This window comes from Buceros rhinoceros, unplaced genomic scaffold (genome assembly GCF_000710305.1).
Source record: "Buceros rhinoceros silvestris isolate BGI_N320 unplaced genomic scaffold, ASM71030v1 scaffold7052, whole genome shotgun sequence".
NCBI lineage: Eukaryota > Metazoa > Chordata > Aves > Bucerotiformes > Bucerotidae > Buceros > Buceros rhinoceros.
In genome coordinates this window covers 9,821-81,909 of record NW_010400600.1, presented here as the reverse complement: position 1 = coordinate 81,909, position 72,089 = coordinate 9,821, and the positions used below count along the sequence as shown (strand labels likewise).

General features: G+C 37.1%; 1 protein-coding gene across 2 annotated transcripts; it reads right to left on the bottom strand.

Annotated features, from left to right (window-relative positions):
* Positions 1-17,975: 17,975 nt before the first annotated feature.
* POSTN (periostin, osteoblast specific factor) lies at positions 17,976-54,051 on the bottom strand. 2 transcript variants are annotated; one of them, XM_010131927.1, is made up of 23 exons: positions 53,895-54,051; positions 52,338-52,436; positions 45,977-46,041; positions 44,535-44,692; positions 43,641-43,805; positions 42,773-42,919; positions 39,755-39,896; positions 38,335-38,547; positions 38,040-38,174; positions 37,039-37,187; positions 36,353-36,489; positions 35,471-35,601; positions 32,568-32,698; positions 32,317-32,419; positions 31,884-31,951; positions 31,275-31,320; positions 25,667-25,762; positions 24,990-25,079; positions 23,426-23,503; positions 22,930-23,010; positions 20,663-20,749; positions 18,620-18,661; positions 17,976-18,085 (listed from the first exon to the last, which is right to left on the bottom strand). In XM_010131927.1, exons 1-23 carry the CDS (start codon positions 54,014-54,016, stop codon positions 18,045-18,047), a joined length of 2,526 nt encoding a protein of 841 aa, XP_010130229.1. In that variant the 5' UTR covers positions 54,017-54,051; the 3' UTR covers positions 17,976-18,044. The 2 variants fall into 2 exon arrangements, with proteins under 2 accessions (XP_010130229.1, XP_010130230.1); XM_010131928.1 differs by lacking the exons at positions 24,990-25,079; positions 25,667-25,762 and having other exon boundaries at positions 18,045-18,085.
* Between the last annotated feature and the right edge of the window lie 18,038 nt (positions 54,052-72,089).

Genomic DNA, 72,089 nt, shown 5'->3' with positions numbered 1-72,089 from the left:
AATTTGAGAAGATAATAGAAACCCCAAGGGTAAAATAATTTATGGATATACACTTTAAGAGTAAAAATTAAATTCCTAAATAGGGAAGCATTTTATCGGTGTGAAATAACACATGGTGACAAACATGAAAAATTAAGTTAAATATGAATAATGGATATAAAAGCAGAAAAACATTTCTCAGTAAGCAATTTTTAAGTCTTAGTGAACCATACAACCCAAAACTGGCAGAAGAACAAACACAACAAAGTGTTAAATTACACTGTTATTATCTATTATAATATATTCATGCTCTGTCTTTTACCCAGCAAACACACACATACTGTAAACCAAAAACTGGTGAAAAATGCCAGGTCTAATGACTCAAGAAGCTGGAAGATGATAATGAAGGTATATGAAGTAATGAGAGGTTTTTAAAGGACCTGGATGGTTTTTCAACAGCAGCTGAATGTATGATCAGATTGCACAGCAGGAACAAGTACTTTGGACAAAGATGTGTGCAGATGTGGTGTATCACTTACCCCAGAAAGTCATAAACGTAGAGGTAAGCAACTTAGTGAGTGAATGACTTACAAGTCCTGATGCCTGTGGCTTTCTCCCATGTTCTTTCTGCCTGTATAATAACGTATTTGAAGTTACAACGGAGGAATCACATCGGTTTAGGCCAGCCTGGAAAAGCAAACTGACTATTTTTAATCATACACCTTTATGGTTAAAATAGTTAAGACATGTCCTTCTGTCTTCTGGAGCTCCTGCGAGAAGAAGTCTGGCTGAGAAAGACTTAATGATTGATGCAGATAAAAGTACTAAATAAGAAGTAATGAAGGAAAAGTTTGAAGCACTAAGTATCTTGCAGGGTACTGACAGATTTCTGTGTATTTCATGGAACTCTCTGATTTCATTTCAGGCACTAAAATCAATGTAAATTCATTATAATAATTTGGAAAAAAAGAAATTGACACCAGAACAAATATACAGCTCATAATGACTTGATGAATCTCAAGTTTTGAGCAGAGAAATATTTAACCAGATAAATTTTTTCCTGATGCATTCTTTGACAATACATAAATAATTCCAGAAACTGTTCAGTGCCATTCAATGCAATGTATTATAATGTATGTTAGTGATTTCAAGTGCAAAGCCACTGATAAATGATTAACTACAAATCATTGCTTTGAAATTGTTTTCTGATTTTACATGCCACAAAAAAAAGGTTATTTTTTTCCCCAAAATTCCTAGAGATGGAACAGGAATCAGAGTAGAAGGGTAAAACTGCAAACCATGTGGTTACAATCTGTTTGTCTAAAATGTAAGGGAAAAAAAAGTGTGTGCAAATGCATGTTCTCATAGAAAGCTTCTATTTCTCTGAGGGGAAAAATGGAATAGTTCAGCACAAGCAAAAAATATGCTGGCTGAGAAACCCCCATGGTGATCTCTCTTGGAAACTGAATATAGGTACCTCAGACAACTGACCTCCTCAGATGAAGTCAAGAACATAGATTCATACTACTCACAATGCATTGCAGCAAACCCCTTGTCCATCAGCAATTTTTGACCACTGCTTGGTGACTCCTTTGTTCTGCATTTCACTGCTATGGAGAGACTGTGTAGTCTATGATAATTCTGCCCATGGTAGGGTTTACTGTCTCCTGCACTGACAAGTAAAAGCGGCCCTGGAACACCACCATTGTTCACACATCTTAAGGACAAGGTAATGGACAGCTGTGGGAAATTATGTAAATGAGACACTTCACGCTACTCAATGGCCCCATGAAGCTCATTGGGTTCCCAGCTGGCTGTCATCTTTCCTAAGAGCTTTTAAAGCGTTGTTACTATTAATTACTATTATTGTTATTATTATCACTCAGATTTATCTTGTGATTTTGAAAAGAAATATTTATTGCCAAATATTTATTGCTAAATATTTATATTTTATGGAAGGAAAAAATGTAATTTGAAAGAACTGAATTCTTCATCATTTTAAAAAACTTGTTTAAAGACTATGATCTACTAAAAGAGGAAAATTTAACTAGTTTTATTACAAACACGATAAGAACTTTCTTAGATGAGAGTAAATACAATGGTCCTTTTCCATTACCAAACACTATCCAGGCATTGCAAAATCTCAGAGCTCATTTAATTTTAAAGAGGTGTTTTCTCAGGACAGACACGATAGGTGAGTATAGAGAAGAACTATAGAAGTTAAATGCACAACAGAGGCTAAAGAGCAGAATGTTAAGGTTAGAATATAGACTGATTGCTTGTTCAGCACAATTCTCTTGTGTCTTGGAGAAATGGCTTTAATGTCATGCAAGAAATGAAATCAGTTTGCAACAAAGAATGTGCTTCAAAAAAGAAAGGAGAATATCTGGCTGAAGGTGAAAGTGTAAGAAATGGTCACTAGTTATCTAAATGAATAAAACACTTAGTAGTAGCAGAATTTAAAATTATAGCCTTTATGCTGAAAGGGCAACTTTGAGACTTGCCACCAGTCCTTGCCACCAGAAGAACCCTTGACTGGAGAGGTGTACTCTCTCCAGCTGTCTTTGCAGCTGTTTTGAGATGAATTGTCAAAATGCTCAAGAAAAAAGATTGCCTTTATTTTCTCCCGTAAAGAATCTCGGCACTCAGGCTCCACTGTCCATTGTGGCACTTGAGGTGAAGATCAAAGGATGGGAGGAGCTGAGAGAGGAGAGATGTTCTGGTGAAGAGTCAGACATATCTACAGCACATAAACTGACCGGTTATCAAATATGGCAAAGAAAGTCCCATCAGAGAGTACCTCATGCTTTTTCTGTCTGCAGAAGGCAGCACGTACAACTTCTACCTGAAAAAAAATCTTTGTTTTTATCATAACTAAATTTAAGCTTGTGCTTTACAGCCTTTTCCTTCCTTTATTTATCCTTACACACACCATCTCAGATCCTGACTGCCATTCAGAAGTCAGTAAAAGCTAGAGTGCCTAAATCTTCTGCACTCCTTTGAAACATATATCCTGAAATGCCAAATGTCAGAATCTTCCTTTTATATTGACTGCAATCCTGTGGGCATGAGAATAATTTAAGAATTTTGCTATGGATTCATTTTCCCTCTTTGGAAAAATGCTGCTAGCCATAAACAAAAATGGCACGTTACCTAAATGGTTCATGATGATATCTGCTTTAGACTATGGTTTCTATATACAATCTTGGTTTGGCTGGGGTTTTTTTCCACATCTTTTAAAAACTAATATTCCTTAAAGGCACAGCTACCAATTAAAAAATGTAATAGAAACTTCCTGACCTCTCTCTCCAGATCAACAGAGATTATTTTTTCCTTATTCTTTGTGTGTGGCATATACTCTCTTATTCAGTATGAAGACCACATATGTTGTGAAAGGTTCAGCACTTCCTTTACAAATGAAGGCAAGCAGCATCTTTTATAGTTTTCCTCTTTAACAAGATAGAATGATGGATGAACCGGATAGAGTCATGATTTTTCACATATTATGTGCATATAAAGTTTTATCAGTTACCTCTAAGTATTTTTTGAGATCGTGAGGATTCATTATTACTATTGCTACACTGAGGATAACACTCTTTATCAGAAACAACAGAAACAATGGGGGTTTTATTATTATTAATTATGTGTATAGGACTTGTTGGCTACCTTTCTTCATACAATTTCAAATTATAAAGAGTTCCTCAAACATTTTTACATTTTTACAGTTAGTTAAAAATTGGGACTGCCTAAAGGTCTTGGCAATGAAGTCTAAATAGTAAAGATTAATTCTGACACTGGATACCTTTCAAGACTTTAATGAAGATGGCCAAATAATGTGCACTCCGTGCATCAGGCTTATGTTCATTGCAGTGTCTCTTCCTTTTTTGGGTGAAGAACACTCAGTCAGGACAAGTGATACAAAGCAAATTCCCTATTTAGAAACATGAAATAGCCCCTGGATAACTCAAGTGTTTTTGTCACTTACTGAAAAGGAAATTGAATTCACCACAGAGAGCTTCACTCTTGCGCAGATTTACGCATGGCAGAAAGCCTTATTACTAAAGGTTAGTGTGCCAAGGGCTTTCTTGCGGTCCAGGCTGTATCTGCAGGCAGACACTGTACAGTGTGATCGCACCAATAGATGCACTTCCACTAGTTTGTGGAAATAGTCAGAATATGTTTGATAATGCTTAAATGAACACACTCATGCTGGTATGCAAATCACTGAAAACTGCCATTTCAGTTAGCACCATGTACAGTGCGTTGAGTCTAACCCAACTATTAGCAAAAATATAATGATAATGAGAAATCTAACAATACTGAGATTGATTCGGGTTAGAGGGAACAGAAATCTCTCCCAAGTGAAGCCTGGGGGAGTAGGTACGACCTTAGCAATGGGGACATACATAGACACAATATAAACTGCCATGACAGATGGGATCAGGGCCATAGTTTCTTCCTTCTTTTCTGCTGCAGTATCAGAAATATATCCTGGCAATAAAACCTTAGGGCAAAATATTACCCCAGAGTTCTCTGTCAGAATGTTTCATATTACAGAATCACAGAACTGTTTGGGATGAAAGAGACCTTTAAGATCATCAAGTCCAACCATTAACTCAGCACTGCGAGGTCACCATTAAGCCATGTCCCTATATGTCTACTAAACACCTCCAAGGATGATGACTCTACCAGTTCCACGGGCAGCCTGTTCCAATGCTTTACAATCCTCTTTGTAAAGAAAAATTTCCTAATTCCCAACCTAAATCTCTCCTCTTCCTCTCCTTCTATTACCTGTTACTTGGGAAAATAGACCAACATCTACCTTGCTACAACCTTTTTCACGTAGTTTTAGAGAGAGATTAGGTCACCCCGGAGTCTCTCTTTTGCCAGACTAAACAACCCCAGTTCCTCAGCTGCTCCTTTAAAGGCGCTTTCCAATTCAAACTATTCTATAGTTCTATGTTTCCATAGTTCTGTGACCTTCTTTGCAGCAAGGGCATATTGCTGGTTCATGTTCAACTTGGTCCACCAGGACACCCAGGTAATTTTCTAGGCTGCTTTTCACCTGGGTGGCCCCCAGTGTATATTGATGCTTGGGTTGTTCCTCCTCAGGCACAGGACTTTGTGCTTCACTTTACTGCACAAAAGCAAAACATTAATGTATTTTCCACATTTAGGAAAAAATATTTAAAACTCTTATAATGGCAGTGATATTCCTTCCTGAGACAGAGGGCGTGCTTTATCCCATCATGTTTTCTCCTTCTGCTCTTGCTTAGTTTGTCTGGGGTTTTTTGTACAGTTTTCTAAGGCAAAGACAATATAATATTGAGTTGAAGAGTGTAGTTACAATATTTTGTGGTTTGCATTGGTAGTTAGATAAGCCCCACACAGCCACTAGCTCATTCTGCCTACTTGGGAGGGAGAATCGGAAGGGTAAAAGTGAGAAAACTCTTGGGTTGAGATAAAGACAGTTTAATAAGTAAATTAAAAGCTGCACTCACAAGCAAAACAAAATCAGCCATTCACTGGCTATTTGCCATTGGCAGGCAGGTCTTCAGCCTTCTCCAGGAAAGCAGGGCTCTGTCATGCATACTGGTTACTTGGAAAGACAAAACACCATCACTCCAAATGCCCCCCCTTCCTTCTTCTTCCCCCAGCTTTATATGCTGAGCATGATGCCATCCAGTATGGAATATCTCTTTAGTCAGTTAGGGTCATCTGTCCTGGCTGTGCTCCCTCCCAACATCTTAGGCACCCCTAGCCTACTTGTTGGCAGGGTAATGTAAGAAGCAGAAAAGGCCTTGACTCTGTGGAAGCACTGCCCAGCAGTAATGAAAACATCTCTGAATTACCAGCACTGTTTTCAGCCCAAGTCCAAAACATAGCCCCATACCAGCTACTGTGAAGAAATCTCTATCCAACTAAAGCCAATACAAGTATACTCAGTAGTTTAAAGCAATGCACATGACTTCCTCGTATTATTTACAATTTTAACCAGAGCAGAACTCACATTTTTCATCAGCTGATTTGTGAGTACACCATATGCTCTAGGAGGATTCCTTGCTACAAAGCTGAGACATCACTCTAAAAATCCGGGTTCAAAATATCATCTCCAACTGTATGAGTCTGCATGAAGTGGCAAAATTGCAGTGTCATGATTTAAAGCGCCACTAGTTTTTGTTTGCCTTACATACCACAGTCATGACTGGAGCAGTTCAGAGAGTGATTTGTAAGTGGTTTAGCACATTTTTTTTTCCCTCCCCTGGAGGCAAGGTGGACTTCTGGGTGGAAGTTTCATCAACAACCCTGTTTTGTGAAGTCTCCATTCAGAAATCAGAGGAGTTAAAGTCTAATTTAGCTCTTCGGAGCAGAGGTTTTGACTTATAGAGCACTGTAGTGTGTCATCTACCATGAGAGGCCCTTCATGTTGCCTGGGACTTCCAATTGCTATGACAACTCATATAATAAAAAACTGGTGAGCATCTGCATGCAATTACAAAAAGGCAATATTTAACTGGGTAGTTGCTGAGAGTTATCATTAGCCTGTTTTCAGACCAAACAGAAGTGGAGGGTGTGGGATTGTCCCTGCTCTGTGAAGCTGACTCACATGTGAGTACTTTCACTGTCGGAATTTGAGCTGGCTTTATGTCCTAACAGCAGCATGTCTTCCAAATGCTCAAGTTCCAGATGTGGACAGAATGGAAAATTGTGGCTTTGGATATGGCCCATTGTAGACAATGTCCTCCTGTTTCGGTCATCCCCAGAAGACCCATTGTGAGGTGCTAACCTACTTTGTTGGAAAATGTGATGTTAAAGAAACAAAGGATCAGCTGCATATACGTGTGTCGTGCAGTGAGAGCTATATATCAGGTATAGACATCAGTAAGAACAGGAGCTTTAATTTATACACTTCCTTTTCCAGTTTGCTTTCGTCGTGTGAGCAAAGCCTGTACATACACTGTGATCTGCTTCTTCTGACAGTATGCGTGTCTGTTTGAAGGATTTATGTTTATTCTCTTAACAGAAAAACATTTGCAGCAAGTAATTGTTCTCAAATTCTGACTAAATTCCAGGTTAAATAAGTTGAAACTAAAAAATGTTTGTAGCTCATAGATATAATATTTTTACTTTACTATGACAGACGAGTGTGAAGTATACTATATATACATACACTATACTGAATATACTATACTGAAGTATTTATTTGGGAGAATAGTGGGGCCTGATGACTTCCTAGACCTTTTCAGATTAATGTATTTAATTTCTTGCCTGATTTCTTTTGCATTCGATGACCTTGAAAATAATCCCAGAACATGCCTGCATTTTTAAAATATTTATATGCCTTGATAAACTTAATCAGAGCCCATAATTTCAATTGTTCTTTTTACAGCTAAAAAACTTTGTTTACTTGTTTTTGTAAGACATCAGTCTGACTGCATGGCTAATTCAGGCAATAGAGAAGAGGATGAGGTGGGGGAGGAAGGTGGGAGTGAACTACTTATATGAGAATGGGTCATTGTTTGTTAGATGTCAGAATCAATCCATATGCCAATTCTTATGAAGTGAAAAACACATTTTCCAGTAAAACATGAAGCTCTGACTAAGTTTAACTACTAATTCTGATTATGAAGTTATTGCCAGTTTCTTTTGGTATTACATAAACTTCTTGGGGGCCTAGACAGACAATAGCAGTGAATCCAAAAGCAGTTAACCTTTTACTAAGGCGTCTGGGCTACTGCTCTGCCTAAGGAATTTAAAACACCATTAACATAGTATACAAGAAAGACTTAGAAAATATGCAGAAAGAATCTGTAATAGTAAAACTTATTAACTTACTAACTACCATTTCTAGGTACTACCATGATTCCTAGCTCATCGGTATCCCATTGTCTCTCTCTGCACATGAAGATTGTACTGGGTTATCTGGGATTTTTGGTCTCTTTACTACATGTCTGACTGACTCATTACAGTGAGCCTGAAAGTATCCCTAAAGTAATCAAGCAAACATCATGTCTTAATCTTTTCCGGTGCAGACTTGTAGGATTCACCTATCCTTAGGTAAGAGTCTGGTAACCTAAATTCCTCAGCTACATTTCACTTGAGACCCTTCTGTTCCTGCTTTTGTGCATAGAGATGGATTTTAACTGTGTGGGTAGGATTTATGTTGAAAGTCTTGTTCCCCTACTTGTCCACACCACCTTACCTGGTACAGTGGGAAACATAAATAATTAAATTACAGGAGTAAAGGTATACCACATTGAATAGTGAAGCGAAACAAACATAGAGGTATCCCTATCATGTCCTAGGGACAAGGCTAGTGAACTGAGAGTACTTCTAAGGTGCTGGGCTTGCCATCACCCTCATGTTCAGGTGAGCCTGGGTCATACGAGGATTTCCTGCCCATGCTGTAGTTTCCCTGACAAGGATGTAGCGACCAAGGGGGAGAGCAGACCCAGGTCAGTTTCTGATAATGCCTCATCACCCATGAATGAATAAAAGAGCATCCAGGAATAAAAGACATACAATAGGTCTGGTTTGTATCTTCAATATTTGCTACTCCTTACATGGCAATTTTTCACTGCAGAAATATTTTTAATAGCATTCACATAGAAACCATGAAGGGTTAGATCATAACATCACAATCTGCTTAGATGGTAATGTGTCAGCAGTGCTAGAAGGTGAGTCATAAATGTACCAACTAAGCCCTGTCATGATCCTGGTTGATCTGGAATTTTGGATAAGGGGAAAACGAAAGATCCAAAAGAGCTGTTTAGCACTGGGTCTAGGATCTTAGTGCTGAAAGTATCATCATCACTGTCAGTGTAGTAGGTTTTAACATTAAAACAGAATCTACAATTGAACTGTACTTGAGCAGAAGGACAGTCCATGATTAAAGCGTGGTTGCATTATTTAGCATTTCTATCACAAAGACACATAGATAGCATCCAACTTGTGTTCTTCATATAAGATTAAGAAGAGGACTTTTTTCACTTAACACTTCAGAGTGGCTGATTACTGTCCTAAGCCCGTTTGAATCACACTATAAACCGGGCTGCAACTTCTGACTTTTGCAGCTGAGTACACAGTGACAAAATGCACAAAACTCTCCACATGGTAAATTCATAGTACGTGGTCTGTATGGATAGATGAAGCAGACACAATCTAAAGATTCCCAGTAAACAATCTGCGGATGGATGTACTTTGCACGTATGGCTTATTGTCTCTCTACAGCCAGGTAATACAGACTGATTTTCTCTTGTTTTTTTCAGTCAGCTATGCTCCTACTTGCAAGCAATTCCAGCTGTGAAATCAGAAAGCAAGAGGCTTTCTGAACTTTGTCTCTCATAGTCTAGATGTTAAGAGCCAAGTGACATTAAATATTTTTCTGCTGCCTGATTCCTGGGGACAGCCCTGGTACCCAGGCTGCCAGAGGATGAAGACTTTTAGACCAGTAAGATTTTTCAGTGATGAAACCAAAAAGAATGAATTTTTTAGTTATCCACCACCACTCTTCTACTGTTGTAACTCTATTTGGTTCCTGAGGAGTGCCAACAATTTCAATAAATATTTTCTCACTGCACTGGTGTTTGAAAAATGCATTTGATTTTGGGACAGGAGGGAGATACATGGGGCATTTCCAGCTCATAAGAAATTTTTCACAAATGCAGCTAAGTCTTTTCAGCATTTTTTTAGAACTCTAGTTGACCTTTCTGGAGTAAGGCATTTGGACCAGATGACCTCCAGATGTCCCTTCAAACCTTAAATGTTCTGTGATTTCATGTACCACACATCCTGAACCATTATGACATCATTAAGGCAAATGAAGGTGGCAGATCTATGAGGCCATCACAAACTAAATCAAAGTCAACAGTTTGTTCAATACCAAAATAGATTTGCAATTATACAGATGTTTCACGAAAGTATGAGCAAGTTCATTACTGTCACATTAATAGAGACATTCAACCTTAATATAACCAAACCAGCTGTTTTTTCTACTAAAGGAGTACTTGTTGGAATATGTTTGCCTACTCTGATGGCAGCTAAGTGAGACGGGAGCAAAATATGGGAAAGTAGCTCTGAGGAGAGTGTGAGTGAATGACTCTGTGAAAGTACCATTGGCCTGGGCAAAGCATTATGGACTGTAACAGTGGGGAATAATCCAGCCTTGGCAAGGAGATCGTTAACATGATCTAATATGACTTTTCCATCTGTAATGTCTCTGATCTACATCTGGAGAAATAATAAATGCACATTTGATGTACAGCTGCTTTGCTCCAGACTCACATCTGTTTGTATCGTGGCATGACATCTCCCTGGCTCATGTTTTCAGAGTCCTTTCTGAGGACTGGAGATGGAGAAGAGTACATATTCAAGTATTGTCCAATAGAGTTAGGGCATGTTTGGGACACACGTGAAGATCCACTATCTTGGAAATGCTCCTGGGGCTTCTATAGACCTGTACAGGAGGTGTGTGCCTTGCAGTGGTCACATGCACTTTTGTCAAGGGCTTGGCTCTACAGAATAAGCCTTTCCAAAGACAACCTCATCCATACCTATTTCATATGAAAAAGCAAGAGAAAAAATATACATCAATATACATCTTATTTTAAGAAGTTCTTTGCCAAGATTCCTCTTTAAAAATTTTGCTTACTGTATTTCCTGTCTCTGATGAGCTGGAATCCAGAAATGAGTTATCCTTCTGCCCTCTCTGGAAAGAATAGTCTTTCCCAATTAAATCATAACAGCTTTTTTCTAGAGATGGAACAAGGGGGCTCAGCAGTCTCATTTGTCACTCCATCTATATCTTCCACTACCATATGGGCCCTTTGTCTTCATAAAAGAAACAAGTCCTGCTAAGTCCTACAGAAAAACGGACCTAGACAGATGGACATGTCCTTGCCATTGAGAACCGTGGGGTCTGGATTTGCATAGATTGTGGTGACAGACTGACGGTGACAGGGAGGCACCTGAGCTCTGGAGGATTGCAGGTACACTGACAACCTTAAGAAGTCTCTTAGACCTCATTTGTGGTACGGTCGATGCCCTGAAGACTCTGGGGTAAAATTCGGCAACTCATATCTCAAGTCACTCCTGTTCATGCCCCTGAAAATGTCCCAGTCTCTTGTCAGTAGTTTTTTCATTGATATATTTTTCTCAATTAATAAAAATGCTGTTTTAATCTGTTTAGCATCGCATTCACATCACATGGCTTCAATGTGGCCCTGACTCAGGCCACATGTTCCACTGTGGGAAATACAGCTGTTGAAAAAACTGTAAAATATTCTGAGAAGAAAAAAACCAAAGGATAATTGGACTAGCAATTTCAGGGATATGACGGAAATGACTGCAATTCAGTGCAGGCATGATTAAACAATCCTAAATAGTATCAGCAGGAGTTATAATTAAATGAGTGATTATAAAGCAGGCATGCAGTAAGAAGAGCTCCTCATAGCTTAAACACCTGACTCAGCATGAGCAGCAGTATCTTTCATTTTATAGTGGTATATCCTAGAAGTTAGTACTGGACCCAATATTGTTTAACATCTGCATTAATGACTTGGCCAATGGGTCAGAGTCTACCTGCAGCAAGTTTGCAGAGACTACAGAATGAGGAGGAGTGACTGACATACCAGGTGGCTGTTCTGCCATTCAGAAGACAGGCTGAAGAAATTAGCCGACAGAGATCTCATGAAGTTCAACAAAGGCAAAAGCCAAGATGTGCTCCTGGGAAGAAATAATCCAAGGCAGCAGTACAGGCTGTAGGCTAATTGGCTGGAAGGCAACTCTACAGAGGCAGACATTGGGTCTGTTGACTAACACATTGACCATGGGTCGGCAATGTGTTGTCATGGAAAAGCAGGACAACAGCCTCCAGGGCTGCATTAGGAAAAGCGCTGACAGCCTGTCCAGGGAGCTGTTCCTTTCCCTCTGCTAAGAACTGGTTAGGACACACCTGCAGTGCTGTGTCCGGTTTTGGGCTGCCTAGCACAAGAGAGAAATGGAGGTACTGGAGACAGTACGGCAAATGACCACTAAGATAATGATGGGGCTAGAGCATCTGATGTATCAGGAGAGGCTGAAGGAGCCAGGACTGTTCAGCTTGGAGAAGAGAAGGCTCAGAGGAATTTCAGCAAAGTTCATAAGTACCTGAAGGGAAGGTGTAACAAGGGCAGAGCCAGTCTCTTCTCAGAGGTTAACAATGACAGGTCAAGAGGCAATGGGCAAAAACCAAAATACACAAATGCCATTTAAACATAAAAAAAGCCACCTTATTGTGAAAGTGGTCAATCATGGCAGAGACACTTGAGAGACTGGAAAGAGTCTCCATCCTTGAAGATACTCAACATGTGGCTGGACGCAGGGCAAGCAATTTACTTTAGTTGCACTTGCTTAGGCAGGGGCATTGAACTAGACTATCTCCAGAGATGCCTCCCAGCTCCAACCATTCTGTGATTTTGTGATGTCCAGGGGAAGTGCAAAGTTTGTATTTTGTTTTTGCAAATAACCTAGACAACGTGATTTGTACTTAAAAGTCACCAGCTGTCACACAAGTGAGTGTCGTTTGTTACCAGAGATGAGTTAATTATTGGAAATTAAAGATGGCAAGACTGTTGATAAAAGAATGTCTGAAACTAGTAGGTTTTTATTCTTTTTTACTCTGCCCCCCCCCCCCACCAAAATTAAAGATGGCAAGACTGTTGATAAAAGAATGTCTGAAACTAGTAGGTTTTTTTTCTTTTTTTCTCTGCCCCCCCCCCCCACATATGAGTATGCCATAAGTAAACAAATATTATAGCACCTAACTTAAACCATCTCAGATGAAGTTAAACATGAGGTACATAAAAAGAGGGAGTGAAAACTATTCTAGTCCATAGCTACATCTATAGTATAAATAGTATATAGGAATGAGATGAAGCACTGGACACACTACTCTGCTGATAGAACACTCCATAGTATGGTTTTGGCCCACAACAGCTTGCATTTTTTGAGCCAATCCTATGGATTAATACATGAATAAAAAATTCCAGGAAATGTTCCACAACAGGCAGCATAGACAATCTACACAGATTTTGCTTTCTCTCTTCCTACAACCCTGCCCCAGCAGGCTTTGTACTCTCAGTTAACTCCTGTACACTTTATAACAGTGCGTACAAAGCAAAACTTCTGTGTCATGATAAAACAGCATACTCAAAAGCACCATGTTATTTTACACACTCTAAAGCTGCAGGGGGAAAGGCATTCCGTCTCAGTCCCTGACAAGAAAATTAAACCACAAGGTCGCAAGCTAGTAAGAAGAGCTGAGATTGTGTGTGCCACTGGATCTAAATACCCAAGTGAAATCTCTAGTTCTCATTCTATTTAGCAATATAGATATGGAAATTAAAATCAAAAGTCAAGAAAACTGAGGAAGAAAAAGATGCATCAGATCAGAAAGTGAAACACAAGTGCAAAACCCAACACATGAGGATGCAAGTTTTGTGATCCAAAGTGTCCAAAGTGTAAGTCCTGATGCCATTCCTCTGGGTTGCACATTCTGTCATAGAGGCTACTTCTGTTTAATAAGCAAGAAATCCATAAAAGAAAGCTTGAGCTCTGTGGCATTTAAAAGATGCCAGTTAAAGCATCAATAAAAGGAGCAGAGAGGCACCTTGGCCTTCCTGAAGCAGCAAATCTGTTCAATTCTTCTACTTGGCTGAGGAGACTGATAAGCACTTACGATCGGGAGGAAGGAAGTCTTAGGTGGACTCTATGGTTTTTCAGGCAGAAAGGCTATTTCAGGTTCCATAGGGGTAAAACACTGAAACCACTGAATTTAGGAGAGGAATAGAGACAGAAGAAAGCCAGCCAGCCCAGAATAGGGCACCAGACTGATATTATAGACATCATTTACACTAGCCAATAAAAAAAATGAAGGCATGTCTCCTGAGTATGGGGGAAAGTGGCACTTTATGGCACTCCATGGGGCAAAATGGTCCACCTTGCTTAAATCAAGGTGGCCTTGTCTATGCTTCCTTTTGGGAACAATCATTTCTCTTTATTATCCACTGAGCTATGTCCAGGCACTTCCTGGTTTTCAGCAGCAAAGCCCCGTCCAAGGAGCGTACTATCAGCTAAATAACGTGGATTATCAAATGTCAGTGCTCCAGCTTGTTTCTCCTCTCTAGTTTGCTAGCATTGACACAACTGTAAGTATTAGTCTGGCACTCTTCCCTTCCCATCCGGTAGTATTGTGTATGTGGAGATTTCTGACACTACCGCAGTGTCATGTCCCTTCTCCAGCTGACATATATGAACATATTTCTCAATTAAAGTAGCATGTGGAGGCACCTGATGTTTATCTGGCATCCATGGGCAAAGAACTTGAGGAAATGTAAGCCTATCTGACAACGATATATCCAACTAAAGGATATAATCTGCCGCCAAGAATACCAGCACAGGCAGACTGCACATTGTCCATGGAGCACCCAGGTGGATCAGAGGCAGAAGATCAGGAGTCATGTTGCCACTAACAGTTGTTCTGTTAATATAGCTGCTCTCATAAACCCACAAAAAGTACCACCATTAGAGTACAAATTTTTTATGAAATTTTGATGTTAAATGTTAGATAGTGATGAAAAAACCATTAATCCGGCAAATGGTGAAATGAACTGGAACTCAGAGAGGAGAATTTTTTTTTTTCTGTGACAAAGTGTCTCCATCTGTAAACCTGAGACAATAATGTTGATTTCTTTTTTTTCTTTACAATGCTTGGGGATATGCTGACAAAAAAAACCCCTAATTTTCTTCTATATTCCAAGCACAAGACAGGCTCTTTTAATTTCTATTTAATACTCCTCTTACTATAAATTAATCTCAAAACATGTACTAAAATGGAAAAAATGCCTTTGTTTCTTGTTTTTATATATATAATTTATTTATTTATTTTAAGATTAGACAAATGGATTTTTGAGTGTTTTAACTGATTTTATTGCTAGTATATAAACACTGTTTGGTAATTAGTAGCAATTTTAAAGGAATAATCTTTTGTCATTTTGTCCAATGTTAACCACTCTGAAAATGTCTGCAAAAATAATACAGCTGTAACTACACAGTTTTGTTACGAGAAGTATTTTATTTTGTCCCTTCTTACAGATAATGTATAATGTGAAAACATTCTGCCTAGCATTTTCCTAAATAACTTCTGCATTTTTTGGCACATAGCTAATACCAAAAGCCTCCACTTCACACAAACGATATTTAATTGAACCACAAAGCCCATGAGATAATGCAAACCACGTATCTTTATAAAATGTCAGTTTAATCTTTCTAAAAGTAATATTTTTGAAAATTGCCTGTTGTAAAAAAACCCCAAACACTGAAAGTGCAGAGCTGAAGGCTTTTACAATGCACTAATGAATCGAGAGACTCAATTCTTCATGTAGAACATCACAGATGGCATTTTTCCTATTCAACTTTTAAAAAACAGCATCATCGACATTTTTTATATTTGTAACATTTGTTGAGGGCTGAATTAAAGTAATGGGGAGTTTTCTGTTTGGCTTTTCATAAATGTCACATCTATCTTTACTACTAGAGCTCCTACAGTTGTGTCAAGATGGTGCTGTGTGAGTGGTCCATGGTGAGAGCACCAACGTGCCAGCACAGGTAATTCCAAGTATCTTTGAAGAAACAACAGAAGGTTAAGAAAGCAAGATAAAACCCCCAAAATTTACTCTCCTCAGATAGTAACAAGATAACAGAACATTATTGAAGCTTAAAAAAGTGAACCCTGAAAGGAAAAGGTAGTATAAGCAGTTTAAGGCTGACACATGTGATGCAGATATTAGGCTGTACAATACAGTGCTCTTGTTCAAACTAGAGAGAAAGAAATAGGGTTGGGTGAAACTCTTTACTGGATAATGTAAAGAAAGAATCAGACATTATTAAGATTAGTTTTTTCCTCTTATTTAGGCCTTGTTTCATCATTCCTATGGTCATTGGTGAGGGTACGCTGATGGGAATGTGTATAACAGTGTGATTTGAACATGGTTGTCAGTTGTCTATTAAATTTTGGACCTCTTAGGAAATTTCAGATCATTTTGACAAAGGGGTATGGAACTCAGAAGACAGAAATCTATACGAAACAGCATATGATTTGTGGTGATGCTTTTAAGGGTAGTTTATTTTTTGTCATTGATCCATTTACTTTTCACCTTCAAGGGAAATAATAAACATAGTTTTGTTTTGGAGAAGTTGATTTCAGTTATTTTGTCTGGTTCTTTATCACAGACAAGTTCAGGAAGCAGACTTTATATGTCTTAAACTAAGCAGAGTTAACCTGACAGCAAAGCTCAGAGGACAAGTTTAGGAATGTTTTGACCACATAGATTCATGCCGAAGAAGTGTTCAGGCATCCTTGCTGGTCACTTCACATGTGACATGAGAGAAAAAGTGAAGAAAGCAGATAAAGTTAATGATTCAGTGATAGATTCAGTTCACCCTCTAGGCAGTCCTAATATCTCAGTCTCACCTGAAAGCTCTCTAGCTCTTACCAGGGTTAAAAGCTGTCCTTCCAGCAAAGCACTATGACAGTAGATACTGAGCACATCTTATTGGGGGAGTGCCACTGCCCAGTAAGGCTTCACAACCTATCAATCCAACATTCAGATAGCTTTATCATTCAGGGAGTAGTGCTTGTAATGTGTGATTATGGAATTAGGGAAGGCTTTTAATTGCGTTTTAAGAGGATTAAGTGCATTAGCACGTGCTAAGTGAGAAAGGAAAGCAACATTTCACTTCTGTGAAAGTACATTTTTTAACTAAAAAACTACACCAAAAGCTTAAGAATATTTTGAACCTCCTTTACTATTCAAAACATATTTACAAAAGGAAACAAGCACAGTTCAGCCAAATTTTTTATTGAGTATTTGTTTCAAAACAGAAGTATAAAAGTACATTAGAAACTTTGGTCTGCAGAATTAAGGCACTTTGAACACATTTTTCTCTACTCCGTGAGTAATTGTTTTCCAACTTTTGTTAATAAAGGCAAACAACTTTTATAAGTACAAAACTGGAGTTATAAAATCAACATAATTTACAGAGAATTCCAACACCAGGCATTAGCAAAGCATGTTGTGATAAAAAAAAGCTTTCAGACAGCCTCATTTTTGTAAAACCCTTTTCCATGCTGAGTTAACTGTTTGCATGCATTTTATTTACTTCTTTTATAATCCACTTTAATAATCAAAAGACATATCTAGAGAAAAGTGGGAACAAACTTAAGAATCTCAGGATAAGTAGTGGTATAGTATTGCTTTAATGGGAATGATTTTTTTATAAATATGTCAACATGATCTCAAATGCATTTTAAGAATCTCATAATGTTTGCTTTTTTTCTTTTTAAGAGCTTCAATTAGCCATTTTACTAAAAGACATTTGGATATGCAATGTAGAACTACAACAACAAAAAAATGGATACACAATACAAGGCATACTTATTTGTTTAGAAAAGGTAATGTTGCTGGTGTCATTATGACATTAAACACTTCGAATTTTGACTTATAAAAAGTATAAAATGCTACTGAACCAAAAGTGCTACGTTAACATCTTTTTCTTTAGATTACTGTAAAAGTCACATGAAATGATTTTTTTTTTCCTGGAAATTATCTGATTTCATTTATATTTCTTATTTAGCGGAAATAATAATAATAATAATAAAATACTCTCTGTATTGTTCCCTGCTCTTTTTTAATCCAATCCTGCGAACACTTACTAGCCAGCGTAAGAAGGAAACCTGGTTCTATGGAAGTTGATGGCCTTCATCAGAGCCAGTATCCCACCTTGCATAGCACTTACTATCAAGGGCAGTTAAAGCACCCTCGGTGGACTACTCCTCCTAGTGAGCACTTTGCTAGCAGTGAGTATCTGCAGTTTCACATCTTTTTGTGGATTCATGGTTCAGTTTACATTATGACAATAAAACAATGCCGTTTTCTCATGTTCTCATTTTTTAAAAAACAGTTTCTCTTCCTCTCAGAGACCATGCTGCTAATTTGTAATTCTGTGGATTCTGTCTTGGAAAGCTTTTAGGAATGAGCTAGTCTTGTCCGCCTTCTTGCTGTTCCCCCTGGGAAAAATGGAAAAAGAACCATAATTATTACCTATAATTATATATAATATAGTTACACTGAATTTACTTGTGAAACAGACGTCAAGAGGAAGCCTGAAGCCTGGTGCTGAAACTTTCACTCTTGGGCTGGCAGCCAGGAAATTGCAATGATCTTTTGGCTTCTGAATTGATCCAAAATAACGTAGAATCACTGAGTTACAAATCCCATGGTGGGGAGACTCACAGTGCCATTTTCACAGTGTTGGAGTCCAGAGTCAGATCTCAATTTGATGGCTTTATTCTAATCTGAAACACTGTTTGACCAAAGCACCTGACCTAAGTTGTTTTCAGATAGAAATATACATAAGAAAAAAAAAAATCTAGAAACCCAGTAGTTAACAATGCCAAGCTTTGTTAAAATTCCTTTTTTTAAAAGCAATTTTTCCATTTGTGTAACTCTGTTCTTAAGGGTATTTTTTCCCCTTCTGACTTTGAACACAACTGAGAATAATATTTGATGCTTAATGTTTATAATATATGTTTTGCTTTTACCTTGTGTCCTCCTGGTTGCTTGTACTTTTTGTACAGTTGCTTCTAGAAAACAGAAATGTTGCAGTCAGAAGTTATTTATAAGAGCCTTTGAATTAAAACTCATTAGAAATGTTGGAAACCCATTGCTGACTTGAAAAGTTTGTTCTTTTCAGTAAATAAAGAATTTTATCCCATTAGCAAGTTGTTGACTCGATCACCTGAAACATGAATGCTTATAAATACAATTCACACATATCTGTCGTGTGGAATCATCCACCAAATCTTACCAACATTTCAAAGGTATTTTTACATTTTACCAGTGTGTTCTAATACGTTATCGACACTGATCTCCCACGTGATGCTGGCAGGTGCTTTTGCCCATTTTCTTCATTCAGCAAACACCATCTGACATTGTCAGCGACATACAAGCTCAGGTTAATACACAGACCAGGCCTCAGTCTCTGCTTTTAGCAGAGCACGTACAGGTCAGCTGTATAGGTGATATGTTTGAAACTCAACCACCACACAATGTTGGACACATTTCCAGCTATGTTTGGGGCTTACTGTGTAATTGCATTGTGAGTCCATAGCATGATTCCACATTCAGAGTTCATTTGCTCAGAGACTTCTGTTTCGGAAGGTAGAGTAGAGCAAGGGCTAGGAACCACACTCGTTAAAAGACTGATCTGTTTTCCAAAATACTGGCTCAGTGAAACTATGGACACTTTTTCCTCTTTCTCATCAAACCTTGAAATAATTTTTTGAAACAGTTGTCTCCTCATTGGGAGGAAAAACATTTCACAAGCATCACAGATAATTCTTCTGTCACTGTCACAGAAGAGTTTCTGTGGTATTTTTCCTTCTTTACAGCCATGAAATACTTGCATCTTCACTCAACCAGCTGCAGTCAGTTGTCTTTTCATCTCGAGGTACAGCGTATGTAAATGCATAGCCCTGAGATAGAGGCTTCACCTCATTACAGCGGAGGCTAAATACTGGGTGTTGGCACCAATGTGATAGCAATTTTCAAGCTCTGCACTGCCCTGACAAGGACAGAACATGATCCATCCAAAGTATGCTTTCCATACTTACATGCTATCCACACAATTATGCTTTCAAGTGAACCTCATGATTGAAGATCACAGCTCTCTGTCATTTTCAGGCAAAAATTCTACTTCCCTGCATGCCTTGTACTACCGAACATCGAAGTTTGTTATAAAAACACTATGGTATACCGTCAGTATTTAGCATAGATAGCAAAATTTAAAACCTGGAAGCATATTTATTTAACTTAATTCTCCACAAGCCATAATATCTTTTTCCTGATTAACTGAGTAACATTTTCTACGTTGTTAGAATTATAGTTGGAACAGAACATACATACAAATACAAAAGAAACCCTAAACAAGCTACTTCTTAACTTTGAATGAAGTCCATTAAAAACTGATTGTTAATACTTGAAGAACAAATTTCTGGCATAAAGCCAGGCCAAATTGTATTTAGCTTCTTTAAGAGATTCATTTTGGACCTCAGCATCACTCAGCTTTCTCACAACTCATTTACCAACAGCATAAGGGTAGAGACATTCCAAGACCTTGTGAGATATTTACTCAACCCCAGAGGTTATATTCCCTCCACCCTACCCCCCTTCACCAAGCTGGGAACCCCTGACATCAAGAGATCACATTAAAACTGATGAGAAATAACTCAAGTTAAAAACAACTCACGTGGTCTTCCTCTGGATGTGTTGCTTAGAGAAAAGGTAATTCTTATGGTGCGTGCTCCTTCAAATGTTTTACCTAAGCTTTGTGGTTAGGCATTTCCTCCCACCTACTCTGCTTGTCAAATCTCTTAGTTACTTTTAGCCACAAGATAAGCCTCATCATTTCTCTCTGCAACGTCAGTGAAAGAATTCTTTTCCAAAACAATTACAAAAATCTCCTTGCTAAAATAGTGGCTTCAGACCTAAGTAATTTCTGCTAATAGATGCTATAAAACCCCACCTGGAATGATCACTTCAGACAAAGCAGGTCTTAGTGATTCTGGACTTTCAAACAAACTAACCTTCCGGATGGACTTTCTTGTTCTCTCTCCCGATAATCTCTGGCTCTCCCTCAATTACTTTAGTAACCTTGGTGTACTCAGTTCCAGCTACAGTAAGCATCAAAAACAAATGAGTTAAATCTAGCATAACATTTTTCCATATGCAAGGAGCCTGCAGTGGAAACAATCTCATTTTGGGGATGTAGCTGTATGCAGGACACCACATTATTCATGCTGTAAGGTCCTGCTGGTTTTCTTGGTCCTGGCACAGGTAATTCTCTCTGTAGGGCTGAAGGTCATTCATTGCAATCTTGGCTTGAAGTTTTGTTTCAGCAAAGACTGCCAATTGTAAAAAGCAATGTTGGATATTATGTGAATAGAATTACAGCCCATAGGAAATAATTATTTTACTTTAGGCTGTGGTAATACATTAGTTTGTGACTGCACTTGGATTCAGATTCTTGGGAAAATTTCAGTAAAACAGAAGTAACTGGATGTAGACAAGAGGGTCATAATGCATTACCACTGTTATCACCAACAACCATAAAGCAGCATGTGTATCTGCTTTTATTGGCTAAACCTATGGTAAGGTATTATCATGGCAGCCAAGGGTAGCTGGCTGGATAAATCACGGAAAAGACAGAGAAAAATCAGATTAAAACAAGAGGAAAAAAATCTCCTTGTTTGGTCCATTCTGTAAAGCAAATTTATGCAAACTAACATATAATAGCAAGGAAAAATAGCAAGAATTCAAGAGATAATATCGTCATTCTCAAACTTACTGAAGAGGAACAGTTTAATTCTTTTCCATACACCTACAGAATCACTGTAAAAATATATCTCTACAGATTATGTCTACTTAATTGTATACCTCTGTAACTCAAGATTATTACAATTACAATTTTAACTGTTAGATTGTGGCAACAGACATGTCACCAGAATTTTGACCAGTTCTACAGATACAGTTTGATCCTGCTCTTTATTGCTTGGTTGACACCAGTAGAACATAGTCCAGTATAGGGAGGGATTTTCTTGATGTAATTTTCAACTTTGCTTTTAATAGGCATCTCCAGAGACAAACTCTTTTCAATAAATGTGACACTCAGGATAAGATGAAAAATCATCTGGAAGTTCCTTTTCCGCTGCAACAATTATAAGGAAATACTGACTTTGATCTGTAAAACTAAGGTTTAGATGTTTAGAACAAAAGAAAGAAATACATTCAACAGAATTCACAGCCGTATCTTGACTTTTGTCTAAGACTGGCTGTATTATCAACTGGTGTGAGTCTGTTTGGTGGAAAGCTTTTCCGCTGTTCCACCATCACTATGTTTTTTACTTAACTGATGTTTAAGTCACATCCATAGTGCATTTGAAGGACTACAAGATTTAGTGAAGACACAGCTGGCTGTGAGGTACTTCACTGGTATTCAAGTTTGTGACTTACTAAAATGAAGTGGATTTAGTTAATTTATTCCAGGAGAAACATCCATACATATTTTTGAGCTTCTGACTCAGGTTTACATTTACTGAATTTACTGACATTTACTAAAAACACAACACTTGAATTCTCTTTTTTTTATTATTCCCCATTGCTATTATAGATAGTTCTTCTAATCTACATTAAGCAGAAGACATTCCAAATTCACAGGTAAAGATTAATGTCATAAGCACAGGTTCTTTTACCAGTTTTCTACAGCTACTGGTTATATACTGCGAAAACTGTTAGAATTAAGAGAGCAGGAGAGCAAACCATTCCTTGAAATGCTATATTTGAAGAGAAAGGAAGTTAATGCTTTGATATCCATCACCTGTAAGCATTGAAAGAAGGAAGCTAAACATGCCTTTAATTATTAACTTGAGGGCAATGAATATTCATTTCTGGAGAATTGATAAGTAAGGTGAATTTAGCTCATTACAATTACTTCCTACTTGATGAATGTTTTTTACAAATTTAAATCTGCTGTAAAAAAAGAGTTCACCACTAGTGGAATAAATCTTCATTGCTCCCCTAAGTTTTAATCAGATAACTTTTTAAAGACTGAAAAACCCCAAATTATTTATTTTTTTCATGTTCAATACTATTTAAAAAATGATTAATCAATTTTTTTAACTTATTTCCATTTCACAGACATCTGATGCTTCATATATGGTATTCTATTTTTTTCTCCCATCAAAATTACACTTCTGCTAGGTCAGTCTTTAAAATGTTAAGATCAACATATCTGAGAGGGGTTTCAGTTATCATAACCTGTTGCAAAACTGTTAGTTATAATACTCTGAATTACCTCCCTGCAGAAGTCTTTTGATTTCTTCATCTTCAAGTAAATGATCATCACCTTCAATAAATTTGGTCACCTTGGTAACCTCTGATAGGATATAGGTTATGGCAAAAAATTGATTTACAGAAAACATTTGACAATGCTATAACAGCATATTACTGAATTAAACCTGACATAGCATTTTGCTGAATTATGAAATTCATCTGTTATGATATTAAGTTCAACGTAAACACTGAAAACACCATATTTTATGACAAGCACAACATACTATATACTAGACCCAGGCAGTGTCAGCTCTGGAGGTGACTAAAACACAAAGATCAGAGACTCAAACCAGGACATTAGATTTGGACATTTCTCAGTTTCTGAGGTTTAATCGCTGGGTATGATTTTGCATTATGAGCATCTTTGCTGAAAACATGGCATATCCATTCGGTAATTTGTTAAGAAATACAATTTTAAATTTCTTTTTAAAGGAAGGAAAGAAAACAAGAATACTAACCTTCTTCAAGAAATTTCTTTAACTTTTCTTCATTGTCTGAATCACCTGCAGTAATTCTGGTATATTTTATTTCAGGACCTGGAAAAAAATGGTGTGTAAAACAGTGGCTTAAATCAGATATAACCGGATCATCTTTTGAGTTGTTGTTTTCCTACTTAACACTTAGGATGGTTCCATGGCTAACATGCTTCAATCTGCTTTTATGGTCATTTTATCTTTCAGCGTGTCCCAAATTAAACTGAACGAGGGCTACAAATAGTATTTAGAGCTATTCAGAAAAGTACTTAGATATTTACCATAATTTAGTAATTTAACATAATTATAGTAAATATCTTCTCACATTCTTAAAGTAAGACACAGTTCTAAACATTTTGTTTCATTAGGTCATAGGTATTTCCTAAATGCAAAAAAAAAAAAAAAAAGAAAAGAAAAAATTATGGATCCACTGTGTAAATAGACGTTGGTCTTATTACTGCTATGAGACATATTTGAGATTATTTATCAGTTTCTACTACAGAGGGAAGAGAAGGAAATATCAGGACAGAAATGCAGGTGTTTACACTATATTGTCTATTTTATGTGGGATATTAGTGAAATTTGAATTTGCTAAATAAGAAAATGTTATTTTATTTTCTTCCAGAGAAATTTTGAGTTGAAAATCATCCCAGGTTTATTTCGAACCACCAATGTTTTTCATTCAGTTATTTTCATTGTAGAAATGGTTGTATGAGAATAAGTTCAGTCTGGTTCTTTACTCCTCTCTTGCTTGAATGAATTCTTATATTGAATTGTAAGATTTCCTAAATAAAATTAATATTTTATTATTAATCCTGCTAAGACAATTTGTTCCTATAACACTGTTTTTCCCTTAAAACTGCTCTGGTAGACAGAATTTTAATGGCAGCATTCAAACTGATATTTAACCATGGGGATGAAAATCTGTGAGCAGACATCTAACTTGTGGATTTCAGATCAAGCAAGGCCCCTATTTACACAGAGACAAAGAATTTCTTTTTCTGAAATGGTTGTCAAGGGAGCCTGAGATGACATGCAAAAGTAAGTACATACACACTAAAGGTCTACTTTTGGTCAAGCGAAACCTACCTGAAGATACACAAACCAAGAGTTCATAGAAAAGAAAAAAAGTCTTCTTTCTAAAGCAAAGATATGTTAATTTTGTATGTAATGGTGAACTTTACTAAGTATAAATAGCTTGCGCAGCGCAGAGGGCTATAAAGGCCCCTAGAGAGGCCTCGCCCTTCGTGGGTGGCTCCTACCTCCCGTCACAGCCCGCGATCTTCCGAGCGTCTATACTGCCACCCAGCGTCCCACAACAGTGTACTGCAACAACTGATGATATAGAATATGTTCTTCTCATTTCCCCATATGGGCCACAAGTACATACACACTAAAGGTCTACTTTTGGTCAAGCGAAACCTACCTGAAGATACACAAACCAAGAGTTCATAGAAAAGAAAAAAAGTCTTCTTTCTAAAGCAAAGATATGTTAATTTTGTATGTAATGGTGAACTTTACTAAGTATAAATAGCTCAGTGTAATTTACCTTGAATAATTCTTTCTTCTGTTACTTTTTTCTCTGTCACTTCCACAGGTTGCCCATCAATGATTTTGGTGTATGTTTTAATAATTGGTTCTACAAGGATTTTTAAATTGAAGACATTAATCAAGTAATTAAAGGGTGTTAAAAGTGCTGGATCTGAGATGTTGAAACTTACTGAAGAACAGAAGGAAACACCATAGCATATTTTACAAAAAAATAAAAATGTTCGGAGGAGACCAGGATCTAAGCTTCCTCCAAATTCACGATGGCCACATGCCGTTTTTCACTCTGGAGGTGAACATCTCAATGCCCTAGCAAAGCATAAGGCAAAATTTACCTCCCTATCTGATAAAATTTCCTTTCTATCACAGAACTATGGACTGCATTTTTGATTGCAAACAACCAGCAATAATTCTTAACTGAGACAGCTGTTCAATCTGCATGCAGAGCATTCTTAACACTGTATTGACCGTAGCTATGGGACGCAACCAGGCAAAACCCCACAGCTTTTTGGAATGCACGAGAAATGGTGCAATAAAATTACAACACTTCCATAAGATCTTGTTAAAAACAGAACAGCTGTCTAACATGAGTCACCTACATACAGTAGAAACTGATGGAGAATAGTGAATATTTCAAATTTTAGCTAATACAAATCGAGTTGCTGAAAGCATACTAACCTCCATGAATCACTTTAGTTATTGTCTCCCCTTCCCTGACTATTTTGAACTCAGGTTCCCCTTCAATTAATTTAGTGAGCTGTGTGATAGATGAGTCTGTGACATAGGAAAAAAACAATAGGTTACAAATAGTCATTAAAATATTTTTGGTATTCCACTGGGCTGAGATGAAGCTAGCATCATCCCCCTACCCTAAATAACGCATATGGATACAATGGAGGTTTTTTAAATATGAGAAGCCATTTGTAGCAATGCTGTACATTCTTGCACTTCCTTCCATGCTTTCTTAAATTCAGATCCTATTGTACATTTATTATCTACAATTACTTTTTTTTTTTACTTTTGTATCTGATATTCTTAACGTCTGTTGACAAGTCTCAGGCAAAAAACAGATCCTCAGCAGCTGAAAGGAAGTCTTCCTTCCTACATATTGGTAGGAAGTTGACTCTGCTGCATTGCTGGAATCTTACAGCTATTGCACTGATAATGATCAGCACAGAAACTATTGTGTGAAAGCTTTGAAAAGTACTAGAGAGAGAAATGCTTGTCGTGCTATTTCTACTAACTATAGTAACCAAGAGGAAACTAGGTCTTTTAATCAGAATTCCCTTTGGTTGTTTGGGGTTTTTTTTTTTTTGTCTGTTTGTTTTGTTTTGTTTTGTTTTTTATGCTACCAAGAGTAGGTCAGTGGTCACCCAGTTAAAGAAAAAAAAGAATAAACTTCAGAGATCAGCTGGAATGGCTGTAAAGATATCTGTCAGCGTTAAAGGCTATAATTCTTTGAGCTGCATGGGAGAGGTCATTGTGATTTCAATGGCCAAAATAAACCTCTTAATCTTGTGCATTCCCTATAGACCGCACTGATCCAAATGCATCTCTGCCTAACAGGCTGGAGCAACAGATACTAAATAAATTCGGAACATACAACTGATGCAGTCAATTAACAGGAATAAAACGTGGTTCTTTTGTAACAAGCGTTACGGCCACATCTTCTACTTAAGAAGCTGCTGTAACACACTTTCCTTATTTCCTATTCAGAGTCAGAAACTTAAGACTGTCCATCTCTCTCCTTTCCTTAAAAATCCTTTAAAAATCTTTGTTTATATGAATTTATGTAGAAGTCAATACTGTATGGATTTATTTTTTCTTTAATTACTGGTCAGGATTTAACAGTATCTTTTTGATACGTGCCTGGTGTTAATTGAGAACAGCACAATTCAGGCTAACTGGTGTCCATTAACAGTAACAGATCCAAGCACATAATTTTTTTTTGCTTTTGCAGCAGAATGTGATTGTATAAGTTAGTCTTTAGAGATAAATAATTCTTTTATTTGTTGCAGATGAGATGATACGTTAGGATTATAATGATGCCCTGTTTTTATAGAACTCTATTCATCCATGCTGAGTTTTAACAGCTAAACAACCTGTTACATTTTCTTTTATTTTCAATTATTCAAAAAATCATTCATAAGTATTTTAAAGAAGCAATCACACAATTTATTCACTTGCTTCCGTTTTAAATTTAGAGGCATTTTTCATGTTAAGAATCCATTAAATAGCAATACAGATTGATACAAGTGATGAATATTAATGAAAACATGTCAAAAGCATATTCATGACTGTTTATAAATCCCCTTTTTTTTTATATTTCTAAATTACTGTACCTTCCTATGTGATTGATAAAGCAAATGTTTGCAAGATAAAAGATAAAGCAATAGTTTGCTATACTACTTGGTCTAAGATCCATCCTTTGAACATTTAATCCATTAAGGCTCGCGTTTCAATGAAATTCAACACTTTAGATTCCTTTAACTTGCCTAGGTATGGACAATGGAAGCACAACTCAAGTAGAGATAAGGAAGGGTAGACATCATCCTCTAAACTTGGGGATGATGGTGGCTTTTCTTTTTTTACTGAAATCTCCTTTCCATCAGAATCTGCTAGAACTTCCTGACATACGTTGCAAAATTAATACACAACTTTGCCAGCTTTTTTTCTACAGATCTGGTTTGTTGTTTCTGACGGGAGCTGCAGCTCACTACTGTTACTACTAGCAAGCTTGGAAGGTCCAGAATTGTCTTTATTTGGTCTATTTCTGAATCATGAACAGAAAGGCTGTATTGGCCAGTGATCATTCCCTGGAGTATGTCCCAAAAACGAAACACTGTACCGGCAATGGAAAGGAGTAACGCTTCAATACTCACTAACTCCTAAAGTTACTGTTTCTCTGGAGAATTACACTTAGTTGTACTTTTGACTACAGAAGTTTTCAGATAGTTCATTTTTTTCTTTCAAAAAAGGGTTTCTTTCAGTTAATTTTCAACTTCTAAACATCCTATAAATGGCTTAAAGTATATGTCCTGTCTCTGGATTTAACATGGAAGAACAGGCACTTTCAGACAGTGAGTCACCTTCGTAGTAGGATGATTTCTAAAATATCTTGGATGAATTACTGTATGGAATCATCTACCCATTTATATTGCCCTGAGGATCTGATTTCATGGCGGAGACTAGTCAAAGAAGATCGTCATATATGCTAGATGGCTTCTAATCCTAAACAGGATGAAGCACAAACAAGCTGCTGCAAAAGTGAGCTCATATCATTTCTGCTGGGAGGAAGTCCTCCCAGAAACAATGATTAAACAGTCTTATGTCAATGATTAAACAGTAAGATTTTCATGATACATATTTAACTGCCTTTCTCCTCAGTTGATCTCAACCACATTCCTATTGAGCATTTTCATTTCAGTGGGAAGCCGGAGCTCATTAGCAGTGTACCAGGGCTACGGAAACCAATGGGTGTTTTAGTTAAGTCATAAATCACAAGTTATTTTGACAGTTACAGACCCACTTTTTGCTCTCCTCAGTGACACCGCTAATCTTTCAGTCATGCTTTTGCCTTGAGAAATTGAAAGTTTGGCTAACCACCCTTTCTAGGCACCTGACAGATATTGCGATTTAGAACCGACTGAAAACTATAGAAAAATTAATTTGTTTTTTTAATTCAGAGTATATGAAACAAATCTACTTAGTTTTTTTAAAAATAATTGTTTTAATTAAAAAAGGAAATATTTTTATTGAAAGTGTAGTCATATTTTGGACACTTAAATGGTTTGAAAAAAAAAACTACTGAAAAACTATTTTAGAAATGCCTGTAGAAAAAAGAGAAAATCCATTTTGGAAGAACTACTGTGGGAAATCTGTTTATACAAAATATTTCAGCCAGTTCTAATTACAATATTTGTATCTTTGCTTTTTCAGCAAAGTGTTGTATATCCTGGAGTTTTTATGTATGAAAAGTATCCTGTTAAGGAAAGATATACAATATATATTCTGTATATGTACATATACAGAAATATATACTAAGGGCCTTATTTACCTTCCTTTCTGATGATGGGCTGGACGTTGCTTTCAATTATGTTAATTTCTGAAAGTATAGAAAATGGAATATAAAGCACATTCCATTTTTACAGTTTCATTATGGTAATGTTCAGTTAGATTTGATTTGATCATAAAGACGTCGATAAAAAACATAGTTATTGGTGAATGGAAAAGTAATTCAAAAGATACTAGAGATCTAGATTATGGATCTCGGTTCTAGTTACTAAATGATCATGTATACCTGTCACCTCCAGACAGAGTCTACTGACATGCTGTTTGCCTTTGTCTATGCCTTATGAAACCCATGACAATGTAAGGTACATAATAATGACTCATATAATTGCCTGCATAAAGGATTTGCACAATTCCCTGATGTATCTTAAATTTCAGTCTTGCCCTTTTTGTGAGGAGCTGACTTGGTTGACAGAGTCTGACTTTCGGAACTATTCTTACACTTGAGAACATCATGGAGAGCATGACTCTCTCTTGGGAGATCAAGTTGTCCCTCTACACCTGAGATAGATAGACTCAAGTTTCCATTCAACATATCTCAGAGATCATTATTTGATCCATATCCATTTACTGGTAGAGAATACTTCTCTGGTACTGGTCCCAGCCTTCTTGTTCCTGTATTCAACTAAATCAACAGTTATGACTTTCTTAATGTCTGACATTGACCTCTCTTGCTTCAGTTTCAGGCATTGCTTCTCATACTACTCTCACTGTCTATGTGAGACAGAATCACTGAATCATAGAATATCTCAAATTAGCAAGGACCCATAAGGATTATTGAGTTCAAATACCAGCTCCACACAGGGCTACCTGAAAATAAACCATATGACTAAGAGCATCATCTAGATGCAACTTGAACTCTGATAGACTTTCTGCAACCACTTCCCTAGGGAGCCTGCTCCAGTGATCAACCACTCTCTTAGTGAAGAATCTTTTCCTCATGTCTGATCAGAACTTCCCCTCATGCAGCTTCATTCCATTCCCTTGTGTCCTGTCACTGGTCGCCAGAGAGAGGAAATCAGCACCTCTCCCTCTCCAGCTCCCCTTGAGGAAGTTGTAGACTGTGAGGAGGTCACCCCTCAGCCTTCTTTGCTCCAAGATGAGCAAAGCTACATCAGCTGCTCCTTGTAAGTCTTGTCCTTGAGATCTTTCACTGTCTTGTTTTCCCTCTTCTGGGACACACTCTAGTAGTTTGATGTTTTCTTATACTGAGGTAGCCAAAACCACACACATACAGTATTCAAGGTGGGGCCACACCAGTGCAATGTAGACTGGGACAATCACACCACTTGATCAGCTACCTCTGCTGTACTTGATGCACTCCAGGACACAGTTGGCCCTTTTTGCTGCCAGGTCACACTGCTGACTCATATTCAACTTGCCATCAAGATAGATTATTCCATCTTTTGTTCCAGAATTCTTTTAACTTCAGTGTGTCCATTCTTAGTTTTTAAAAGCCTAATGAGTTGTCTCCATTTCTGCTGTGAAATGTGAGTAGAATCCTATGGAAATTTAATCATCTCCCTAAATTCATATTCCCCCACAAGCCAAAGCTTCAGTAGGATCTTTGTCTTCTGACAGTTTGCTTCAACAGGTTCTACTTTATATGCAGAAACTAAATGCAAACCCTGAGAAAGGCCACAAGAGAGAAAAAAAGATTTTTTCTTCACATTTACTCCCTAAACAGAAAACAGTCAAAACAACTGCCACCCATACAAGCCTCATATATGCATCTATAGGAAACAGGTGGAACAGGTACAGTCTGTCCCTCTGGAAGCATTTATGAAAAAGAAAGCATCTCAGTGCAGAGTTCAGTCAATGCTGCATCTTGGAGAGTCAGTACAGAAAAATGTTGTGTCTTGGAGAGAGAGGCAGTACAAGAGAGAGAGGCTGCTATACGCCAAGCACTGAACCTTGGCTAAAAGAATGAAATAAAATCTTTTCCATATGTATCTTGCTTATTCCAAAGAGTTTGAACAGCTTACTTCAGGGTTACTTTCCTGTCACACATCTGGAAAGGGAAAATTTGCATACAGTAGCACAATAGCCAGAAACATCCTCCTTTGAGTCTTTCTCTTCCCGTGTTTTACTGGCACGTCTTATTTTCCCAGAAATTGCTTTCTGATTGAAAAATATATCAACAATTCAAGACTGAAATTGGCAACCTTCAAAAAGCAATCACAAACCCATCTGGAAGCATTTGAAATGAACTTACTGTAAAACGTCAGTGGAATCTCTTTGAAGGTACTGTCACGAACAAACTATAAATACAGAAAAGTAATTTTAAAATTTAGAAAAGCACTTGCAGCATAGTTTCCTAATGAGTGTGGGAAGGATTCACTGCCTCATTGATCTAAAAGTTAGGCAATGCTATTTGCTTATGTCCTCTCATTTGTTGTTGAAGGAAAATGTAATCTCAAGAGGATAGCTGAGATAGATAAGGACATCTATTTTTTCTCGTCAGGCCATTGAGGCTGATGGGTTTAATGACATAGCAATTTAGCCACTCAATATTTCTTTCAAAGAAGGATTGCCTCAAGGATTTAGAATTTAGATTTATTTTGCTGGAGTAATAAATTGTGCCCAAACCAAAGAGCAGATTTGGGCCAGTTCACCTTTGAGTTATCCAAATGCAAATATTCTACAATTATTTGGTGTTGAAAACTGTAAATTTTAACTACTGATTATGGTGTATCATTCATGATAATATAGGATGTCTTGTGTGCTAAGAAACAGAGGGACCACTGAATCATTTATGAATTATGATGTACACAGCTTCACAGATATCAACAAAAAGATGAAGGGAACATTATTCAAAGAGTACCTTAATTTCAATGTACTTTATCAACTTCTTCAGAATTGTGAGCAACTGATCATTTCCAACAGGCAGATCTGACAAAAGAAATAAGCATGTAAGAGTAGTCATACACCTGTGTTCATTTTCCCTTCATTTACAGTGATCTGGAGATGCAATCACTCTCACTCACACAAGCCTGTACTTGAACATATACATTCTTCCATATTAGTGAAGAAGATAGCTTATAGTATCTTGTCTTCTGTATATTTGACTTCCAAAGAATTTCAGAGTTGCCATGGTTTCAAGGTTCTTCCACAACATGAGTAGAGAGGTAGATTTTTTGTTTTCTATTCCACATAGGAATTGGCTCTTGAAAGGAGTTATCTTTAAGTTTATGTAGCTACACAACATGGGAACAGATTCAGAAGAGTGTGTATAAATTCCATGAACATATACTCACCTGCTGGATATAGGAGTTTATCAATAACATGAATGACACCATTGGTTGCCATGAGATCAGGTTCTCTTGATTTCAGTTCATTAACCAGAAGAGTGTCATTCACCTGGTAAAGGATTACAAGAGAACACAAGTTATCAGCGACAACGAAAATACAACTCCAAACCCTAATGTAACATACAGAGAAACATATCCCATTCAGTAATATGGATTGACATGGAATGTCAAGAGAGACTTCATTTTCAACACTTAACTGTTTTCAAGTAGAGTTTCCCTCCTTGTATGGTTTTAAGAATGTTTGTCACACCAGGTTCAAAGCCACTTCCAATGAAAACTCCTTTTGTCAAGTGGTAAAGGAGAATATTCCTGAGAGCATTTTTGTCTCCTATTTAAAAAGAAAAGCAGGAGTAAAAACTAAATGGTAATGGATACTTCTCTCTGGAAATTCTAAGGCTTCGCACAGGCTTGAGCTAGAATTAAACATAGTATGAATGAAACTACCATGAAGACATACAATCTGAATCTGTTAAAATGATGAAAAAGGGAAAAGAGCAACCATAGAGCAAAAAGGCACTCAGAACATGATCGTAAAGATGCTACGAGAACTATACAAAAGAACAGAAAAACCGCCAGCATTTCCTTTTTTCTTTTTCTGTATTATCTTATTTGCTTGCAACTCTAATCAGAAATTTTTGTCCTTTTCTTAAATATGCCTCACAAATCATTTGCAAACTCAATAATTTCAGGACCACTAATTGGTTGGCAACATCAAATTTCACCAACTACATGTAAGCTCCAGACTTGACAGTTTCAGTTAAAAGGAACCATAACTAATCATTAAAATAATTATTCTCTTGTGGTAACACGTTTCTGAGATGACTGGGGATAACTCAAAACTATTTTTATACTGACATGTATTCCCATCTGGGGCAGGAGAAAGTTGCTGTCTACTTCAGGCAGCAGTTGGGGTTGGAGTGCTGGTTTTGTCTGTTCTTACAGAGAACAGATGCAGCTCAGAGAAGTCAGGAAAGGGGAAAAAACCTCCAATTCTAGGGATGATTTACATATTTCAGAATTTGACATTCCTATTTGGGAAGAAAAGAAAAAAAAGTCAACATTTTCAAGACTGTCTTAAAAAAAGAAATGGATTCTGAAGCCCAAGGTTGTGTCCTGACAGGGCTCTCTGATTCTCTGGGTTTATGGAGGTTCAGAGTCAAAGGATGGGCTGCAAGAATACCCACAACCTCCCCAGGGAGACAGGGTACAAATCAGAGCAGTTTTAAAACACATCTGTTTGCATATATTACATGGAATATTCAACATTCCATCACAAATATCATATTAGCATTACAGTCTGATATTGATTGTTATTAGGAGCTTCAGCCTTGATGAAACTGCAATGGAAATACTGTGTCTGGTAATGATTTTTTCCTGCCATCTCTTTCAGCGAGCATTTAACTTTTTCTGTTCTTTGCTTTGATCACTGATATTACTGCAATTCACTTTTCTGCTGAAATGCAATAAAATGCTCTTTTTCTACCTACTAAAATTAGCACTGAGATTTTGTGACTGGACCATTCATAGATACCATTACGTTACGTACAAAGCCTAAACATGGCCATTCAAAAGCTGTTTTCACAAACCATCGATTACCTTTTTTCTATGCCACAATAGTTACTGGTTAAAATAATCTTTGTTTTGTGTCCCTCTTACAGATCAAGTAAAGTATGTAAAGTATTTATATTCCTTTTAAAAATTACATATTTTAGGGTTTCATTTTTGTGGAGAAAACAACATAATATCTTCAAAGAAAACCAAGACAGAATTCCAGAAAGTAATCCCACATAAAATTTGGACATTCAGCTGCAAAAAAAAAAATTAATGAGGATAAATTAAAATCTCGTCTGCCAAGGAAAGTAAGTAATCATAATGATGGGAAAAGGTAGTACATAAAATCCCTTGAAAAGCAGAATGGCGAATATAATTGTACTCTTAGTTATAGAAATAATCCAAAATGGAATGGCCCTTGCATACAACAGGTTGTGAATTGAAGTCAACAAGAACAGAACTGATAAACTCAGTCTCAGTTAATAAAACTGATAGTCCAATAAAAACAGAACAATGGCATTTATCCAGTTATTTATTCAGTTCACAGCCTTGAGAGAAGCTTCATTTCATTTTATAGCTGTCTAATGTTAGTCATTTAGGCTATTTAGAAGGTAATTTAGACCACTATCATAACTTTAAATGACAGAAGGTGTAATTCAAATTCACAGTGCTTCATGAGTGAGTTAAAGGCTGGGGTTACTGCTTATCACTGCTCTGAGTTGGACTCTCAAACCATTAAGGATTCATAGGATTTTGCTTCATGACTTTAAACTTTGCTACGAAAACTGCAGGAACAGAATGTGACTGACCTTCTGGATGTGGGATTCAAGGCAACCATTCCTCCCACACTTATGCACAGCTCAGATTCACATTATTCAGATAAGCTAAAAACATTTATAGTGCTGTGGCCGCAGTCTACCTCTCTAGTGGGAAACTGCAGATTTGAAGCATTCACAGTGCATTTCTTCTCTTAAGGAAACAAAGACTGACATTAAAGAAACTACTTTTAAATCTTGATAAAAATACGAGTCTACTGTTTAAAAATGGGGGAAAATTACATAAATTGTCACTTAGCAATATATATTCAATATTTAACTTGTAGAGCACAGATGATATCAGAGATCACTTGGTGAAGGCAGAGGAGAGGAAAGATAAGAAAGTCAATACTACATATCTTTTAATACAATGGTCACAACTAGAAAAGAAATGCGACGGAAGAGACTCGTCAGTTTAAAAATTCTATACCAAGGTTGAATGAGTAAAAGTTGAAGCTTATTAAATTAATGCAGATTTTAACTTGGAAGGTAATTACACCTTGGAATAATATACCAAGAACTGAAATTTAAATTTAAATTCAAGTTGGATGCTTTGTTCCAAAAAGATATTTTTCCTATCTCCCAAGAAGGAATTAGTTCAGGAGAGTCCTATGACTTGTTCTCTGTGAAAACTAAACTGGTCTATCAGACATCTTTTGTGTAAGAAATGCACTAGCCATCTTCCCCATCAATTTTACTTTTGCTTATATGTCTCAGTTTTTTATGTTACTTACTTATCAATATATCCTTATCATCATCAGTCAATCCTTTGAAGGCATCGTTAGTTGGAACAAACAGGGTCCATTGTCCGGGTTGTGACAGAACATCATCTAAATCTGCAGCTTTCACCAGACTGAGGAAAACACTGTTTACAAAAAACAGACAAAACACAAATACATTTTGTTCAAGTGCAGGAACTATACTTGGGTCCAGGTTCCCTCTTTTTTTCTGATAGTGTAACAATCTTTAAACACTTCCGCTTTTTCCCAGAAATAAAGGTAGTGGAGGAAGAAAATGAGAAAGAAAAAACAAACAAACCAATCTTAAGTGTAGCAGACTGAGAAAAAGGATTTGAGGGGGAAAAAAATATTGGCAGGCTGTATCAGAGCAGAATTCATTGAATAAAAAACGCTACAGATCAGAGGTGAAGGGAGGATGTCAAGGCAAATTGCTCTCTCTAGGAGTATTAAGATTCTTAGGAAGGGGACAGAAATATGTACTGGAAGGGTATGCAATCATGAAGCACCCATACGGAGTTGTAGTACTAATTAAATAAACCTCCAGACTACCCTGTATTTGTAGCTCTGGATGTATCATCCAATCTCTTTTGTCCTCTTACTCCTCCCATTCTGCTGTATTACTGACATATACGCCATAAACAACCATTCTAGCAAAAAGCCTGGGCACCCTTTCAGCATACAGCTGGAGGGCAACCCTTCTTTCTCCCCTGCATCCCCCTTTTTGGTTTTGTTGTTGTTGGTTTGTTTGTTTTTAATGACCCCTGCCCTCCCTGACCCCCAAAATCCAACAATGCACACTCCACAACTATTTCTCAGACCAGTATATACAGTTAGCCTCTGTGAGAAAATCTTAGTGCTGCCAAAACTGCTGCTCACCTAAATCGTTTATCATTTCTCAGCATTTCATGCAATGTGTTTTCTGCTGGATTGATGATCTGTCGGATGACGTGAAGAAAACCATTCCTTCCTTCTTTACTTCCTCTGACCATGCATGAATTTTCAACACATACAGCCTGATTAAAAGAGAAGTGTAGCTATTCACACAATGATACACATTTAAAAATATTTGATATAATGAGGTGGATGCATACTTCCCAAAAGGCTTCTAAATTAAAAAAAAAAAATATATTCGTACGTATTTCCTGCAGTCAAATTGTGTGCTCTTGCCAGAAAATCTGGTATTGTTTCAGAAAGCAAATGTAGCAAAATCTGGAGTATGTTAATATTGTGTAAATATTTCCAAACAATTTTTTTGTTTCCCTTGAGAATATTAACTAGTTCTAAAAACTAGCTTTAAAAATTTGCAATTAATGAGTGCCAGATCTGGAATCCTCTTTCATGTTCCCAAAGAGCCTTCCATGCAAAGAAAGTTCCCATTGATAAAGATCAGATTTTCATTTTTCCCTGGCTTAAAAGCTTAAAGAGTTTTGCTAGATAGTCATAGTTGGTAAAGACTAGATAGGTAAATGTTGGAGTTTTCATTCAGCTTTTTCTTTTATTCTTTTACGACTCTTCATTTTTTTAGTTGGGACGCATACTGTTAGACAGGCCCATTCACTTACCGTGCGATACACAAAGACTCTAAGCAGTTTTCCTCCAATTGTCTCCAGCTCTTGTCCATTGTACAGTTCATTGAGCCCTAATTTCACTTTTATAATGTGATTCTGCAGGATTGTTCTAAGAAGGCGTTGATCCATCCTTAAGATGTCATCTACAAAGCCATTTAGATATTAATATATAGCGATTTATAGAGTGAATTTTCATTCAGATAAAGTCAACTGTGGATGCTATATTAAAAGACCATAGAAATACTGCATCTTCTTTGAAATGCTTGAGTTAAGGCTTGGACAGATCTGTGTACGCAGAAAATTGTCAATTGGCTTCTGCAAATTACCATTCCTTAGATTTAGACAAAAAAATTTTACATGGCCCTTATTAATTACTATAAACAATAGGGCAGATGATTTATATGCAGGCCTTCTCCATCTTCCGCATTACTGCTGAAGTTCTTACTACCACTTTTCCGACTTAATAGCTTTCCAAATTTGCTTCTGTGGTAGTGAGTTAAGTCTCACATTCCTGGGGGAAGAACAGGATGTCTATGTAGTCACTTCTACAAATATGCAAACACATGTTTCATAGTATGTTTGCATTAGTTTCTCTTTGCTTTAATGTACTGGAAAATACTAAAGTTCTTGTATAATTTTTTTGAGAATAAAGAAGTTGTGCATCTAACGCAAGTAATGCAAAGATCAAGGGACCTGGAAGTTCATTAATATCTTTTCTTTCACATAAACTATCTGCATATTTTGTATCTTATTTTAGTGATACTATTTCCATTAACAACTGATATCACTAAAAACAAGCTATGCAGCCTGATTGTTAGGTTCACTTTGTGTTTCTGCATGGTATGTATTTTGAAAGCATAAAGTATTTCTGTTTCTCTATGGCTCTCTTCTTTGGGACTTAGAACAAGTACTGGGGCTTATTTGAAAAACGGTCAAGGTAGCATTTATTATTGTTTATTTTGACATTCAGAGCGTAATCTTTTAAGGCTACTAACCTGAGAAAGCACCATTCAGAGGTGCCAGGAGAGTGTATCTGCCTTCTGGTCTTAGAGAAGATCTCAGTCCTAACTGTGCCACCAGGTCTGTAAAAGTAGTCTGCTGGGCACCCCCAAGCTCAAAGACTTGCTTTGCTGCAAATAAAGGAATAAGAAAGGGTATTTTAACATATAATGTATTCCTTTTCCTGATCTGGAATCGTCATGCTTATCCATAACAATACATCTGAGGGAATACAGGTAAGATTATAGAAAACATCTTCAGTGTAGAAAGTTTTTCATACACATCACTGACCAGAATCAGGAATTAGCACTTCATCAATGAGGTGGATAACACCATTAACTGTCACAATATCTTTGCGTTTCACCATCTTCACTCCATTCACGGTCAGGCTGTCACCATCACAACCAACTTCAACTGTGTTTCCTTCCAAGGTTTCATAGACAGCTCCACCCATGATGGCTTCAGAGCACTGGAGAGTATTTAAAATATGGAACTTCAGGAGAGCTGGCAAGAAAAGACCAAGAAGTTCATATTTAGCTTTTTGGATATATATATTCACATATAGGTATATATATATATAAAACATTCACATATAGGTATGAAATAAATTATTAGATCTACACTATTTTTAATAGTTTAATAGCTTATCTAGCATATTTGCTTATTTGCTTCCACAGATTATTTATTGAAAGTTATTCATATGGGAATTGATACTATAGGCCTCTAAATACTCTCTAAGGTCAAAAAACTTTGGCATTCCTTGAGTTATGAAAACTATACTGCTTATGTTGCAATCTGCATGTAACGGTATATAACTCAGTGACTGCAGATGATAAGCTCCAAATGGACCTCTGAGTACAACTCTATAGGCTATGCAAAGTCAGCCTCAGTTTTATATTTTTCGATGCCTTACTCTATAAGTAAGATTCCGTATACTATCCTCTGTGGGTACTAAAAGAATCAGCCAAAAATTCCCGAAAGCAAACTGAAATAAAATTAATAAAAAAGCCACAACAAAAACGCTGTGTTATTTCAGGATTCCCTTTTTAGTCATTGCCTCACATTAAAAATAGCCCAGAACTTTCCTTTCACCATTCTCCATTGAGATACTGCACAGTGACTTACTCAGGCTGTAATAAAATGACAGAGAACTTTTTAATGCAGAGCAGCTCATAAATGAGAATAGAAATGTAGCCTTCTCTTTCGTGGTGGTCCATTACACTACTGTTCACATAACAGGCTGATTCACTTATTATTTACTTTTATTGTCGTTCTAAGATTACATGTGCTGACTGTTACAGTTTGTCAGAGTATATAGTATGAATTCAGCTCAACTTGCAAGGAGGAACCTGCCTTTTGCAAGAACGTGTCTTTCTTGTACGAAAAAGCCGTATGTGAAAAAGCTATGAGAGAATCCCACATTCAGATAGCCCTGCATTTCTGGAGGCAGGAATCTGCATCCCTACTATGCAGCAGAACTATTGGAAACATCACCGTGCCTATATTCTCATTTTCCTTTAAACTGTTTTGGAAACCAAATTTTCTGTGAAGTTGAATCCTTAGGTAACTAGAAAAATCAGAGACGGGTGAAATATCTATTCCTATATGTGTGAAAGTACAGGTGCTTAATTTCAGAGCTACTAGGATAATGTAGTTTCTACCTCCTGATCCAGTCAAATTGTATTTCTCATTTGTGAAAAAAAGTCTATACCTTCAGAAGCCACTTTGTCACCCATGATCCTTTCTAAAAGTCCCCTTGGAAGTTTCTCAAAAGCTTCATTAGTAGGAGCAAAGAGTGTGTAATGACCAGGCCTTCCAAGAATATCCAAGACATTTGATGTGATGGCAGCAGCCTAGAAAATAAATTTTATTTTTTGTACTGGTTATTTAAAATATTACCAAAAGACATTATCTGTCTAGTTTCATCAAGTGTCCACAGGTATTTTAATGGTAGGCTGAGATCAGCGTTACAGAAAGATGAAAAACTGAATTGACAAAAGGAATAGAAAATTAATTTTGAGGGGGAAATGGGTCTTGATATACCAGGTTATCTCCTTAATTCAGCACACAACAATCAATAAATTCTGACAGAGGTCATGATAGGGCAGAAATTTATATTATTATGGCCTGAATTTTTAAATGAAAATGTTAACATATAGGTTTTAACAAATTAGATTTAAGAATAGTCTATCAAAGCTAATTTGCCTTTGAAATAACAAAAAATGTATTACAGGTCTATGACTAATTTGATAAAATACTAGGAGGAGGTTTGAAATCACAACAGGATGCTGGAGAGTGACCACATGACTGTCTACAGCTTCCTGAGGAGGGTAAGTGGAGAGGGAGCTGATGATCTCTTCTCTCTGGTATCCAGGGACATCCAATGGTTCAAAGCTGCATCAGGGAAGGTTCAGACTTGACATAAGGAAACATTTATTTAGAGAGAGGGTGGTCAAACACTGGAACAGGCTTCCTCGAGAGGTGGTTGATGCTCCAAGACTGTCAGTGTTTAAGAGGCATTTGGACAATGCCATTTACAACTTGGTTTATCATCATGGTTGTGGTTTAACTTGACATGGTCAGGTCTGAAGTGGTCAGGCTGTTGGGCTAGATGATCAGTATAGATCCTTTCAAACTGAAGTATTCTATTCTATTCTATTCTATTCTATTCTATTCTATTCTATTCTATTCTATTCTATTCTATTCTATCTTATCTCAGGCTTTGAGGCTAGGAAAAATTATCTCCAGGTTTTTAATCTCTGAAATGTTACACAGCTCTGGACATTAAAAAAGTAAAGTTAAACACAACTGATGAAAAATTCTCTACTTTCTAGCAATAAAGAAAAGGTAAGCAGTCTGAACTAAATAAAACCAAAATCAATATTTTAAAAAAATTTCCCTTTTATTCCTTAAATAAATCTTCTTAACTTGCTTATAAATCTGCTCTTTAGAACCTCACAATTTGGGTGTTTCCATTATTGGATTAGTCTTAAAAGAGAATACTATAACAATATGGATTTCTTTGGTGGCTGCAACCTGTCCTTATTAGAATCAAAGACTGAAGAAAAAGAACAATGCAGGAAAAGTAATCAAAGATATTGTGAGAATATATGATGGATTAAAAGGGTAATAGGATAGACTATACCAATATAGATTGTGAAGGTATTTTCTAGAAAACGAACCAAAGTCCAGATGTTTTCAATTTTACATAAGTAAAGAATTTGCTCAGTTAAATATGAAATACTATTAGCTCAACCTAAGGCAGAAAGACAAAGTGCATAAGAAACTGGAAAACTGGAAGATAGGAATAACCATCCTTGAAGAAATGTCACATTGGAGTCTCAGGACTCATTTTGTTTAATGGTCTCATTAACACATTTTCTATTGGAGCTGAAGTCATTAAAGCAGTATGAAGTGCAGAAGCACACACAGAGGAATTATCAGGCATATGTGCTACAAAGAGGGACTTCACCCTTTGAAAAGTCAGAAAGGCTGAGTGCAATGTGTTGAAACTTAAAGAAAAACAAGCATGATGCCAGCATGAATCCTGGAAACTAGCAAATGTTTTTTTCCAACAGAGTTAGGGAGCTATGCAAGTTAATATAAAAGGAATAGGTAAAACTTTATCTGGGTAACACATTAATGCCCCTTTATGGAATATGATGATTCAAGCATTGGGAAGGTGAGAACCAGCTCATGCCACAGTTACTTTCACAATCAGGCACAGCATTTTGGTCCCAGTCCTAAAAGAAATGGTATGCATTTAATTTTGTGAGTAAATTGGTTTGAATGGCAGTTTATCCCTCACAAAGGAAGAAAAATTAGTTTCTGTATGTTCTGAACTACTGTGGAGGTTCTTATCTGTGTGAAAATATCTGCTAGAGTTCACAAAAGTTAAACCCAAATAGAAAAGATACAAGAAAGAATGCACAGGAAAAAAATTAAATAACTATTTTTCAACTGGAGACTAGAAAGGATTGGCTTTTATACTCAGTTTTTTAAAGGGGTTAAGTGATGTGATGGCCTGTATCAGCAACGGACTGGAACTGAGGATTTCAGAGTGTCTTTCGCACCTTCATGCCTCTACATTTAAAATAGTTTTAAAAAATTATTTACTGGGGAGATGGAGGAGAGAAAAGGACAACAGCTATTTGCAAAACCATTGTACATTTTCTTAAACATGTGCAGCATGAAAGCCCGTTACACTAAACAGAAATATCTTCTAGAAGAAGCATAAATTAGAAACTCAGACAAAACCCCCCTCTGCTTCCTCTCTGCAAGAAAAATCCTTCCTACATGTATCTGCTGGTGTTCTGAAACTTGGTATGAGTCAAATTCTGGTATTTGTGGGTTTTTTAAATAATTTTCTAACATCCTTTCTGAAATTACTCACCTAGCACCAGACACTGTAATTTATGCTTACATGTTTCATTACCTCAGTGCTTGAAGAGAAGACACACTTTTTTTTTTTTTATGTGCAGGGACATATGTTGTCCTAATAATGTGGTCTTATTTGATCCACAAAAGAGCAGAAGCAGACTGCTTGTGTAAAATTATACTTTGCTTCTTTGTATAGCTAGATTTGCAATATTAGCTGGGGTTCTTAATTTGTTTTATTTCTGTCTCTTACTAAACTAACTCTTCTTATTTCCAGGTATCATACACAAATAGAAAACAAAGAAAAAAAACCTAAAGGATCAGAAAAGCATTTTTACTTGTGTTCACTCACTCTAAGAGATGAAAGATCATCCTCAACTTCAATGAAATCTTGAATGGTATTTCCCACAGCGGTTAGAACACGATCAACGACATGAACAACACCATTGGTAGCAATCTGGTTGCCATGGATAACCCTGGCACAGTTAACAGTAACAACCTGTCGTTGAAGAATCAAGAAGTAGAAGATAAAGCATTAATTTGCTCATATACTTGGAATCTGATTCTTACAGAATGGCAATGTATGTACTGTATGTTATGTATTCACTGTTGTTCTTTCAGTTTTTATTTTACATTTTAAGTAAAACCTTGAAAGATTTGAAATGCTGGCTAACCTGGAAAGCTAGCAGCACATTTATTCAGGCTACATTTATTTCATATTCCTCTTTTATTTCTTATTGCACTTATTCAGATTTGTTTTCCATATATGGTCAATGTGGTGATTTTCTTGGATTTTTACTGATATAACCATAGTCTGACATAAACATTTTGATGCATATAAAGCAACAAGGATGAGTGACTTGACTGGGAGATTTCCAGCATTTCTAAAAATGTTTTTTTTTTTTTCTCCAGACACATAATTGACGTGTGTCTCTTACAATTTTAAAGGCTTCTATCATGCACCATAGTTAAAATAAAAGATTAGATTTAACATTATTTTATAAACAGCAAACACCACAAATGTTTGTTAATTTATTCTTAGTGATTGGTCTACATAGCAGAAAATAATTGTTGAAGTTTATTGATTTTTGTCAGTGGCAACTAACTAGATAGATGTTAAACTTTCTACAATCCGTTTTCTTAGCTGTGGAAGAAAATAAAAGAAAGAGTAATGTCTAAAAATGAATAATTACATTAGGGAAAAAATATAATAGACTCACCCCATTAGGATAATGGTTAATGAGCAATTTCTGGTCATTATACATAGACACCAGAGTCATGCCATTCTTAAGATCTTTTGTCAACATGCGCTTGTTTACCATGTGGTGGTGGAGAGCATTATACAGTTCAATGTTTACATTGTCAACCAAATTCCTGTGAATTTCCTGAAGAAGAAAAATTAGAAGTTTCAAAACATTCTTTCAGTCAGAAAGAAGTACGTATTGCTTGACCTTACATATGCTTTCAATATACCCAACAATGGGTATTTCCTGTTAGGAGACATGGGTTTGATACCTATCAATCTGGCTCTACTTAACTGATGCTTTAGTCTGATTTGCTCACAAATGGAAGACAGCAGGTCTTCCTAGCCAATTCATCATCATGGCTTGGCTGCATGGACGAAGATTTGGGAAGGGCTTTCCCCACGCTTACTGCAAGCATGCTGATGGCTGAGATAAACAATTAATTGAAGGATATTTGATTCAATATTTATTCAATTAAAAGCATTACTGAAAGGACACCTGAACCTGACAAACTATGAAATATACTCTACATCATGAAATTGCTGGAATTTCTGTCAGTCTCCCCAAAACTATGATAATAATACTAATATTATTTCTATTTGTCATGCAAGTGCTTAAATTAGCAACACTTACAGCTTCTTAGTACTCCTGAAAATAAATTCAGATTCTCTAGCTTCAGCAATGCACATTAAACATGCAAATTGTTTTATTATAATGTTCTTTTATACTGAAAATATTTATACCCAAAATAGCAACGTTGTTTCTAGGCTACCTTATCATAGACTAGTTGCGGCAGCTAAAACATTGGTTGAAAGAGAAATGCCCTTTAACATGTGTACATGCAGACACCCTCCCCCCACACACACTTACTGAATCTAATTGTTCCCAGGCTTCATTGCTTGGTGCAAAGAAAGTGAATGATCCTTGTCCTTCAATCTCTTCTCTCAGCCTTGACATGTCAGAGTACCGCTGTGTGGAGGTAGCTCCCACAATACCAAGTGTACCATATACATGATCAATAGGAGCAACTAAAATAAGCATGAGATAAGAATACTGTAAACTCTTCAGTCATCTGGTTTCTCACAGTTGAATCTACTTAGTTTCTTTTGGTTGGACAATAGTATTGCTTTTCTGAAATTGTTTAAATCAATATTAAAACAATGTGCTTGGATTAAAATTCCAGTGTCAAAATACTCATTCAAACACATCTGCTTGATATTTATTCTTTTGATTTGCTTAACGAAAAATTAGATCAAACAAACCCAAATATTGTAATGTTTTATTTAGAAGAGTCGTCTTGTTTTGTGCCACCCCAACATGAAATAGGAGGTTATCCATTGAGTACAGCAGTAAATTGCATCTATGACCACAAAACTTTAAATGGAATGAGTCTTGTTGGGTCATGGTGGACCACAGCTCTTCTTGTGAGGCTTCTTGCTCTTCTTCCAGCATGCATTTTGTGCATATATTTGTCCAGAGAGCAAGAGTGGCCATAGCTTCACAGTTAAAAAACACTGCTGCATGAGAACAGGATTCATCTCTTCTCGTTCTAGGGATCTAGAAATGAGGCAACTGCATGCAAGCTAGTTGGTTTTGGCTCTGTTTATGGTCATGGAGAGAAACAGGCAATTCTAGACTGTCATTTACTTTATTCTAGTGTGAACATCTAACGTGAGATTAATACATAAAAACAAACTGAGCCTTGCATATGCCTAAGTCTATTACTGAATGTAAAAGAATTAGTTCAGATATAAGGATCTAAATTTATGAAATATGTTCCTCCTCAGATTACTCTTCCCTGCTGCAATTAATTTTATTTATGCCAAACAGAATAGCAAGACAGAACATAAAACAGAATACAAGAAATCAAGAATCTCTGCCTTCATTTTCACTTCTTAGTATATTTAAAGCCTGTAACACTCTTCTAATAAATAAGATTCACATCTTCTCAGGAATAGGAATAAGCAGAATTTAGATATGACCTCATGTTCTGGGTTTCTGACCTCAGTGGTATTCTTTAGGTTATTCTGGAATGTAACGGGAATAGGGGTAGAAGTACTTCTTTGGCAGTTTTGAGAACTGAAGAGACTAGCATTCCTCTCCAATCCAGCAGCTGGAGGGAGCTGGGAGATTCAAATTAAACTACATGATCATATTCAATGCTTTCTGATTTTTAACTCTGTTGGCTGTGTGCAAATGAAGCTGTGTATTCTAACGCACTAAAAGAGACTGATTTCTCAAGATGACCAGCTTTGAAAGCCTCTTATGTTGTAATGCTTCTTATATACCGACTCTTGAAAATAAGCTTGTACCTGCAGGACATCCTCTCATATGTTCCATCTTCATATAGCCAGGACAACACTCATATAAGACAGTTCTGTGGGATATAGACAAAAACACAATTATATACTTGTCCTGTACATTATTAATTTTAGCTGAGTCTAATTTTAATGTTTTCATTGCTAGGTATAAAATCTCCACATCTTCAACCTTTTTTTATCATTCAACCTTTTCTGTATAGAGTGCAAATTGGTTGTGCTTTACTAAATGCAAGGCTTTCAAATTTACAGAATGACTGCCATCATTAAGTGCCAGGAAGGAACATGGTAGGAGTTGTGGAATTCATGTAGATTTATTAGAAGATGATGAGACTAGAACAGCAGCTAAAGAAAATTAACTGGTCTGTTTTGGAAAGATTAGATGAGATTGAAGAAAGGGAAAAATAAAGTAAGTGAGGGCATTGAGAGAAACAGGTGGCAGCAGGGTTGTAAAGAAAAAAAGGAAAAAAATTAAATGGAATACAGACATTAAAATGACAAAACTACATGTAGTCTATAGTTTCAGGTACATATTGGATATAGGAAATAAACAGGAGAAGGTCCTGTGAATTGTTATGGTGATAGAAAGTGACATGGCAGAGCCTTTGTTTTTCAAGGAAGACTTTGAAGAAGCTCAGGAATGAGAGACAGAACTGATGAATAACAGACATAAAGCAGGTAATAGAGAAGGAAGCTACTAAAGACTGGATGGATGGACACAAGGGAAACTTCACTGGTAGATGTATTGAGGATGGAAACTACACTATAAGAAATCAAACCCAGAGTTGACAAAGTATGTCATCACAGCATGCACAAAATTTAGCAGTATCAGGGACAAGGAACTGTAATATAATGATGTTGATAATATATTCTCATTCTTGAATACATGTAAGCTACACATCACAGCAAATGAGGGCTAACTGATGATTCAATACTGTAACACTCAATTTAGCATGTAATATAATGACTTCTTAACTAATATGACAGAAAAAAAGCTCTACCATAAATCTGCTTGACAAATTACACAACAGTGCAAATTCACTTAACCAAAAGTGCAAATTCACTAAATTTATCACAGAGTTGATTTTGGCTCCTTGAAAGGGGCAATCCTAAGAAATTATACTAACTTATCAAAGTCTCAAACATAAAGGTATTAAGATGTTAACAAGGTACTAAAAGATATTAGACTTCAGATACTACTTTTCAAATTATGGTGCACTGCAAAGGACAAGGAAATATTGCCATCACAGTTTTACATAGTAGGATTATTTTTATAGGTGTGGCTGGTGTTGGCAGTGCTAGAGTTCTGAACACTAACTCCTTGAAGGATTTTGCTGAGTCTTTACCACTACATTCCAGCTTTTAATTTATAGACTCTGGGGGCAGCTGAGTACACTTCTCTCATTTTTCATAAACTAAAGCTGACAAAACATTACCCATGAATACATTAAAATGAACTTCTTATTCAAATTAAAAGTTGGATTTAAGAACTTCAACACGCAAACTACTCGAAGAGATTAAAAAATGAATGTAGACTTTGTAGCATTACAAAGCATGATTTTTAAAGTGGGGGTTTTGATTTTGTAATTGATACCAATTTGATAGAGCTAGTGAAGATTATAGATTTTTTTAAAAACCCTACATAGTCTTTCACTTCTCTGTGCTATGAAAATATACGTATACATACATGACATATTCACCCTCCTGCCATGTGCACTTTTTCAGCTGGGAAGCCATATATTGAAAGTATTTGTATTGTTCTTTTTAATACATTTCATTCTTTAAAACAAATCACTGAATATCTATTTTTTGGGAATGCAAAAATAGCACACAGTTCAGGCTACGTATTTTCTAGCTAATAAGGAAATTAACCTTATGCTCTTTCTCCTTGTTGCATCCTTGTCAGGAGGTAATAAAAAAAAATCCAAGTAAGAAAAATTGTGTAGCAGGAGTCAGAATGTTCTCCTGTTCACTGTGTGAACTGCTTTGTCATGAGAAAATATTTTTTCCTTCCATGATATAGAAAACATGTCTCCCTCATCCCATGAAAGATTATGAAAGATTGCAGTTTAAATTACCTTTTGGAAAAAAGGAAAGAGGAAGCAGACTTCTAAGCATAGAATAAGATATGTCAAGTTTAGTCTTGTTATCTATATCCAACAACGATACAATTAATGAAAGGCAGAAAACTGGCTAAACATAGTTAAGAAAGAAGAAGGTTTTTTTAGCTAAGCATTACAAGATCAGTGCCTTTTTACCATGTAAATTATTATGCACAGCTCAGGATTCTTTTCTGTTATCAAGGGTTACTGTAAATGGATCCATGCATCAGCTGTGCTAAACCCCCTTGATATGAAATGGACGAAAAGGGGTCTGTGTGGAGAACCCCGCAATTAGGTTAGGACCAGATAAAACTCAGTGCAAGATGCAGTTCCTCATTACCACTCTTGAATAGACACAGTACACAGGGGAAGTACCATCTCACACTGTAAGTTATCCTCATCTGTATCTCCCTGCTAGTTCAATACAGCACAGTGCCCAAGGGAAGAAAATAGTTACTCGGATAACAAGCAATACAGCATTTTTAAGTTTTGGAGGTTTTGGTGGGTTTTCTTTTAGTTTTGGGGTGGGATTTTTTTTAGCACAGAGTTGTTCCTTGTTCCATATTCCAAAAGAAAAAGGGACAGAGCAACACTACCTTACGTCCTTGTTATTCTTGGCTAACAAAGACAGTTTTCAGTTTATTCAGATCAGCTCTGTGACTCATCTGTTACTACTCCTTGCTGGCATGGAGATAAAATACTGCCAAGAAACAGTGGAAAGAATTCTGGTCCAACAGACTTTGATTTTTAGCAAATCTTTAAGTTGCATACCAACTGGAAATTTACAGAAGTGGATAGGAAGTGTAAATTCTTAAATGAACATTTAATAGATCATATATACAAGTTAGGGAGGACATGTTAACATGGAGATATTGACATGAGAAGAGCCATTGTCCTTGGATTAGCATTCTTATTACAGTTACCTCTTTAGTCATGTCTGCATTTCTGTTTTGAGTACACAGTCTAAAAATCCCATTAACAGCTAAGACTAAGTTATAGCAGGTGCTCTGTTACAGCCACAAAAGAGGGTGACTCAGGAGTTCTCAGGAATTGTATGACTTAACCCACTCTCACACACACTGTTTCCCCCCTCCAGCCTTGCTCTGTGAGCGCTCGGACAATGGTAGGACTATTAAAAGAGGAGGGAGAATGTAGATGATAGTATTGTGTAAACTTTCATGCCCGAATCCACCCAGCCCCACTACTCAACGACTTTCTCAAGTTGTCTGTAGCAGGCTTCTTGCTTAGGGACTTACTGAGGCTCTGTAAAATGTTTTACAGCTTACATTCCTCTAAATTCTAGTCAGCAAGGAGAACAAAGTCACCACCTAACTTGAGTTCAACAAATCCAAACCACCTATTGCTTCAAACTATTTTTCCTGACACATGAAAGTGTAATCACTGCATAACTCATTTTACTTCTGGAGCTCAGCAAAGTAATGAATGTCCTCTCAGATTTGTGCTGAGAGCAGACTTTCTCTCATGGGAAGACATGACATCTATCTAGGAACAAAACCACAGGAGTATGTTGTTTTCCAAAACTGAATATATTTGAGAATATTCAAGTCTCAGTCTAAGCTAGTTTCAGGAAATACCCTTCTTCCCAACGTGTCTGCAGTGGAGTAAGGCATAGTGCCAAAGAAGTCAGTAGTATAGCAAGTTTTATTCAAAAGGTGAAGTATTTCGGATGACTTGCAGCAAGTCCGCTGAAGGAAAAGGGAAGTCAGTATTATAATGCCACCTGGAGGAAAAGAAAGATTCTGATAAAAACAATAAACCTACGGGTCCCCCCAAAAATGATGATAGAGGTAGGGCAAATGACCATACACAGTCTAGTTTGAGTTGAAATTGGTCATTAGTACCATCATCAAATGCATACATATCTGCAATTTGTATGAAAAATGAGTTCTAACCTCTCTGGATTTCCTCACAAAAACAGAGCCAAAATCAAAACAGAATAGTGGTTAGGATTCCACATAGTCCATTACATTCCAAAGAAACTTCTGAGGATTTAGAATAATCAGATTGATTGTCTGCATAAGAAGTTCATTACCATTTGTGATACATCTACTCTAACTTACTACTTTCTTCTACTTCCTTAAGCAAGTAATTAGTAACCAATAAATATTACAATAGCAGGAAGCTTGGGGTGACAGCTTGGCCCATGAAAATCAGGTCTTTTCCTTGGCTCTGGTGGGTCATGGTATCATTCTTCATGTCTAGACTGACTTTAGAGTTGAGACATCAAAGCCATGGCAGCGCTTGAAAGGCAAGAGTGTTGGAATCAGTGTCTCACTGTATTGGAAGTATAACTCAGCTCCATTAATTTATGGTATGCTGTCAGAGTGCTGAAAACATCTTCTCAGAAAGAAAACGGAAGAAAACTTTGTCCTACTACATTTTCCCTTAGTGTTTTTCCTAAGGAACTTTTCCAGTAATTTGTTATGACATCTAGCATCTTTCAGGAATCTCAAAAAATGCCAAGCCTCTGACACCCAACAGGAGCAGTAGGAAATGCAGAGATCGTGAGAGACTGCAGCCATATTAGCACTGCTAGTGACGCATGTCCACCCCTTATCATTTTTTGTCCCCGCCCGCCCCCGCCCCATTCCCCAGCAGAAACCCTGCATATGCATATGTGTCTGCATAATTCTTTGTCAACATAGAATTCTTTGACTTTCTGTAAAAAACATTCAACGATTTTCATACAAGTTTACAACATCCTATAGTTGCGGTTTTAACTTAAAAGTATTCTGTTGATAAAAGCTCACTGGATTCAATGTGAGCTATGTTTAAATGTTAAAAGTCAAATAGATTTTTTTCTTTTCCTCCAGAATTCAAAATTGTTTCTGTATTTAGAAACATCTTTCAACTTAAAGAATAGACTGGAAAATGTGGATCCTGTCATGACCTGGACAATCAGGAGAACAAAATATGACTAATTGCAAATTCTCAATCACTTCTTCACATTCTTCCTTCTAATTTAGTTAGTGAAATACCGTTGACAAGAAAAACATTTTCAATAAACATAGGAATATAGAGTAAGGAAGTGATCTTCTACTGGCTATGTTGCCAACACTGTAAATATTTTTCTTCCATATTAACCTCTGTTAAGGAAGCCCTTGGCACAGACACAAAGAAATCTCTATCTCACATGACATTAACATCTAAAACAGTGGTTGATGTTCATTAGGACAGTTTTATATATAAATCTTACATTAAATGGAGTTAAGCTCCTCATATATATGATTTGCATCAATTACATCAATATAACTTGACATCTTCCCGTCTTAGGGCATACAATCTTTTGTTGACTATTCAAATTGTGTACTTAAATATTACATGTGCATTTGAAAGTTTTAGAGGTTTTCATTAAGAGTCTCCTAATACACTGTCAGAGTTGCAAGTGAAGCCTAGATGCCCTGTTCACTCAAGCCTTTCTGAAAATGTCACCTCAGACCTACTTTGACCCTGTAAGAAAATAATGGTAAAATAAAAATAACGATTTCATGTGACAAATGCTGAGAAATTTATGCATGTAATTGCATAACAACAAGAGAAAATGTGGTGCATGAGAAAATCATTCTTTTATTGTATTGGGTAAACAATGTCAGAATTAAGTAATTTAACAGAGACTAAGTGAGACAAGTGGGGCAGACCAAGTTCAGGACTGGGGGTTTGTATATCTTTACACTCTGAAGCTGCTCTGTGGCTGACAAAACAGTAATGGCTTTGACATTTTGTAGCAGAGAAGGCAATGACTCGCATTCTGAGAAGTGAAAATCTTTTCTTTGTGGAGAGTTGTATTCTCTGAACACAGCTCTGCTAAGCAGTGTTGAATTCTTTTCACTACTGGCCGGTTAGGTCCTTAGGTCCCTCCGTGTTTTTGGATAGGTCACTTAAGACCAGATCTCTTTGTGTTTAAAATAGAGCTATGAATACTGAACTCTGAGAAATATTGCTGAAACTAATAGTTTGAAGCCTCTTAAACTTAAAAGACTGCATAGTATGCCATTATTTTTGAATTTTCCACTCCTTGACCAATTATTTTTGGCAACAATTATTTGATCAGTTATCCAGGTTGTTTTAGAAGCAGATAAGGAGAAGTTGTAACCCTGTAAAATTATGCACTGAATTACTCCTGTGTCTGCATTTGAAACAAGCAGTTTGCCTCTGAGAAAATGAGAGTTTTCTAATCACACATTCTATTATCTCAGTGAATGGGGAACGGTTTTGAAGCAGAGCATACTTACGCTTTCTTTCCACAGATGGTTCCCTGGTACCAGTTTCTGCAGGTGCTGAAGTATTTCTTTTGGGTTCCCATAACTTGCTGAAGGGCACAGACATGTGGGCTATGGGTAGGAGTAAGAAACATTTTAAAAATAAATTCTGTACTTCCTTGGAAAAAAATGATATAAAATAGTGGCAAATACAGTTTCTATTGAGCAGGAGTAAGAAATGAACATCTGGCTTCGGTCCCCAGGGCAGGTGTGTTTTCAAGCAACACAGGGAAAGCTCCTGGGATTGCCCAGCTGGATTCCTTAGCAAGCCCATCCTCCCACCGAGGGCAGAAGATTCCCCTCCATTGTCGTTTGACCCTCTGTTTCTTATGGGCAGTGACTGACAGCTGTGCCTAGTCAAGCCTCCATATGCCTCATACTTTTCTCTCTGCAAAGCGAATTAATTCACAGCCAGGGCCCAAACTGTGAATACCATGAGGCTCTTTTAATTAAAGTTTTTATCTTCTACACATCTGTGCAACTGAAGGTTGTGGGGAGATGGGGAAGAAAAGAGCCTTGTTCTTTGTGTAGAAGGAGACTCTGTCTTCTGTAAATCAATCAGCTGTTTTGGTTGCCAACCATTTGGAGTACCGCAGGCACCTAAGTAAACATTCTGGGAATTACTGAGGACCAAAGGGTAAACTGACATGTAAATAAAAGGAGTCACAGATTTCAAATGAGGAATACTTTCTCCTTAACAAGGTAATGTAAAGAAGAGGAATTTCTTAAGGGCAAATTCAGTGGAACAAAGGCATTTTGTCACTAATTTTTTTACTTCTGCAATTAAAAAAATAATCTGTTCAAAAGTTAGACCATACATTTTACATCAGTGGGAAGCCAGTAAACTTTTTTATCTGAAAAGCTCAAGGTGTGGCTATGTGGCAGGCAGAGGAAATTCAACAAAGGAAGAACGGATGATAAAATTTCTTATTTACAGAACATTTTTTACTTAAAAAGACTGAAGGAAAATACATTTAGACACATGTGTTTCCCTGACATCAGCTGTTCAAATCATTTCCATGTCTCTGAACAGCCTGGCTTGTAAGCTGAACGGCTTGCTGCATTGCTCTAGTGGGAACAGAAGATTTACAGAGGACTCCCAGTATATATTCCTATGTTGGAAAGCATTTAAATATAGTTCATTATTTTCTTCAGGATGGAATAAAGAGAGCAAATACTGTGGGATAGATGTCAGCTCTATTCAAACATTTGAAAACATGTATTAAACATATCTGTTGTCTCATACATTAATTGGGAACTGAACTTCAGTGATTCTAAACCACATGTATTTTATTCACTGAGAAGTGGTGATTATAGATTTTGCCACATTTTATGAAGTTTAACAGTATTCTGTCTCCTTTTGAAACTCCCAGGAAAGTTTTTCACTTAGGAACATTTCTTCTAAAATTAATTGAGAATGATAGTAAGAATTCGTAGTGAAAAATCACATTTCATATAATGCAAGAAGAAAAGGGAGATTAAAGATTAACAAGCTCCCTTTAAAAACAGAAATAGAACCCAGTTACTTACCCTTGTTCGCGTGCCCTTATTCGACTATGAACTAAAATCTTGTCATAGTAAGCAGAAGCAGCTGCTTGTTCAAAAGCAGACAATAAAAAAGTGGAAAAGGTGAATAAGAAAAAGATCTTCATCTTTAGTCCTCTGTTGCTTCTGGCAAGTCTAGAAGAGAGAACTGGCAAAGGATCTGGAGAGCTGACAATTTATATACATATTGGAAGGTGGTGGGAGGGAACCACAGGATCAACCTGGAACTTCGTACCACCCTCCTTAGGACAGCAGCTTTTGCTGCCAGCTCTAGTAACCTAAATTAGTACCATATGTTAACCACATAAACCAATTATTTTAATCCCCAATTGACTAATTTCTTCCTTTTCACAGAAAGATTAGTATTTTATTCTGCTGACACAACAGCAGAAAAAGTTCGAGAAGTTTAGACTTTGACTTATGATTTGGTATTTATAGCATTGAAGCATCCAGAGGTCGTGATCACAGCGTGTGGTTTTGTTCAAATGTAGAGAAAGACATCTGCTCCCATGAGAACTGCACTGCTTTCCTTTGTTTCCCATGTCCTCACAGTGATTAGTTATGAGCTGTTTAACTGGTGAAGTTGATGAAAGTTCCAAACAAAACTGTTGTCAATAAACTGGAATAACATTTTTGTCTTGAGAAAAGAAAAAATAAGTTAACACAAATTCTGATTATAAGGTAGATACACAATCAAATGCAGTGTTAGAATATTCATTTAAATTCTAATAATAACAGTTGTTATTACATAATACTTTTATTCAGAGATTTATGTAATCATATAAAAATCACTGAGTATCTGAAAATTAGAATATGTACCTTTCAGTACTTATTGGTCCTAGGGAGCCATGTGTGAAACAAATGGAAGATGTAATTCTGAGTTGTAAAAGAGGGAACTGAGGCAAATGGGTGAAGTGACAGGTTCAAGCCTCCATTGAAGTGACAATCTTAAGGCTACAGGGACAGCTGGCATTGGGACTACAATCCAGGAGTTTGCAATTTTCATGTCAGGGAAAAATTCTGGTATTTATATAGAACATTTGCATATGAATACCATTTCAAGGTGTAATCTGTAGATCATATCAAATCTTTATGAAAATAAGGTGAGTTCTAATGACAATACTTTGTTGTAGTTTCTTCCTCCAAACCAGGGCAAATAGTGAGGTGAATAACTGGAAATGGATGAGGCATTGTACCAATACACCTGTGGTAAATCTCGCGTTACAGAACAGACACGAGTTGGGCAAAGAGCAGCTGGCAGAGACAATGACTATTTCCTAAACATTGTCATAGGTAACAGTTATATCTAGGCATAGATATGTAGACATTTTATAATTAAGGTCATGTTTTACATAGCCATAGCTCTTCATGGTTTCTAAGGCTAAGAGCAGGGACATATGGTCAAAAGGTAGATGGACTCCTTTTCTACAGCAACCTCTACTCATCCTACCTGCAAATGACTCAAGATAGCTGATGGGAGTACCAGCATCTCTAGACTCACTGTGCGACAACTCAGTAAAACTTCATGCCCAAAACCATCACTGTCAGATCAGCTGATGGGGATGACAGGTCAACTCTGTGATATAATATTAAAGTTTTACGAGAATGTCACTGCTGGATTCCTTCTATTCCTTTCAGAGCTTTTTATCTCTTTCCGGTCTTGCAGCAAGAAATACAGTGAGAAATATCATCTCTTAAATGTCTAGCTATGACATTTCAAGCTGCTAATTGGGTTCAGTTGATTGATTACCCTTTGCAGTTCTCAACCTACAGGTGAAAACATTAGAAGATAGTCTCTTAAATTAATTTGACAAACTTCAGAAAGTCCCAGAACTGTCCCAGTAACCTGTCTTCTCAGGAATGTCTCTCTTCTGAGTCTCTCAATCCTCAGCATAGCTCATGTTCTTCTCTTTTACACTTTCCACGTAGCATCAAAAAGTGAGTAGAAATTAATGCTACTTCAGGCACCGAGCTGCCGTTGTTTACAGAGCTATTTACCACAGTTAAAGCAGGAGCAAACTAAGCAGGGCTAGTGTTTTTATTTCCAGATTTCTGTTTCATGACCCGATTTCAAATCGCAGACAATCCCATTTGCTCTCTATATATAGTAGGCTATAATTCTTAAACTGGTAGTTCTTATTAATAATACCTTACTCTCCTCTTTTTCCTCTTGTCTTTGGACATAACAGGAACAAATAGCAGTCCTAAGACCATTCAGCTTCCAACTTCCACGCATTAATGTCATAGAACTGCCCTTTCAACTTCAGAGATATAGAAGAAATGATCTGAAAGATTGTTACATGTCAAACTTAATATTAAACATGGAGGGAGAGGTAATGAGGCAGCACACAAACTGGTAATGAAGGAATATGCAACTATAAAGTCACTTTACTTAGCCAAATTAAAGGATAAACAACATTAAGCCTTATAGCAACCATGGTGACATCACTATAGTTAATGAAGTAAATAAAACAGCATGAGGAAAAAATGGTGATCATAAGCTTGACTTCCTGAAAAAATTTGAAATCACTGAACGGATTGTTCTGGTGTAAAAATGCACAGAACCTAAAATGGATAAAGCTCGTCTTTAAATAGAAATGACTTTTTTTCCAAATGATCAATGCAATGGTAAGCATACAAACTTATAATTTAAAAACTTTCAGCAAAACAAACAAACGAAAAAACTGCAAAAAACGTCAAGAAGAAAAAAACTCCAACTACACAAATCCTATTCCTCATCTATGTTTATGTTATTCCAGATATAAAAAAAAATAATGAAGCCAAGATGTTTTGCCTGTAATATAATGGCATGATGAACAGCACACCAGAGTAATCATTTCCTAATCTGCAACTTAAATAGTGCTCTGGTTAACAAACAATTCATTCACTTCTGCTCATTGATAGTTCATTTATTTTAATTTCTTCCAAGGTGGCTATCCCACCAAATAGCTACCTTAGGGGTTTTTTCCTTTGGCTAAATACTTTGTGCAATATTATATTGCCTAAGGGTTGTGATGCTGAAATTCTGATTATAAATGTCGAAAATCTAATTATAAAAAGCATTAAAACAGCTCATGGATGTGAATTATTATTGCAGTCACAGGACTTTTTACTATCCACAGTAGAAGAAGCCTATCCATAAAGATATACATGGAGCAAGTATAGAACAAATGCTGATTTTCATCTTCCATGAAATGTACTGTGAAGAAGAAAAGCCGAAGGTATCCTCTGTTCTGAATTGTTTCCTGTATTTCTCTAGAGACCTCTAGTGGAGAGAAGTCTATACAAGTCATTTTCTCAAACCTGCATTAAGTGTTCACTCTAAGAATTTATTGTATGATAAAGGAATTTTTTTTATTATTCCTGAAGAGGATAAGTTTAATTATATGATGCAAGAATACTTGCATGCAAATATTTCGGGGTTTGCATAAGTGCCTTTACATCAAATTGAAGTAACAGAAGCATCTGTCAGATACTTGTGGCTAATTCTACTGATGATGGACAGAAATCTATCATATAAGAATGGAAGGAAATTAAAGGTTTTTCAGTTCTCCTCCCAGTTCAAACCTCCAGATGTTTCAGATAATTTACAATATGTGTCATGTGTTATATGTACTCTGTTCTTTATTTTATAACTACTTTGTGCATTTACTTTTTAGGTGCCAGTGTGTGTGTCCTCAATGGAAAGATCAAACGAGGAAAAAATTTTTAAGATTAAAAGAGAGGCTCCTTCTATGCTGCAGTTGTTGCTCGAATCCATAGGTGCCCTTGGAAACCTTGATTCAGCAAATTTGGGATTTTTGTCATTAACTTCACTTAGATCAGCAATATGTATCTGGAGTAATTTTCAGTGTCTCTTCTTAAAAACTAGTTTGTTTATAGGAATGCCATTGATATGTACCAGAAGAACCCAAGAAATGCACTGTCCTTTTGGACAAACTAAGAGGTTGACGATAATGGATGTATAAGAAAGTTAGTGTTTGTGAGTGCAAGGTGATACACCTTTAGACATAAAGGATTTAGTTGCAAAAGAGTGCTCTGATACTCACAACTGGAATATGTGGCAGGGTTTTTAAATAATGAATAGAGGGAAGAAGATTTGATCTTTACATGGATACACAGAAACCCAGAGGTATAAAGTAAATACCTAATAATATAATATAGTATAATAATAATAATAGTGATAGTGGAAATAATAATACCTTAAAGGAAACTTTATAAAGGAATAGAATCAAACTTGGTTTGACTGAAGGAAAGATCCAAAACATTAAGTATGATTCCAAGGGGATGAAGTATCACAAAAAACACTCATTGCAGGATTTCTGACGTAACTGCCTGGCAAAGTTTTGCTGCCGTCAGCTATGTCTTTCCTTTCCGTACTTATTTTAATGAAGATGAATCCATATACAACTATCACCACAAATGAGAAATGGAAGTAAACCTCAAGGAAGTAACAAAGAAAGACACGATGAAGGGTCCCGTGAAAAGGATGATCATGAGAGCACGGGTTGACAGTCACAGTCAGTCTCGTTGGGAAATTAAAATAAAGTATTCCAAGAAGGCTCTTAATTTTTTCCTCTGCTGTCACCACTATAAACGTTCTTAAGTTAGTTACTTATTTTCTGTCACATCAAGGTTTTACTTTAAGGTATCCTAACTCACTTCTGAAACTTCATGACCATGCTCAACTGATGATTTTTTATGTGATCACTTTTCAAACTAGGGTTAATATCACCTAATTTTAGCCATTTAGCAAAGTCAATGCTAGTCATTTCAGTTCTCCTTTTATCCCAGATGGGGAAAGGGCAATTCAGATTTTAGGTGCAGTTGATTTGTGTTCTGTACCTCTCTCCTTTAAGAACAGAGCAAATGAGGTGACTAGTTTGAACTAGACTCCTGACATTTAGACAGCCCAATCTCACTTGAGAAGAATCCCACCCTTTGCACCCTTCCTTGGGTGGTTTGTTTTTCAGGGATTAGATGCTTAGAAAATACTATGTTGTATAAGAATACTTTACATTAGTATATGTTTTCTGGTGATCAGGTAGGTTATTACATTTTTCCTCTGCTATATTCCAACCAAATGACTAGCCCCACAGGGCCTCTTGCTGGTATTCTGCCTATATTTTCACTTTTATTAAGGTCATTCCTTTAACCACAGCTATACTACACCTGCGGGAGCTACTGTTGGGTTTATTTATTCAAATGCTATTAGACTCTTCTCATAAATATCATTAGGTTTCTCATTGCTAAGCCATATAATTTGAACGTTCTAATGTTTCCTCATTACCCAACTCTTCCAATCTTTATGTTGCTCTTGTCTGAACTTTGCCTCCCTTGTCAAAAATCTCTCAGCCAACAAGATACACAAAACTGAAAACAAACCTCAATATGATTGTATTGTGGTTCAAAAGAAACCAGTACTAATTCTGGGATCATTTCTCCCTGGTCATTTATTAGAGAACTTAGACAAAGGACACTGCTCCTAAATAACAATTATTTTTGCTTTAAAATTTAAATTTTGTTTGACATACCTCTGTAAATTGGTTTTCTCCTCATATTTCTTCTGTTTTTCAGTGACTAAGCTTATTCTATACATTACTCTGTCTACACAAGCTTAATCAACATATTAAGTAAGGTGTTTAGCAAGGTAATTTCATAATTTTTTTCCTATGACATCTCCCAATGAATGCATGACATAGCATGTGCATGTATATATGGATTAAATCCCAGAAAGCATTGCTAAAGAGAGAAACACAAGGAGAGCTCTAAGCCACCTGAATTAGAGAAAGAAGGGAAGGAGAAAGGAAGGCTCAAAGCTGTTGTCATTGTGACCCAGAGTTGGAGATACTAGTCAATACTTTGGCTCCTGCAGTATGTAAGGAAACAACCATCCTTGGATATCCTTGAAATCTGTACAAGTCTAATTTGTAGGCACACCAACAGAAGTTGTAAAATCATTCTGATTAGAAAGTGTGATTCTATAGTCATATTCTGAAGGAGGAACAGATATTGCCAAGTTCTAAAATATCATGGTCGATACTACAGGGTTTTTTATTGCAAAATTATTGTAAAATGTATATGCATAATGATTAAATTTAAAATGTAATATTCCTAGATGTGATTCTAAACTAAGACCTACAGTATCTAATGTGCGTTTGTTTTTTTTTTTTCTTTAGAAAATCACTTCAATACTGATTTACAAACCCAGGGAAGGATCGTTTCTAATAAATACCTCACACACCTCTCATTATGGACTGAGCCTTCTTGTATATTTTGGGAAAAATCTACAGGTGCAAACAGCAAAATATTCTGCTTTGAGTGTGTCAAAGTGACACCAGAGATCCCAACATATGAATTGCTATTTACTGACAAGATTAGGTCACCAGTATTGAGGCCATGTTGCGCTGGGCAGGGCACGTCTCCAGGATGGCGGATCACCACCTCCCTAAGATTGTGTTCTACGGTGAACTCACCACCGGTTGCCGCAAGAGAAGAGCCCCAAAGAGGAGATATAAGGACTCCCTGAAACAATACCTCAGCCTTGGCCATATTGACCACCATCACTGGTCCACCCTGGCTTCCAATCGGGAGATTTGGAGACACACCATACATAACGCTGCTGTCTGCTTTGAGAGCACGCGTAGAATCAGTCTTGAGGAGAAAAGACAGCGCAGAGAGAGCCGTGCCTCGACTATACCACCCAAGGAGACCTTCCGCTGTGCGCTTTGCAACCGGACTTGCCTATCCTACATTGGCCTTTTCAGCCATCAGCGCGCTTGCAGTAAGCGTGGGTAAAGCCCTTCCCAAATCTTCGTCCGCGAAGCCATGCCATGGTGATGATGATGATGATATGGGCATATGACAATATTTTATATCAAAGTACAGCTCAGTATAAGTTGCATGGTCTTATTCTTCAGTCCTGATCTGCATATTTATCTCAGGTACCCTGAAAAATAAGCATTAGGCAAACTCCTCAGGAAATGGGACTGTTGATTCCTCATCCAACAGCAGATGATGCTGTTGCCATAGGCAAACTGTTCTCTCAGAAAATAAGCACATCATCTGTTAATGCAACCTGAGATAAGATCCGCAAGTGCTTACATAGCCCATGGTAAGCATCAGAGCAACACTGAGATAAGAGTTGAGTGAACCAATCAATAGGAGTTAGTAAGTGATTCAGGTAGCAGTGGAATGTAGTACATGGTCTCAATGAAGCAGCAAAAGCCTATATCAAGGCTGCTTGTGCTGTCGCTCACTAATATTTCAAGGTTGCCCTGGTATTAGACAGTATGACAGTGTTCTACAGTGTGTGCCCACAATCTCCATTCTTTACTGCTTAAAGGAGAAAAAAAAAAACCAGACAAACAAACAAACATAATGTCCTATGAGTCAGCCAGTACCATCCAGTTTAGTTAACATGTCTCCTTGAAAATAATTTTTTTTTGGTTGAAGTTAAAATGACAGCAAATAGTCAGTAATGTACATTCCAAATGGCTCAATTAAATGTTTATTTACTTACTGGAAAGTTTTTATGTATTTCAAAGGTCCTTTAATCTACTCCAGTGCGGGTAAAAGTTACCATACTTCCAGTTAATAAAAAGGATATTTATTGCAGTGTCTGCATTGTCAGGAACTCTATGGAGGGGTCCATGGGATAATATATGGTATTATAAAATGGTAGCTGTTTCATCAGTTTTGGATTTTGTGATGGTCACTGATAAATGTAAGGTAAAATTCTGAGCTTCTATTTATTTATAGACTGCAATCCTGACTGACATGCATCCTTGCTGTTACAGACTGCCTTCGTGACCCAAGAACATACAGCTTCTCTTTGCATAAGAAATCAGGAAAAGAATGGGAATAATCAGCTTTTAAGATTTAAATATATGTTAGGCTTTGGTCACATCAATAAGACTATAACAATAAAAGAACTGGTATTGTTTGCACTGAGTACAATGTAGAGACACTTAGGATATGTTCCAGATGAAACACTTCCAGCTTTTATTAGGTGGTGATGTTAAATAATGCAGAGAAAAGTGAGATTCTGGAAGATGTGAAAATAAGTATTACCAAAATGGAGGTGGAGTGTTTCACCATTTCACCATTTAAAGCTTAACGTGCTCAAGTAGACCTACTTATCGTGAAATATATGGAAAGTAAATGGATTCAACATTAAAATATAGGTTCAAAAATGATGGGTTTTTTTCTCAAGTTTTAAGTGCACATGTATAACAAAATATATTTAGTCTTATTGCTAATTGAAGGATGTAGTAGTGTCAACTGAATGTGGGAAAAGAGCAGTGGTCTAGGCATCTAGATGCATGTTTTTGAGAATTATTTGTCAGTTTCTTAAAGAATTCAGGAAATAGAAGTCAATATTTTTCGTAAGATCTAAAAGTACTTCCAGTTCAGATTATTTTTTGAACTGGAAGCAATGTGGCCTGGCTTCAGAAGTCATTGCATAAACTGAACTCAAGATTGATCACAGATACAACAATGATAAAAACTAAAAATATGTTAAAAAACTTTTCAGTGAACAATATCTCCCCCAAAATAATGAAAGTTAATATAATTCTATCTATATGGTTGATTATAAAACACAGATTAAAATCTTGAGCTTCAAGAGTTACTGGATATGCACAGCTTCCACTAAAACTGAGCAGGGAGGGATTGGATCCTGGATTCCCACATGGTGTGAAGTATCATCTGTCTGTCTGATATCCAAGTTTGTGTTCACTGCCCAGAGCTGAAATTAAACTCAGGGAGCCAATCCCAGACATTGCCTTCCTTCTTCCCATTTATTTTCCTGTCTAATGTGTTGGTGTTCTACAATTTATTATCTTTATCAATGAACTAGATGAGGGGATTGAGTGCACCCTTAGTAAGTTTGCAGACAACATCAAGTTAGGTGGGTAAATTGATCTGCTTAAAGGTTGTAAGGATCTACAGAGGGATATGCACAGGCTGAATCCACAGGCTGAGACCACCGGGATGAGGGTCCACAAGGCTGAGTGCCAGGTCCTGCACTTGGGTCACAACAATCCCCTGCAACACTACGGGCTTGGGAAGGAGTGGCTGGAAAGCTGGCCAGCAGAAAAGAAGTGTAGGTGGACAGCTGCCTGAATGTGAGGCAGCAGTGTGCCCAGGTGGCCAAGAAGGCCGACAGCATCCTGGCTTGTGTAAGGTTTGTCAAACTTCTGCTTTAACTGGATTCCATAAGGATTCAGTAAGACACATTTACAGAAAATGGGTTGCTCTGGTAGATGAATGTGAGTTATGTGAGTTTCAGATTTAGATTTCAATTCAGCACATCATCTGGATGTATTTATTGCATTTTACACTTTTCAAAGCGTGCAGTCAGACTTGATTTGTACTATTCATGCCCAGATGCAGTTCAACATTTTCACAACAGTTTTATTTTTGATCCTTTCTAGAATATACGATCTTTCATAGGAGGTGACATCTATTGTAGCTTTCATTATTAAACTGAATCTTCATTCAGTTTAGAGATCACGAATTCTAAGGCAAAATTACACAAACGAAATCATGCAGAGTATAATCTACCTTGACAAATCAGTAGATATTTAATGCTGCAACCTTAGAGAAAACTGTCCTACCTGACATGGGGAAAGGGTTGAGGAAAAGATTAAGTGTATCAGTATTGTGTTTTGGAGGGAAATGAAATCTTTATGTGTAATTTCAGGCACACAATTATTATTTCAGTGGTTCAGGGGGTTACCATAGCAATACAACCCAGTGGCTTTTGAAATACTTTATTTAGCTTAATCACTGGGGAGAGAGGTTATTGTATTCAGAATCAAGCTTAATCCAAATGACAGAATCATTTTTTCCCATAACTACAGTGAACAGCCCATAGCTTCTTACTTATGGATCCATCTTTTTAAATCAGCCTTGCTTGTACAGCTTGATGCATGAATATATCGTGAAAGACCAAGAGTAAACCACTCAAGTGGTCAGTTTTCTTGTTATACGGACTTTAACAATGGCTTTGTGTGATTCCTACCTGTTTTATGGTGCTCATAGAACACCAATTTAGTTACATGACACAGCTCATTGCTGCACTGACACTGGTTTCAAACAGCATCCTCATGGAAGGCAAGAGGTAAAGTCAGAGCCTGCCTGATGCACCTTTCAGTGACACAACTTACTTGCTTATCAGCCACTATTCATGGTGAGCAGACATTTCAGTATCAGATAATCTCTTGTCACAGAAAAGCTGAATTAATAGAGATTGAACTATAATATTGTGTTTTAGAAGTAAAGGCATGGAACAACAACAACAACAAAAAAAAAGCATCCACATCCATGAAGGATCAGGTATGTAAATTAAATAATTAAAAATTAAAATTAAAAAAATAAAAGTAAGATTCTTGAAAGTTCATGGAAAGATCTACATATAAAATTACTGGATTGTTAAGATAATGAACAGAACTGAACTTTGATTTTTCTGGCTCTGAATAAGAAAATTGTGTAATTTCTCATGTCACCTACAACAGTAAAGTATAAGCCCAAACTTTGGAATATGTATGGAATATATGTATGGAATGCCAAAAATACCTTCTCTGGAGATAACTATTGAAAAAGACAATGCATTTTTTGCGTGAAGGATAGCTTTTTCTTCTCAATCATGCTTAAAATTTTATACCAGATTATTTGAGCGACTGGGTAAATTTATATTTTGCAGTACACATGATGTCATTATAGTGCTAAAGAATATACTACAGATGGCATGAATCTGTCTGATCATTAAATAAATTGTAACTCCACTGAATATCCTGAATTTTAATGAAATGATAGCTAACAGACTACTAGACACATGGCAACCACCTCTTTAAATAACTAGACCAACTTTCTCACTTCAGTACTGCTGACTGTTGTGGTGTATCAATATAAAAAAGTTATATATTATGTGACTGATTCTGAGACTATCCAAGCATGTAAACAGTACCTACAGTTCATATAAAACAGTTTGTGTGGCAGGGTTTTGGTAACAAGAAAGGGGCTACAGGGGTGGCTCCAGTGAGAAGCTGCTAGAAGCAACAGTGGTAGCACCTCTGTGATAACCCAGTTCCTGAGGAAGCTGCCTAATGCTTCTTTTATTTTTGGGGGTAACTGAGCTAAATATGTTCATCAGGACTGGGGAATAAGACCATATATCTCATGCTACACAATTTTTAAATTATGTTCTACTGAAGGACTTTGACTCTTTCATGCTCTTTCATGTGTGTTTTTGGTTTTTAGCATGGTGGGTGTATCAGCATCAGAGAAAGATGTCTTGTTTTGAAGAAGTGAAAAAAACCCTTCAGCAGTAATGACACAAACTGGATTCCTTACTGGGCAAGTTAGAACAGTTAAATATTTATAGATAAATAATTATTCTACAGTTGAAATAGGCTTGAGGTTTTCTTTTTCAAACACAAGCAGGAAAATCCAAGATTCTGAAGTCTATTACTTCTGAAACAGTGTGCAAGACATCCTAATCCAAGTGTGCTGATTTTATCTGTCATAAATACATTTAAAATTTCAAATGGAAAAAAGCTTTATTGGCAAAGGGGTGGTAACAATGAGTAGATAGGGGCATAAAATAATTGCTATTTAGAGCTGCATTGATGGACTATTGTGACAAGTCTGGATAAAAAGCATGTAAAGAACAAGAAAAATACTTTTTGAAAGCACGAAAATTTAGAACATTTTGATTATTTTAGTGTGTGCTCTGGAAAAATGATAATCATGCTTTTTAAAGAAAAAAATGTAGCATTAATCTCATCTAGCTTTAGACATTTAAATTTAGATACATAAATCCCCTGGAGTTATTAATGTTTTTATTTAATTTACTCATTTATTTTATTTATTTATTTAGTGGTGTGTCTCCAGAGATCCTGACTTAGGCTGGGAAGGATCATGCTCTAATCATACCAATCTTGTAGTGATGTGGGTGACTGTCTCTTTTCCCAAGTAACAAGTGACAGGAGAATAGGAAAGGGGCTCAAGTTCCACCAAGGGAGTTTTAGGTTGGATATTAGGAAAAAAAATCTTCACTTAAAGGATTATCAACTGCTATAACAGGCTGTCCATGGAAATGGATGAGACAGGACCTGGAGATATTTAAAAGATATGTAGATGTGGCCCTTAGTGACATGATTTAGTGATGGACTTGGCAGTGTTAGACTCAATGATCTTAAAGGTCTTTTCCAGCCTACATGATTGTATGATTCTTTCCACCGAGTACAAAAGAAACCTAAGGTGTCATTTAACTTTTAATCAATTAAATTAGGATGGATGGACATGTAAGTTTTGTATTGGGTTTAAATGGCAAGATTTTGGTAGTTGGCGGATACAGGAGTGGCTTCTGTGAGAAACTGATCAAAGTTTCCCCTACATGTGATAAAGCCAATGTCAGCTTGCTCCAAAACAGACCTGCCACTAGCCGAGGCTGAGCACATCAGCGGCAGTGGTAGCACCTCTGTGATAACATATTTAAGAAGGGGAAAAAATACCAAACAGCAAGTGCAGCCAGAGAGAGATGTGAGAATACGTGAGAGAAACAACTCTGCAGACACCAAGATCAGTGAAGAAGGAGTGTGAGGAGGTGTTCCAGTCACTGGAGCAAAGACTTTCCTGCAACCTTCTATGAGGCAGGCTGACCTCTGCCACCTATGGAGGTTAATGGTTGAGAAGTTATCCACCTGCAGCCTCTGGAGAGCCCCAAGCTAGAACAGGTGTGTGAGCCTGAATAAGGCTGTGACCCCGTGGGAAGCTCGCACTATAGTAGACTCCTGGCAGGATTTGTTGTCCCATGGAGAGACAAGCCCACATTGGAGCACGTTTTCTGGCAGGACTTGTGACTCCACAGGGAACCCATGCTGGAGCAGTCTGTTCCAGGAGGACTGCACCCCGTTGAAAGGACCCACACTGGAACAGTTAGTGAAGAACTGTAGCCCATGGGAAGGTCTTACATTGGAGAAGTTGGTGGAAAACTGTTCCCCATGGGAGGGACCCCATGCTGGAGCAAGGGAAGAGCATGAGGTCTTCCTCCTGAGGAGGAAGGAGTGGCAGAGACAACATCTGATGAACAGACTGTAACACTATTCCCTGTCCCTATGTGTTGCTGTCCGGGAGGAAGTAGAGAAAAGTAAAGCCCAGGAATAAGGGGGGGTGGGGAAGGTGTTTTAATATTTGGTTTTATTTCTCATTATTCTACTCTTAATTGATTGTTAATAAATTAAACTAATTTCCCCAAGTCAAGTCTCTTTTGCCCATGACAGTAATAGGTGAGTGATTGATGTTTCCCTGACCTTATCTCAGCCCATGAGATTTTTGTTATATTTTCTCTCCCTTGTTCAGCTGAGGAAGGGGACTGATAGAGTGGTTTGGTGGGCACCTGGTGTCCAGCCAGAGTCAACCCACCACAACTTTGAATATTCAAAAAAAAGAAGGTTAAGACCACTAAATGGGAAACTGATAATATAAAGCATGAGAAAGTGTGCTAATAGTAAATCCAAAACTGAGATTTTGGAATTAAGGAAAACAAAACAAAACAAAAAACTTTGGGAAGAAAACTTCAGTTCTGTTGTCATTTTGGACTATTTTCCAAAATAAGAAAGAATAAATGGTACTATGCTCGTGCTCTTTGCATCCAATTAACAGGTCAATTATGCACTCCAATAAAAACTCAGATTGTTTTGAAGTAAATTTTATAGGAATACCATGCAAGGTATGTAGTGCAAATTGTACCCTAACAGTTACTTCATGTGAGCTGCAAAACAGCAGGAAAACACTTTATTTCCTTTTTTTCCAAATTAGCAGAAAATAGCACTTTTGTATTTAATACTTGCCCCAGCTCTCATTCAAAACAATGGAAAAGCCCTATCTTCTAGAAGTCCTGGGTTGTTCACTTAACACTAAGTTAACAATCCTGTTTGCTTAAATTGTAAGGCTATAGCAGACACCTTCATTGGACTGAAAGAAGGAGGAAGAAAGAAGCTGTGAATGAGTCCTGCTTATTGTGTTTGACAGCCTGCCATCTGCACCTGAGTTTTACTGTTGTCAATTTTCAGAAGTCAGAGTCATCTGCCACATACATTCGATTGTCAGAAGAAATGGATATAGACATATTTATGTAATGCTGTAATGACTCTTGTCACTCACATGAATCAGGCAAGAAATTATCATAATGATAGATGGGAGAAAGAAGCATGATGCAACATCTAAGCCACTAAGTTTAATTTAAGCCAATTCTGCAGTGCACTGCAAGTTACAAAGAACACACTTCCATTCTTCCAAAGTATAACATGATTTTCTAACATACTCATCACACACAAAGCATACTGTGGTTGGTATCGCATGGCTCTTTCTGTAGAATTTATGTTATAGAAAGCTGACTAGAGAATAACAACATTGTGTACAGATGCTTTCATAAAAAGTTATTTACCCTCAGCTGAGCACTCAGAGTTCCTGCAAGTCAGTCTGGATCGTTTCTTTCAGGCTTTTGTATTTGACCAGTTTGACACAAACTGTCCTTGATGTGAACATGTCATCAAAATTGAACTGGGTCAATATTATGACTTATGTTACTTCTAATTGACTAATAATCTCCAGTTCTAGCTTGAGTAATACTAGATAATACTAGCATGAGTAATCATCAGTTCCAAGGTTTCCTTTTTAATATAAAGTTATATCTAAATTAATTTAGAATTTCTTCCTATGTTCTGCTCACACAGGCCTTAATTTGGATATTATAGTCCTCCCATCTGTAATTAAAACCTGGAGTTAAAAAGGATGAAGAGCAAAAAATGGGAGAACATCAGCCATAGGGATATTAAGATTCATTTCTAACAGATGGTGCAGGTATAGAGATTAGTAGTGAAAAACGTAATGCTTTGCTCTGACATTTTTAGCAGAGCTTCCAAATGCTTTGCCCTTTGTCACACCATTGCTTAAAAACACTTAAGGCCTCCTGTTTCATGCAGCTCTCTCTGGAAGGATAAGGATGGCTGAAGTGGAAAGGGTATGAACCTGCATGCACATTAATGAAGGCCTTAAGACTTCTAGAGTGAAGTAAAATGGAAGACATATAAAAGAGAACAAGGCTGTCAAAATAAACTATCATCAGTCCAAACTCTGTATAAGTTCACACCAGACTTTAAAACATACTGATAACATTTAATAAGAGCTGTGACTGTATGTGAGTTTTGTGTCATTACAGCGCAGCTGCGTTTTTATGCTGATGCCTTCCCCAGTATTGCCTTAAAGCTCTGGCGGCTATCAGAAAAGCTGGAGAAAAAAACCCTTCAAAGCCTTGCACTTTAAAAGTGAGTATAGACAAAGGCACGACCCAGCCTCTAAAGTCCTGTGTACTGGGTAGTGACATGCCTATAGAGTTTAGAGTTTAAACTCCTCTTTGCAGAAGGTGCCATCAGAATTGGCACATGGCTTTGGCCTGGTTCTCTGAAGTTCAAACACAAAGGCTCCTGAAAGGTTTAATTTCTCTCTGAAGAACCCCAGTCCACAGCTAAGGGTTCAGATATATTTAAGAGAAAGGGATGTTGGAGAACACAGCTCTTATACAGGACATGACTGCTCTTCATCTCCAGAAGGAACACTTGGGAGCATGTTGAGCATGTGTCATTAAATAATAATGACAGCAACATCTGACAGCAGGACTGCAGAGTGGGCTGTGAGGGAGAAGACCTGGGGCTGCTCTGTGCCGGTTCCAAACCGATCATCAAGGGACAAAACAAACCCACCATCCACTCCATTCAAATCCTTCTGGATTTGGACTCTGGGGAGGCAACAGTTAGTGTTTTGCTGACTGTGTGTGTGCGTGTGTAGTCAGAGTGTCTATCGCTATGGCCTGAGAGGAAGGGTGGAAGTGAAGGTTGTTTGCTCAGACAGTTCTCAACTACATGCAAGGCAAAGGGTGTTTCACATCCTTTGGCTTCCCGAGTATTTATGATGAACTGTTGAATTCTCCCTCTCAAAATTTGTATTGTATTATCTGTCTCAAGAAGTGATGGTTTACACAATAAGAAAGATCTGATGCTTCTAATAAAAATTCTAGATTTTCTTTTTAATTATTTGTGTTTGAAGACAAGAGTGGATTTATTTGGATTTAAATCACAACGTGTCTTGAGGGTTTTTCTTCTCCATAGGACTTTGATTAATTTTACTTTCTCAGTACAGAGGTTCTCACTAGATAATTTTCCAGCAGCTATCCTGGAGCTGTTTGGTTTATGAAATGAAAAATTGAACATGTGCATCTATTTCAGCAAATAAGTCAATCAAGTGCATGTTAATTTCCCAAACATTGTTTTATTTGTTTTTCTAGTAAGTTGAGGGCTAACACTTGGCAATGTTTATAGGTCCTGAATATCTAAAGATGTAAGTTTTGTGTTCTAGCTGTGTTTATTTCTGCAGGCAAGGTTCCTTTGCAGAAATGGCTTCTGGAAACAGAAATATTAAACTGGTGAATTTCTGAGAATTATGATGGAAAGTCATCATCATCATGGCTTGGCTTCGCGGACTAAGATTTGGGAAGGGCTTTACCCACGCTTACTGCAAGCGCGCTGATGGCTGAAAAGGCCAATGCGGGATAGGCAAGACCGGTTGCAAAGAGCACACCGGAAGGTCTCCTTGGATGGTATAGTTGAGGCATGGTTCTTTCTGCACTGTCTTTTCTCCTCAAGACTGATTCTACGCATGCTCTCAAAGCAGACAGCAGCGTTATGTATGGTGTGTCTCCAAATCTCCCGATTGGAGGCCAGGGTGGACCAGTGATGGTGGTCAATATGGCCAAGGCTGAGGTATTGTTTCAGGGAGTCCTTATATCTCCTCTTTGGAGCTCTTCTCTTGCGGCAGCCGGTGGCAAGTTCACCGTAGAACACAATCTTAGGGAGGTGGTGATCCGCCATCCTGGAGACGTGCCCTGCCCAGCACAGCAGCGTTTTCAGCAACGTGGCCTCAACACTGGCGACCTCTGCCTGTTCAAGGACAGCAACGTTACTCACGTAGTCAGTCCAGTGGATGTTTAGGATTGTACGGAGGCAGCGCTGATGGAAGCGTTCGAGGAGTCGCAGGTGGCGGGGGTAGATGATCCCTGATTCAGACCCATACAGAAGAGTAGACAGTACAAAGGCTCTGTAGACACCGATCTTTGTGCTTTTCTTCAGGTGTTTATTAAATTTTGTTGAACACACCCTGTAAACACAGCTGAGCTAAAGAACTTTGCACTGGTCCAGGGTTGTGATGATACTGTTGGCCCCTGTTGCAGAGGTGGGATATGTGGATTGGTGTGTGTTGAGTGTGCTCGTGCTGATGTGCAGGCCATGGAGAAGCTTGCTCCAGCTGCTGCCTTCCCATGCAGAACAACATGTCATGCTTGAAAATCCTTAAAACACTGTGGAAATCTTAAGCTTAGAAAGCCAATTGGCTAAGTAAGTAACCCCTATGCTAAGTGAATGACCCCTAAAATGCAAAGATGTTGGACAGCAAAATAAAGTAAATAAAAGATGAAAGATTATTTGTGGTATTTTTACGATTCAAGAGTAACTACATTCTGACCAGCATAAAAAGAAAACATGAACCTAAGATAATGAGTTCTTCTATTCAAAGACATGTCTAGATGTGGTTGAAATAACATGTTCACATTCTTGTGTGACTAAAACTTTTTTGTCTTATGCTAGATTTAGAATTGGGAGTGCTAAATGGAGCTCACTGTCTGAGTTCAAAATCAGTTCTTCCATGGAAGGCAAAATATTTCTGTCCCAAGAAGCATCAAGGAATTGCAAAGAACAAGTAGGCAGATATGCTGCCATTTCTCTCACTGTCCTCGGTGTGAAAGCTGTGGGTGAGGAAATAAGTCTTGTATGCATCTTAACCTCTTCAGATGCACAAAATTCTTTCTATGCCCATCCTCCTTACAAGAAAAAGCACATATCAGTCTAAAAGAGGATCCACAGGCTGGAGGAACCAGGTGTTTGTTGCCACCCCTTCCCTCTCCTTGAGGACTTGTTCTCAAGGAGCTGGAGTTGATTGTATTGGACACAGACCTCTCAAGGATGGGTGGGTTTCAGCTTATGAAGAAGCTTATGATTGGTCATGTGGCTTTCCTGACCTCAGAGGAAAAATCTGTGTACCCGGTTCAGTGGTACATTGCAG

Bases quoted from the DNA above. Each gene is read 5' to 3' on its own strand.
- POSTN (XM_010131927.1), bottom strand. From the start codon at position 54,016: ATGAAGATCTTTTTCTTATTCACCTTTTCCACTTTTTTATTGTCTGCT. The intron at 46,042-52,337 runs GTAAGTATGCTC...TATATCCCACAG, and splicing joins ACCATCTGTGGAAAGAAAGC to AACTGTCTTATATGAGTGTT. The intron at 39,897-42,772 runs GTGAGTGAACAC...TTTATTTTCTAG, and splicing joins ATGATCTTTCATCTCTTAGA to GCTGCTGCCATCACATCAAA.